The sequence below is a fragment of the Lepus europaeus genome, chromosome 7 (genome assembly GCF_033115175.1).
Source record: "Lepus europaeus isolate LE1 chromosome 7, mLepTim1.pri, whole genome shotgun sequence".
Lineage (NCBI taxonomy): Eukaryota > Metazoa > Chordata > Mammalia > Lagomorpha > Leporidae > Lepus > Lepus europaeus.
Genome location: NC_084833.1, coordinates 20,495,385 through 20,561,573, shown reverse-complemented (window position 1 = coordinate 20,561,573; position 66,189 = coordinate 20,495,385). Strand labels below are relative to the sequence as shown.

The following is a 66,189-nucleotide window of genomic DNA, read 5'->3' as shown; positions in this document are numbered from 1 at the left end:
TAAATACAACTTTTTTATAAAGCGTACAGGGGGATGAGCGCAGGTGGTAGGACTCATGTACAAAAACTCTGCGATGTGTTTCTAAAGGACTTGAGCATCGCTGGTTCGGTGTCTCTGAGACCTGGAGCGAATCATCCCAAGGTACCAAGGCGACCCCATGAGGCCAGCCTCCCTTATCCCGAGTAGCCACACCCAGCGGCACTCTGCAGGGTTTGGGGGAACACAGCACAGTGAGGGGAGACAGCCTCCCCCTGCTGTGGCTCGTCCGTGGCTTCTCCCTCCCTCTGCTTCACTTCCTGTCCCGTGACCCGGAAGTGATTGGTGTAGAGCATCCACGCACCGCCATCACCCCCCCTCCCCCCCGCAAGCCTCTATATGTGTCTGATGTCATTTTTCCAGGCCAGCTTGAAACCTGTTGCTTCTACACTGCACATATTTCCCCCACAGTTAGCAAATCGGAGACACGGCCCCAGGAAATCAATGGAAAGAAGGGAGAGTGGGGAGTTTCCTGAGACCCCTCGGTGGGTCTTCCAGGTCGCTCCGCCCTTGTACGGTCCTCCCAACCTTCCCCAGAGGCAGTCAGCCAGACGGGGAAGAGTGCTTGTTCCCAGCCTGCAGGCGCGACCGTGGGCAGGCACCTGGGTGGTCAGCAGGAGGACCCTTTCTCTGGGCAGTGGCCCTCTGGGGACAGCCGGCCGCCTGCTGAGTCTCCTTCCGGCTGCAAGGCCAGGGGACACCTCTCCTCTGCAGGCCCCGGACCCTCCCTACTTCACGGTTTGTCTTCAGAGCCTTGCTTTAAAAAAAACCAGTCATCCGAGAGTAGGGGCCGCTGCTTAGGACACGGACCCTCTCAGAGTGCCTGGGTCCCAGCGCTGCTCCAGTCTCCAGTCTGCTGCTGGTGTAGCACCCTGGCAGGCAGCAGTGACAGCGCCCTGGCTGGGTCCCTGGTGCCCACATGAGGTGGGTCCCTGCCATCCCTGTGGGAGACCCGGGTGGAGTTCCAGGCTCCTGACTTCAGCCCGACCCAGCCCTGGCTGTTGCAAGTATTTGGGGACTGGACCAGTGGATGGAGGATCTCTCTTTCTCTGTGTGTGTGTGTGTGTCCTGGCTTCCAACTCCAGCCCAGCCCAGCTCTGGCCATTGTGGGCATTTGGAGAGTGAACCAGTCAGTGTGCACGTGCTGTCTTTCAAACAAAGAAGCAAAAATGTAACAGTCATCCAGGCATGCCTCCTGCAAAGAAAGTTCTAGCCCGAGGTGAGCAGTAGAGCCAGGGTGGGATCCTGCCTCTCCCAGAGGCCCGTCTTGTACTCTTGATGTCCAGCAGCCGAGGCCGCCATGTCCTGGTGCCCCCCCACCCTCTCAGATGAGCACCATTCACTGGCATTGAGGACACCATGTGGGGACCCCTGGGGGTGCACAGTCCGAGCCCAGCACACACGAGACCCAGGGGAAGCAGGGGGCTGCCACTGTGACCCATTCTGCTGGCTGGGAGGTGGGCTCTGGCACCCCCAGGCAGCTCCTCTGGGACGATCGGGGGAGCCTGGAGGGCCTGGCGCCCACCCTCCCACCCCCCTCACCCCCGGCTGCTTTGTGCAGGAGCCCCGGCCGGCCACCTGTTGTTAATCTAGCCCCGGTAATCCGTTCTGCAGTGTGTCAGCAGTTCAAAAGGGCACTGTTAGTATTTTTTGCCGACTTCAATTAACGTGAGATTTCAGGGGCCCCCTCTGATCACATTTCATCTGTCACAAGTCAGGAACAAAACAGACGGATTCCAGTGGAGAGGAGGAAGGAGAAGGAGTTTATTGCAAACAACAACAACCAAACAATGTGGGCTTTGCCCAGCAAAGGGTGTTCTGGGAGCGTCCGGCTATGTCTGCTCTTCATGCTGCTCCGGGCCTGGGCCCCTCAGTCCACTTCCCCTCGGGTTCCTCCCCTCCCCAGGGAGATGTAAGTGCAATAACTTACTGTAAAAGGCAAGAACATTTCTTTTAATAGTTTTGCTATCATGTAGTTACATGGTGGTATAGGCAGTTAACACTTTATGGAACCGACCTCAATTTTTTTTTACATTTTTTTCTGAATTTTTTCATGTATTTTTCATATATATTTTTTAATATTCCACCCCAGGCCATTAAGCTAAAGGAAAAGTTGCATTTACACAGGGTTAAAATATCTTACAATGAGAACAGTAAGTATTGGTTGAGGTTCATGATCCTTCTATCACTCAGCTCTCTCTGGCCACACTGCACACCCAGAGTATTAAACGCTGCAAACTGTTCTCCAAAATCAGTAGTATCAAGGCCTAGATCTATGTTTGGGAGTGAACGGGGGAGAGAGAGGAGAGGGCAGGGCTAGCGATCGCCTCATTCGATGCCGTGAGGGTGTCCAATGGAAACAGCTTTCTGCCTACGACATCCTGCAGGAAGTGGGGTGGACGCGTCTGACACGCAGGGTTTCTGTCGTCCCGTTCTGGCTTGGCCCGCTCATGGTTCCTATCCTGGGGGCCAGGTTGTCAGCTGTCCTCCCCAAGCTGGGCCTGAGCCTCAGGCCGCCCAACGGACCGGGAAGCCCAGAGTTATCTTCCTTGAATTTGGTCTCACCGCCACGCAGCCCCAATTCGGGGTGACCCCGTAAGCGGGGGCAGACGTGGGGACGTGCCTCTCGCCTACCTAGCCAAAGTGACAGGAGGGCGGGCACCTGAGCTGGGACCTGTGTGTGTCACAGCGGTGCACACCGGACAGCCCTGTCACTCTCGCTGCCTCTCTCCCCCCACCTCCTTGCAGTGTCTTGGAACCAACCTGGCCCCAAAGCTGGACACGCACACGATCATGAGAGCTGAGAATCAAGTACGGTTACAAGAATTCCAGGAAAGTTACAAAAGCCCGTGTCCTCCAGGCGCCATTGGAGACCAGCCCCCCTGTGGCCCCACCCCCGCAGCCCCCTGCGCCCTCATGCCAGGGAGCGGCCAGGGCTCTGGAGGGCAGTAGCAGCACCTTAGTGTTCAACCCCAACACAGACTCATCCCGGCAGGGGCCCGCGGCGCTCACCTGCCGGCTACCCACTGCTTCCTGTGGCCCAAGGAAAACCTCGCCTCTCTTAGCTTATTCGCTGCGCAGTGAGCCACGTGGCAGGTGGCGTGACCCTCCAGCGAGCCACACGGCCTTAGCTTAGCTTAGCTGGCTTTGCTAATCCAGAGCCCAGGGAGGAGCCAAGGTCCTGTGGTTCTCTTCCTGAGAGATGGGAGGAGGTTCTGGGGAGCAGTGCACCTGCTACTCTGGCCGCCAGGAAAGCCCAGGCCCTCGGAGCGTGGGCAGCAGGACTGGCTCCTCTCCTTTCTCTGTGCACCCTCAGTCACTGGGGCACCCTTCTCTGTAGTGAAAGGTCTAAGGGAGACCCTAGGAGTGGTTCCATAGGCTACAGGGGCCGAGTGGGCTGATGGGCCCTGGGGGACAGGTGGTCACCTTGGCGAGAGGAGCAGGGACGTTGTAGGCGCTTCTCAGCTGTGCCACACTGCAGCTATGGAGCCTCCTCCTAACAGAAGCCTTTTCCTCCCAAGCTTTTGGGACGAAATGTGCCTGGTTTGGGTCTAGCTCAGCCACTGGACACAGGCATGGAGGCCAGGGGCCCCTTCCAGAACCCAGCCATAGCCAGTTTGCTTCTGGGGCCACCCTGGCTCCCTTCTCTCCAGGAGAAACATGGTCCCTGCGCCTCCCCTGCCACTGAGAGCGGCTGAGGAGAAAACGGGGTACGGCTCCCGCCTCCAGTCCGTCCTTGGCCTCGCTGAGTTTGGGGGGGGGGGGTCTGAGCTCTCTCAGCGAACCTCAGAACCGGGAAGGGGCTTCCTCAACGCCACCCCCAGCTCTTCAAACATTTGACACTCCATGCCAAGCCTTCAAGAACATTTCATTCAATGCCCAAGACCCTGCTCATCACGCTAAGATGGGTTCGACAGCTCAGACCACAAAGGGGTCTCTTACTAAGAGTAGATACGAGTAGGCAAGGGGAACAGGGATTCCTGGCATCTGTCCCCACCCACTGAGACCCTGGGCAGCTCCAGGGCAGGGCTCTCACTCGTCAACGTCAAGGTTTCTCTTAGCTCAAACCAGGAACCCACTCTGTGTCCCGGCCCTGAGCCTAGCGGGGCTGGCACTCCTCACGGGCAGCAAGCAAGACATAAGGTAGAAAGGGAAGCGCTGTTGGCCGGAGACTCCCTGCTGGCAGGTCCTGCTTTAGGGACGGTCACTGTGCACCATCAGTTTAGCTGAGGGCTGGGGCCAGGTGCCAAACCCCAGCAGCAGGTGTCAAGTTCAGGCAGACAGGGGACCCCCCCCACCCCAACCTCAACCCTTGGACAGGTGGGAAGTCTGGCTTCAAGGACGCATCCTGCCATGGAGACAGCAACCCATGGGAGCTCAGCCCCGAGAGCCTTTGCCGAGGCCAGAGAGATGGGCTGTATTCTGACGCCCTGGGGAGAAGACAGGTAAGGGCAGGGCAAGCTGGAAGGCAACAGGGGGAGGAACGCAGAGTCCCCACGCGTCCCCACCTGCGAGAGTGGTCAGTGGGCAGCCATGGGAGGGCCCTGAGCCTGGCCACGCAGCTTCTGGGCTGCTCCTGACCCTCTGCTGCTGTGGCCTGAAGCCGGAGCTTCAGTGTTTGGGGTCCAGGACACGGAAGTGCCCCCCGTGGGGCCAGCACAGGACTGGGAAGAGAGAAGCACCTGCAGGTCTTCCTGGAGGGGCCCTGAGGGGGCTCCAGCCCCAAGCGGACGGAGAACAAAGCAGCCCACCCTCCCCACTGTGGCGCACGCCCAGCTCCTGCTCACCAACAACAGTAGCCTGGCAGGGGGTGGAGGAGTGGAAGGGGGTCGGGTGTGTTCTTGGCTCCTCCCCTGCAATGTCCACTCAGAGTCGTCATGGAGGAGTCACCCCTGGGGCCGCAGTGCTGGGTGGCCGCGGGCTCCTCAGCCTCCCACGCCTCTCTGCCACCCACTCCTCCAGGGGACCCAGCACCCAGACAGCCAGCAGCACTGTGTGTGCTCCTGGGAAGAAAAGACCATGGGGGCTGCAGCTGACCCCACAGGGCGGCCTGTTCTGCTGACACAGCCACCAGCCTGCTGACCGGGGGTCCCACAGAATGAGAACGTGTGGACAAGACTGGGCTGGCCCGGCTGCTGGTCTGGGCGGGAACCTAACTTTGACTCAAGGTCAAATTCAGCAGGGCGGGAGCGGGGGGTGGGGTGGGCAGAAGGGCCTTACAGTGGATGTAAAGTTGCAAAAAGGGGCCTCCTGGCTTTCTCTACTGCCTTTGCCAGGGAGGGGCCGGCACCTGCTGCCCCCTCCCTCCCAGCGGTCCACGGGGCTTCAGACTTGGGGCGGCCGAAAGTGCTGTGGGTCAGGCCCCTGGGCCAGGCCAGGTTCCTAAAAGGAAAGTCGAGTGGGGGAGGGCTGGGGGCCTGGAAAGCATGGGCGTGGCCACAGCCCCGAGGCCGGGGAGGGCAGGGGATGGGGCAGCAGGGGCCCTGTCATGTGGCCCAGGAGATGGCCGCACTGTGCTCCTTGGCCTTCATGCGCAAAGCCGCGATGCTGGAGGTCTTGCGGTCTGGCTCGCCGTTCAGCTCGTAGCCGTTGAGGCCCGGGCTGAGGCCTGCCGCTCCAAACAGGCTGCCCATGTGCGTCTGGCCCACGTGACCGCCAGCCCCAGAGACACTCAGGAAGTCGGTGACGCTGCTGGCCCCAGAGCCAGGCGGGTGGGCGTGAGGGGACATGCAGGCAGGCACCGGGTCACAAGGGACCACGCAGGCTGGCACTGGGGACGCAGCCCCGTTGTTGCCGATCCAGGACGGGTTCTGAATCTGGGGAGAGTGAAGAGACAGGTGTCAGGCGGGCTGCAGGAGGGTGGGGTGGGAGGGGTCTTGCTCCCTGCCCGAGGCCATGCTCGTAATGAAAACATGCTTGTGGCATAGCGGGTAAAGCCACCACCTGCAGTGCCCGCATCCCATATGGGTGCTGGTTTGAGTCCCGGCTGCTCCACTTCCGATTCAGCTCTATGCTATGGTCTGGGAAAGCAGTAGGAGATGGCCCAAGTTCTTGGGCCCCTGCACCCGCATGGGAGACCCAGAGGAATCTCCTGGCTTTGGACCAGTGCAGCTCCGACCATTGCGGCCAATTGGAGAGTGAACCAGCGGATGGAAGACCTCTCTCTTTCTTTCTTTCTTTCTTTCTTTCTTTCTTTCTTTCTTTCTTTCTTTCTTTCTCTCTCTCTCTCTGCCTCTCCTTCTCTCTGTGTGTAACTCTGACTTTCAAATAAATACATAAAATCTTATTAAAAAAAAAAAAAGAAAAAGAAACATGCTTAAGTGTTGAACCTTGATGAACAACACCAAGACGCCCGCCCACGGGGAAGTGGGATCACGCAATGGATCCTGGGCCCAGGACCAGGCCAGCAGCAGATAGTAAGTTAGTCGTAAGCATTGAACTTGACTTCAGCAGGACTGGTTGAAGGGCTGGCTGGTGGCCCAGCCCCCTCAGCCCGGCAGGCGTCCCCATTAGGACGCCCTGTAGGCTTGGCCTCTCCACCCGTGGACAGCGGCTGTGTCTCCCTCATCTCCCAAGGGCACCTGAGCAAGGTGAGACGGTCTCAACTCCCAGAGCTCTGGCGTCCGGAGCAGAAGCCCTGGGCTCCAGGTTTGTGGATGGGAAGCAGGGGGCCTAACTCCTCCCAGAAGCCAAGGTCAATGGCTGAGCTTCTGGGACAGCACTGAGGCTGGAGAACTGAGGGTGGAAGGGGCTGCCTCAGAAGGGGACAGAAGGGTAGATGGCCACAGGCCCCGGGGAGGCCGAGGGTGGACAACCACAGGCCCTGGGGAGGCCGAGGGTGGCCAGGCACACCTTATCTTCCATCCGGACAACTGCCATACCTTCCCTCCCCACCTGTCACACTGTGGTGCCACCCAAGTGTTTCGCAGGAGGTGGACACGGGGCATGGAGGACGAGACCCTGTGTGTCTTAGCTGTGCAATGTGGGGGTCTTAGCGGCCTCAAGCAGGCTTCTGCTGGCCTGGCCTGCCCTTTGGCCACCCCAGATCCTGGGGGTCATCTAGTGGCTGGCAGACTGGCCATGCCATGTGTACCCCCTGGGCTCAGGCCACTGGGAGCTGGTGGGTGCCTTACTACTGTGGCTTGCAAGAGGCCTGGGATTGGCCATCTGTGATAGGAGGCGGAGGAGGGCTCTGGACCTCAGGCAGCAGCGACAAGGCCAAGGAGATAGGGTGAGAATTCAGTCCTCCAGGGACACAGGGAGGCTGGGTTTGTGGGTTTGGGAGGGGGAGGGGAGAGGGTGAAAGAACGGAGCTGGAGCTGCTGTAGACAGCGCTTGTAGAGAGAGCCCACCTTGCTCAGCCGCACCTCCCACGAGCCCTGGCTGTGAATCCCGAGGTGGGTGGAGGAAGGTGCAGAGCTGGTCCGGGTGGGAGCCCAGACGCCAATCGCTAGCCAGGCACCGAGAGTGGCAGGAAGGAGAGAGAGGGCTTCCCGTGCGGCTCGCGGGCTGCCTGCGGGGAGGGGCCAGGCTTGGCACCTCTGCCGTGGGGGTCCGAGGGCCGTCAGGAGTGGGCTTAGCCGAGAACGCAGCTCTGCGGGGCCCTCCTCATCCCTCAGCACCTCGCCGAGGCTGCAGGACGCTGCTGGCACCCAGAAGATGCTGTGCAGCAGGAGGGCGGGTGGTGCACACAGAGGCCGGGAGAGCCCAGCACCTGCAAACCACTTCTACGACCGTGCAGTTCTCCCGTCTCCTTACCATCAGCAGCTTACAAAAAAGCTGGGGTGGATACTTCCATGGTGCCCAGTTTCCAGGTGGAGAAACTGAGGCTCAGGCAGCTGGACACCTGGGTGAGGTGAGAAAGGCCTGGGGCTTGGAGGGACCTCAATCTAGGGACTTGGATTTCCATGTCTCTCTCTCCCTCTCAAATAAAAAGAAATAAAATAAAGGGAGCTTCTTGTTAAGGCACAGCCTGGAAGAGTGTACCGGGGCCCTTGGCACCCACATAGGAGACCCAGATGGAGTTCTTGGCTCCTGACATCAGCCTGGCCCAGCCTCAGCTGTTGTGGGCATTTGGGGAGTGAACCAGAAGATGGAAGATCTCTCTCTCTCTCTCTCTCTCTCTCTCTCTCTCTCTCTCCCCCCCGTCTGCCTCTGCCTTTCAAAGAAATAAAAAAAAAATACCATTCCATGTTCATCTTCACCTGGCCACAAGCCTTCCAGATTTCACAACTCTTTTTCCCAGGGGCCACTGCGAGTGAGAGCCGGCAGCCTGCAGCCCCGGGCCTTCCACCCACCCGGGTCCTGATGCCACAGCTTTGGCTTGGGTGTCCTCCAGAGGGCCACAATGAAAGGCGCAGTTCCCAGTGTGGCACAGTGAGGAGGGGATGGGAGGTCCTTGGGTCATTGGGGACGTGCCCTTGGATGGGACTGGGGAACCCCAGTCTCCCTCCAGCTTGCCATTGGGTGCCATAAGCTCTTCCCCATACATGTGTTCCCGCCATGGTGTGTTACTACCGGCTGCCCTCACTGCACCCCAGACTGAGGGGCCAGCCCATCTTGGATGCTGCTCCCCCAAAGCTGTGAGCTCAAGACCTCTTTTTAAGTTTGCTGCCTCGAGTCTTCTGTTACAGTGATGGAAAGCTGAGCTAGGGCAGGGGCCAAGGAGGCAGGGGGAAAGGGGCTCTCACTGTCCCCACCGCCCCTTCCCTGAGCCCAGCCAAATCTTGGACAATGATGATGTGATGGGCAGAAGGAGCTCTGAGCCACCCACATTGAGCTGGAAACAGGCACCCACCAGGAACGTGGCTCAGGGGCAGCCATCTCCATGGACTTGGCTGGCTCCCAGGGCCCATTCTCAGAGTGCTCGGGGCTGGGGAACAAAGGGGCCATGGGCAGTGCCTTACCTGCGCATAGTTCTCAGCGCGGGTGAGGAGGGGCAGTTCGTAGGCTGTGGAGAAGTGGGTTCGAACCTGTTGCATCTGCCCAAAGCGCTCCCTCTTCCTCCACTTGGCTCGGCGGTTCTGGAACCAGACCTGCAGGACAAGGTGGCCGACACAGGGGTCAGGCCGTGCACATCACCTCTTTGAGCTCCCATCAGGCCCAGTTGGTGTGTCGGGGCTGCAGAGCCACAGGTAAGGTTAGCCTCGGCCTATGTCTTCCAGAGCTTCTGTCTAGAAGCGTCAGCGCTGAGCTGGGAAAGCAGCCTGGTATTGGGCTAGAAACTGTTTTCCTAAGCTTCAGAACCTAGAGCAGGCAAGCAACACACACACAAGACCCGTCTCTAGTCATCTCGCTAACCATCTAACCAAGCTCAGCATTAGGGTGCCGAATCCTCAGAGGGACACAGGCTCCCTGAGGACAGCTGTGACGGTCACACAGGGCTTCCAGGAGGCTCGGTCCAGCACTAGAGGATCTCGACCTCCCCCATCCTCTCTGCAGCCTTCTTCTTGGAAACAGAGTCTCCCAGCTCTAAGCCTTGACATGTATAAGCAGGGGGAAGCCCTTGTGGTATAGAAGGGGCTCTTCTGGGTAAGAGGGTCAATCAGGGAAGGCCTCCTGGGGGAGAGGCCTGTGACTTGGATTCAGACACAGGTGCCAAGCGCTGCCCCTGCTGTCTGGGTGAAAATGCTTCCATGCCTACCGTGACCAGCAGTAGCAGGAGCCATGCGGCCCGACCCCTCTGCCTGGGAGCAGCCGAGCCTCTCCCAGGAACCTCTGTTTGGAGGGATAAGGCTGATCGGCCTTGGAGGGAAGCTGACCAGTAGGCTCAGGGGAGCATGGCTATTGCCAGTGGTCTCAGTTGCTGCATCAGTCAAATGGGACTGACATCTTTACAGGCACGGGGACGACGCCTCGCATGGCAGCAGCAGGGGAGATGATGGGAAATGCTGCCACCAGGTCTTTAGGGTACTCCGGATTTGTTTACCTTCTGCTCCTGACCTTTCTCGCTGTCTTTTTCTAGAGGGAAGAGGTCAAAAGGTCAAGGGATATGGGTCTCATGTCAGTGCAGGAGCAGACAAGAGATGCTCCTCCCCCACTCCCCATGCTGCTCCAGCTCGATTTCCCCTTCCTAATTCAGGTGCACGTGCGTGCGTGCCCCAGGGCACCGTGTGCGCACGTCTACACGCTTCCCGTGCACTGCGCCACTTGGTTCTGAGTTCCTCCACTTCTCTGGGAGAAAGGCTCTTCCTGCCTCCTCCATGGAGACCGGCCCCCTCTGGGCTGGGGGGGTGGGGTGGCTCTCAGCCCTGCCCCTGAACCTCCAGGCCCAGGCTTCCCACTGGGAGCTAAGGGCCCAGGGGGTCTCCCCTCTGCACTGCTGAAACGGGATCCCCCTTTATCAGTGGCCTGGGCTGGGGGGCTGGGGGCAGGAAGAGAGAATGAATCAGAGGAGCTTGTTTTCATTTCATGTTTAATTTCCTGCAGGCTTAGCTCAGTCTTTCTGCTCCTGCCTCAGCCTCCCAGGGTTTGCTGTGGGGGGAGCTGGGGAGGGGGAGGCAGAGGGGGAGGGGGCAGCCCGCTGGAGGGAGACATCCTTGGCTGCTCTCTGGCTCTGGGGATGGAGCAAGTCCAGTCTCTTGTCGCTGGGGGCTCTCCAGTGACTGTGGGTTCTAGGTGGCTGTCATAGTCAAGGAAATGTGGAGGTGGGACAGGGACCCAGGGCCGGGCCAGAGGGACCCAAAGGCAGAAGGAGTGGCCAGTGTCCATCAGGGGGCCTAGAACTGCAGGGAGGCATGTGGAGTTGAGCAGGAGGGCGGCAGGGAGCAGTGTCCGGGGGCAGGGGGCAGGCCAGAGGCTTCAATGGAGGGCTCTTGGTGGAGATGGTTAGGAGGTGGGCAGTGGCGAGGGCCATGCAGGCCTTCCCCTTCCATGGGTCCGTCTCTCTCTGGGCCTTACCCTGTGTGCAAGACCCTAGCTTCAGCTATGGCTTTTGCAACCTGGTCAAGGCTTGAGCACAGACAGCCTGGCCGGCTGCAGACTCCTCACCCCTAACCCAGGAGGCAGCAGGGCCACCCTCACAGGTGCTCACCGGGCTCGCACCCATGGCTCCCGAGGCATGGTGCACCCTTCCCTACCTGACCCCAGCGCTGCTGTGTCTCGGGACCCATCTCTGCGGTGCAACCCCTGGGAGGGGAGCTCACTGCCAGGTCCCAGTCGCACCCCAGGACCACCCCGCTCCTGGCCACCCCCGCCTGGCCTCACTCAGCACAGGCCTCTCCCGAGGACCCGGCTGTGCAAAGAACCAACTGTCTTGGCGGAGGCCCCCTAACCGCAGCCCATCTGGGGCCAGGGCGGGGTGGCCTAGGGCGGGGAGGCCTCTGTCTTATTGTCTTCAGACACCAGCTGTGGAGATTGGAATCCCAGACAGCAGAGAGAGGCCCCTACAGCCCCTGGAGCAGGGCCAAACCCCAGGCTTCTTCCCAGGAAACGTCCGTCTTGGGACTCCTGTCGTTCCCTCCCTGTCCCCACCGCCACTCCACGCCCGGCACCTAGTTTTGCCACCAGCTGAGTGTGGGCACTGAACAAAGTCTGCAGAGCCAGGCAGGGGGTTCCATCTCAGCCCCCACCCCCTAGGGCACTGCCAGGCTCAGGGCTCAACCCAGAGGTCTGACGCACACGAGGATCCCACCCACCCTGCTGCCGTTATACAAAGAAAAAGACTCAAAACAATCTGGCACGAGTCCCGGGCCAGCAAACTGAAGGCAAAGAAGCACCGGACTGGAACCCGGGAGGCCTCGATGCCAGGGTCTCCACTGGTGCTGAGTCCTGGCCGACTCTGGGCGACCAGGTCCCACCTCGGAGCCTCTTCCACCTCGGCTGTCAGAGGAGATGGAGTGATCTGTTCCCACAGTACCATCCTGTGAGTCTATGGCCTTCCCATTAGACAATAAAACACGCGACCCATCAGGGTTTCCCTTTCTGCCTTGGCTGCCAGGAAACTCAGGGTTGATGTTCATACTCCATGTTAACTAATGATCCTTAGCCTAGAGTTTTGACATAATGACCTCTCTATTTCAGCACATAATTTTATTGCTACATTAAAATAAAACCTTTGGATCAGCATTGTGGCGCAGCGGGTTAAGCTGCCGCTGGCAATGCCAACACCCTACGTCAGAGCACTGGTGCAAGTCTCAGTTGCTCCGCTTCTGATCCAGCTCCCTGCTAATGCACTTGGGAAAGCAGCAGGAGGTGGTCGAGGTATTTGGGTCCCTGCCACTCACGTGGGAGATTCAGATAGAGCCTCCGACTCCTGGCTCCAGCCTGGTGCAGGCCCAGCCAGTGCAGCCGTTTGGGGAGTAAACCAGTGAGTGGAAGATCTCTCTCTCTCTCTCTCTCTCTCTCTCTCTCTCTCTCCCTTTCAAATATATAAAATAACTCTTAAAAACATGAAATAACAAATGTTTACTTGTAAGTGGTCTCAGCTGTTTGTGAAGCAGGCCTAAGCATGCGTGCCTAAGTAGGCCTAAGTGTGTGTGTGCATGTGCACGTGTGTGTGCGTGTACACGTGTGTGTGTGCGCGTGCACGTGTGTGTGCGTGTACACGTGTGTGTGTGCAGAGGCAACACTCTGCCTTTGCTGTGTGGCAGCGTCTCAGCGTCGTCTCTCTGTTTTTACTGAAGAGGTCCTTGTCCTTTCACTACACAGGGAGTCCTGACGCTGGGCACCACGCGACAGTTGCACACGGAACAGAAGAGTGGCTTTTCCCACCTCAACACAGCACCTCCAGGAGCGTCCCAGACTTCATCAGCGGCCCCCTTTCTCCGCTGTTGCAAGAGCTCCGCCTCCATTGTGCAGGTGGAGGGCAGGGTCCGAGGCGCTGGCTGTGCTACCTGGAAGGCGGCGCTTGGCGTTTGCCCTGCTAAGCTGCAGCTCCAGCTTCCGTGGGTGGCTTCTGCCACGTGTGTTTTAGCTACTGAGTGGCCTCTGCTTTCCTCCTGGCTCTCTGGCCCAAGGAGGTCAGAGGGTCCACGCATACTTATTCTTTGCTTTGATCTCCTCTAATTGGTGGGAATACGGTGACAATCAGCGCGTACGCTTAGGAAGCTCACCTTCTAGAAGGAGCAGACAAAATAATTTTGCCAGGCACAAATTCTAGCAACAAGACCGAATGGGGTCACGTGATAGCAGGTGGCCTGCTGGTGCTGTGTGGTGCTGGCTGAAGCTATTTTGCGTTGCACTGCGTCGAGTCGGGCTGGGTTCCAGTGTGTTGGGTTGGGTTGGGTTGCGTTGAGTGAGCCGTGTTGGGCTCTGCTGTGTTGTGCTGGGTTAGGTGCTGCTGGTTGAGTGGGGATGGGGGCTCCTGTTTTAGCCGCTGTGGTCAGGGAGACTCAGAGGATGCACGCTGAGTTGGGAGCTGACAGATGGGGGAAGGGGCAGCCATCCCAGGCAGAGGGACGACTGGGCCACTTCTGCTTCTACCAGGGGGTCGCCGCAGACGCCTTTGTGTTTGTCCCGTGTCCTGCCCCAGACTAGGGCTTCCAGTAGCTCATGAGAGGGCCCGGAATCTCATACCCAGTGGGGTCTGGAAGCCCAGGTGGCCGGCGTCCTGCCCCCCGACTCAAGGCCCCCCCCCCCCCAGTACAGATGCCCGATGGGGAAGTGGATACAGGTAGAGCTGCTGCGGCTGGGGGCAGGGACACGGCGGGCAGGCTGGGCACCTCCCCCCCCCCCCAGCTCCCCCCGTCCGGCCCAGGGAGGCAGGGGAGCAGGGAGGAGCCCCAGCCCCAGGCGGCCCTCACTGACCTGCACGCGGGCCTCGGTGAGGTCCGTCCTCATGGCCAGCTGCTCACGCGCGTACACGTCCGGGTAGTGCGTTTTCTGGAAGACCTTTTCCAGTTCCTCCAGCTGGTAGCTGGTGAAGGTGGTGCGGTTCCGCCGCTTCTTGCCCTTGTTGCTCTCTGAGTCGGCCTTCTCCAGCGGGCTCGGGAGGTCGGCACTGGCCCGCTCCTGGGGTGCCTTCACGCCAGCCTCCTTCCCGCTGAGGTAGCTGCTGTCCATCCCCACAGGGTCCGAGTCTGGTGGTAACTCTGGCTCGCCCAGGGAGCTCTCCTTGGCTGGTGGGGGGGGAGGGACAAGGTCAGAAACGATGCCACACCAAGCGAGAGGGGGCAGGGTACTAGGGGACTCCCGTCCCCACCCTCCTCCTCCCAGAAGCGCAATGGAGGGGAAGTTGGGAGACTTTGCTTCTAGTCCCATGTGGGCAAGTCCCACTCGGAGCTTCCCTGCCCGCATCCCTGCCGTGGGACTCCTGCTTGGCCAACTTGACCTCCATCACCTTCGACCACACCCCTGGATTCCGCAGGAGCTGTGGAACCTTTGCCCCAAGAATCAGATGTTAGGGGTCACCTCCCCTCGCCCTTCAGCCTCCCCTCCCCCCCGCTGCTGTCACCTCCTGTCCACACAAGGGTCGTCCTTTCTTGGGGCGGGACAGCTTTGAGGGTCGCCATGCCCTTGACAAACAGGCTCCTGCCCGCTCTGTCCTTGTGACCAGGCTGCTGCCACGCGGGGCCACTGCTGTGTGACATCATGGGGCGCCCCAGAAGCTCAGGGCTGGAAGGAACTCACCATCCACCCATGCAGGTGGTGGAGGAGGAGGTGGAGCCCGCGTGGAGGGGGCAGGAAGTAGCGTGTCCATGTCCAATAACTCAGCCAGCATCCTAGGCAGACTAGGCCCTCCAGGGCATGGACTCTGCAGCCCGCCCCGAGGCATCCTGTACCAAGGACTGTCTAGCTCTCTGCTTCGGGCAGAGTTCATTTAATCACCCCGGGCCTCAGTTTCTCCCTCCAGAAAATGGGAGTGAAGATGCTTGTAGGATCTTCACCGTTAGGGCAGTAATGAGCAGCAAAGAGGTTAGCAAGGAAGGCACTCAGCACAGCACTGGCTGTGTAGGTAACCCCCAGTCCCCATGTGCATTTGCAGGCCTGGGGCCCCGGGAGGACCAGCTACCTCCGACCTGGAGAAGTTCCCCAGATGTGGGCTCTCTGCATCCAGGAGCCCAGGCCGGGCACCCATGAGCACCGCGGGGAGTGCACCCCATGGGTGTCTGGAGTGCGGGCCTGAGGCCCTCTCTCGCCACACTCCCTTGTCTGTGACGTGGGGAAAAGGAAGCTTGGGGAGCGAGAGAAAGCAGCTGATGAACGAGGCGCCTGGGGAGCACGGGACAAGGCCTGTCCCACGCACAGGCTCCCATCATCACAGCAAGCACGGCGGGCAGGTCCCAGGGCAGCTGAGAGGGACAACTGGCCTGTGGCATTCTCATCTCCTCTCGGGGACACCGAGCAGAGAGAGGAGAGGTGTTTCCCGAAGAGGGTGCAGAGGCCACGGAGTTGTGTGTGTGTGTGTGTGTGTGTGTGAACAGCCGGAACATCACACATGACATGTGAGTCCAGGCACACGCATGCGCACGTACACCCACACACAGACACACGGACAGGCACACAGGCACACACGGCCACAGCTTCAGTGACAACATTATGCAAACTGCAGCTGGTAGCTGGGCCAAGAGCTTTCAGCAAAGATATTTATCTTCCTGGCAGACAAATAAGTTTTATGTTTTGGGTTTTTTTTTTTTTTTTTTAAGGAAATAAATCCCACCCAGCTTCACCAAAAATAAACAACCCTGTTATGCAACTTCCTGGAAGCCAGACCGCGGTGGGTGTGGGGTGGGCAGCCCCTGTCCCCTCCTGCCCCAGCACTGGCTCCCGGGCCCCCTCTTGTAACCGTGTGCGCGGCGCGGTACTGGGCAGGGGGAGCTCCAAGCTGCAGGAACCGTAGGTCGGTGGGGACCCGCTCCGACTCCCGCCTTCAACTAAGGAGAAACCATTTAGAGACAGGAAGGACCCTGCCTTGACTTCCCGCAGAGCACCAGCCCCTGCGGCCCTGGCCTGCGGGCTTGAGCCCTATTCCCAGGGTCACAGGCACGGGCAGAGGATCCCCAGGGAGCAGGGAAGAGCGCCGTGGCATCGCCACCGGAGCTGTGCCACAGCCTCCCACCCTCCTCCCCTCCTGAGGTTGGGCCCCATTTAGACAACCAGGGAGAGCTCAGCTGGTCTGAGTGGCAGGCCAGGGCCCTCGGGGGACTCAGCCGAGACCCCAGACGTAGTGGTCATTTCCAGCCTCCCGCCACCTTGCCGCGTCCCTGCCAGGGGACAGGGGCTCCGGCTCCTGGCACAGCGGGACTGTTGGTCTCCTGGCACAGAGAGAACGTTGGTCCTGAGACCTAGGCCTTCCCTGTCGCCCCTGGGCCTGGGCTACACCGCCAGGGCCCTTCCTCAGGCAGCCCCATGGCCCTGGGAGCCAGGGCCACACCTCTCAGCATCTGCGTGCCTCCTGAGGAGCTGCCGTGGCCCCCACTGCTGTCCTGCCTGTTTGAGACAGATGCGGGCCGGCCCCGCACAAACCTAGTACACTGTTCCCCGCCTAGACTGCTCCCCCAGGGGCCTGCGTCAGGATCCAGCTCGCCCTGCAGCGTCCGTCTCAATATTACGGCCACCAGGAAACACAGGCCCTGCCACTGAGGCTGGGTCACTCCTGAGCAAAGGAACCTGCTGACCTCTGGTTTCCCCAAGGCCCCAGCGCCAGCCACCAGCCCAAAATATCCATTCTTTCCAGCTGGCTTCCAAGACCAGGTCAAGCACCAGCCCCTCCAGGCAGCCCTCCCAGACTGCGACTGTCCTCTGCCCTGTGCTGAGCCTCCCCAGTCATCACCTGTGTTTGCCAACCAGCACCTGATCAAGCTGTGGGCGTCCAGTTCCGTCTGCAGGATGTCACCTCCCTAGAACCGGGACCTCCAGTCATTTGCCCCTTCTCAGCTCACAGCTTAGCGTAAGACAGGGCAGAGAGCAGAGCTGCAGTAAGAGGTTGCCCAGGAATAAATGAGCGAGTCCTAGCAAGCCTCACTGACTGGCTGTGTTTGTGGACCTACTGTGTGCCAGTGCTCTGCGGCGTGCAGGCTGAACCTGCTTCCTGGGGAGGCTCCAGGTGGGCAGGGCGCAGCAAAGACGGCCATGCAAAACCCAGCGCCGCCTTGCAAGGTTGACAGCTCATGTGGCGGAGGTGACACCTCCACGCAAGGAAACAGGGAGAGCCGGGAGCAAGAAGGCAGGAGAGTCGCAGGGGAGGCGCTAAAAGTAGGCCACCGTCCAGGATGCCCAGGGCAGGGCCCGCTGGGAACCCACCGAGCTGCTGGGAGACAGCAGACTTTGGGCAGACTTTCCTCAGGGTTCGGGGCGCCCAGAGCTTGCGGGGGGCGTGTGGGAGCCAGGTCACCCTGTGAGACAGCATCATCCCCCATCCTCTGGGGAACAGCTCCCGTGGGGACTCCGGACTAGCTCTGTGCTGCTGCCCCTCCCACGGGGAGTGGTGGGGAGCCTGGAGGGGCTTATCCCAGGGCCAAGGCTGAGGGGTCCCAAACTACATAATTCCCATCTGCAACTTCCCCAGTCTTTTTGTTTGTATGTTTGTTTTTAAATATTTTTTAATTTTTTTAAAGATTTATTTTATTTATTTGAAAGAGTTACAGAGAGAGGTAGAGACAGAGAGAGAGAGGTCTTCCATCTGCTGGTTCACTCCCCAGATGACCGCAATGGCCAGAGCCGCACCAATCCCAAGCCAGGAGCCAGGAGCTTCTTCCAGGTCTCCCACGTGGGTGCAAGGGCCCAAGGACTTGGGCCATCTTCTACTGCTTTCCCGGGCCATAGCAGGGAGCTGGATCGGGAGTGGAGCAACTAGGACTAGAACTGGTGCCCATATGGGATGCCGGCGCCTCGGGCCAGGGTGTTAACCCGCTGCGCCACAGCGCCAGCCCCTAATAATTTACTATTTTTTTTTAAAGGCAGAGATACAAAGAGAAGGGGCTGTTGGGTAAGCGGAGGAAAAGCCTTTCTTCCTTCCCTGAACCCTCCCACTTACCCTGGTGCCACCCAGTGGCATGGCGGGTTCGGTTCGCCTCCAGGCAGGCAAGCAGGGGAGCTGAGATGGAAGGAGAATGAACGGCTAGAGCCGTCCAGGGCGAGAGAGCACTGGCGGCCTCCCTGTGCGCCTTCCCGCTGTGTGCGTGGACGGGCGCCCCAGGGCACGTGGCCCGAGTCTGCCGCCAGAAATGGGTGCAGGGACCACGCGTGCGGTGACTTGTGAGCAGGTTTGTGGACGGGGTGTGCGTGCTGGCCTGGTCAAGTGCAGGCTCACGGGTGGCATGCGGGTGCCTGCAGGCGTACGTGCAGCTGAGTGTGTGTGTGTGCGAGTATACACACCTGCAGAGACATGTGTGGATCTGGACATGGGTGATGTGTGTGTGTGTGTGCCCATGCATAAGGAGTGGGTGGCTAAGGGGTCTGAGTAATTTTATCCCCCATGGTTTTGATTACATCTATTTTCCCTTCAAACATCTGCTTTGCGGGGGACATGCCGCTCGCTCTGTTCTCAGCGAGCCGGCCCCACACACCCTGTGGCGGCCCGCACAGCACCGATATAATCTCCTTAAACTAAACAGGCCAGCATGGGGCCCTTTCATGCTATTTAAAGGGCACTGACTAAACCCACTGCTGTCCAAACAGTCGGGTGGGGGTGGGGCGGAGGTTAAAGGTGAGCCATTGATCATGTCCCCACCCCACCTCATCTGCCTCTTCGATGTCCCTACTTTAGCTCGGGGGCCCTGTAAATAATGCTGGAACAGGGTGATGTTGCAGCAAATGTGCACGGAGCCCATCCGGGGGCCCTGGGTCGAGCGGAACGGTGTCCGCCCTCCAGGGGTGACAGTCTACAGAGGAGGGTTGGGTGCGAGTGCTGGGGCTCAGGCCAGCCACTCCGAAGCTGGCGTGGGCACGCCTGTGCACCAGCACCCACCAACCGGACAAGCAAAGCATGCGACACGGCCCAGCCCCCAGCAGGCGAAGGAGGGAGGGGGTCTAAGTGGAACCGGGGACAGCTGAGGGGCAGCAGGGAAAACCAAGGACATCCAGAGAGGCGTGGAGCTCAGTTCATAGCGATGTGATTTAAAAAAAAAAATGGGCAAAATATTTGAACAGAGAGCGCAGCAAGCAGATAAGCATGAGATGGTCTCAACCTCATTACTGTTCTGCCCACTGCGGGGTGACACCGCCACATGCCTGTTACCATGGCAACCAGGAACCCCCCCCCAATGCCCAGTGACCACGAGGAGGCGGAGCAACTGGAGCTCCCCTCCATCTCTGGTGGGGCAGTGCTCGGCGGTGAATTGCAGAATGAAACAGACAGGACCCAGAGGTCCTGCCACACAGCAGCTACTCTAAAGAAATAAAGACTTTATTTGCAAATCTGTATACAAATGCTTACAGCAGCTTTGTTCCCCATCACCCTACACTGGACACTCCCGAGGGTCCTTTCACAGCTGTGTGGAGAACCCCATGCAGTGCATAGTGTTCACCAATGAAAAGAACAGATGACACCGACATCAACAATGTCACAGGGAACCTCAAAGGCAGCCTGTGGTTTGCAAAGGAGGCTCAACCTGGGGCCGTGTCAGGGCACAGCGCCGCGAGCGCACCAGCATCCCATGTGGGAGTCCCAGCTGCTCCACTTCTGATCCAGCTCCCTGCTAGTGCGCCTGGGAAGCCCGGAAAAAGCTCTGGGCTCCTGGCTTTGGCCCCGACCAGCTCCGCCCATTGGAGCCATCTGAGGAGTGAACTAGCAAATGGAAGCGCCCTCTCTTTCTCTCTCTCTCTCTCTCTCTCTCTCTCATTTTCTGTCACTCTGCCTTTCAAATAAATAATTTTTTCCTTTTAAAGAAGAAGCACACCTCAGAACTTGCTGGGTGTGTGATTCCAGGTTGTCAAATGCAACTTTCTGGGAAAGGTGGAGCTACAGGGCAAGAGAGCAGATGCTTGGACGCCAGGTGGCTGGGGGAGGGGAGGGCTTGTCTGGAAGGGGCCGCCCTCATGTGGGGGCTGCGCGGTGCTGAGGGCGGCGGGAGCACACCACTCTGGACCCGAGTGCACTAAATCTCGTAAGATGATAATCAAAAAATTAATTTGTCGGCACATTTTTTAAAAATGTGCAACTAAAGAGAAAATGCAAAATCGTGGTCAACTATATGAAAGAAAAACTAAATAAAAAGTCGAGGGGTGGGTGTTTGGTGCAGCAGTTGAGACACTACCTGGGACACCTGCAGCCCAGATCGGAGCGTCCGAGTGTGGGTCCCTGCTCCGCTTCTGATCCAGCCACGTGTCACGTGCACCCTGGGAGGCCAAGGACCTGGGTGCCTGCCACCCTGGTGGGAGACCAGACTGAGTGCTGGGCCCCTGCCTTCTGTCTGCCCCAGCCACACTTGTTACAGGCATCTGGGGTGTGAAGCAGCACATGAAGGATCTCTCTCCATCGCTTTCTCTCTCTCTCTTTTGCTGTCTCTGCTTTTCAAGTAAAATTAAACTTTTTTTTTAAATATGAAAGTGTAGATGGCTTCCTCCAGAAATTCTACTTTTGGGATTTTATCCTAAAGGAATTATTAATGATGGGTCCAAAAATGTACCTAGAGAGGAAGTTCCTCACGGCATTGGTTAGTCTGCAGAAAAACTGACAATAACCAAAATATCCAATCATAGGGGTGGGGGGATGGGTCACAGTTCCCATAAGTGGAAGCCCCTTCCTGGCATTCACTATTGTGTATGTTTTTGTTTTCCCTTTGCTTGTTGCCTGTCCCTCCATCCCGTAAAACAAACATGGAGGGGCCATATATGTTTGCTTTGTTTACCCTTCCTGTCTGATGCCCGGTAGTGTAGCCAGCACATAGTAGGTGCCACCCAAACAGCTGGTGAACAAATGAATCAAATTGCTCTGACAGAACAGCGTTTTGGTGCATGGAACAATGTTCATTTTGCGTTATGTAAATTCCGCTTTGTCACAAAGGCAGGGAGGGTGTGGAGTATCTGTTCTTAGAAAATAGTAGAACTTCCTTCTGGTTACCTTGTTAACTTTGTTCCTTTTTTTTTTTTTTTTTTTTTTCTGCTGGTATGAGTTAATTTTCCATTTCTTTTCCCATGGACAGGTTAAGGCATTACCTGAGAGCTGGGAACTTGGCCCAGCAGTTAAGTAGCTGTTTGGGACGCCCACCTCCCATAACAGAGTTCAAGTTCAAGTCCCAGCTCCTCCACGTCTGATCTGGCTTCCTGCTAATGTACACCCTGAGAGGCAGTGGGTCGAGTATGGGGTCTCTGCTGCCCACATGGGAGACCCCAACTGAGCTCCAGGCTAAGCTTCAGCTTAGCCCAGCCCAACCCCGACAGGGGCACCTGGGGAGTGAACCAACGCATGGCTCATCTCTCTCTCTCTGTCTCTCCTCTTTCTATACCTTTTAACTAAAATAAATAAATATTTTTAAAAGCTCATAAAAATGCAATAAAACATAAGCTTGCTTTAAAGAAAAAAAAACTCATTATCTGAAGGTGGCACTTGGAAGCATGCAGGACGCAGGCTGTGGCTGGGTGCCGGGCTGGGTGCTGCGTGGGCCCTGGGGGTGGCCAGAGGGTGTTTAGGGCAGCTTCTGAGAGAGGCCCCAGAGAAAGGCCTTCCAAATGGGGCCCTGGCTGAGACAGCCTGGGGACTCCGTGACACTGGTGACCCCCGGTGTCCCGGCTCCGTCCGGCCCTCACCCTCCCCGAGGGCTCCCGTGGCCCCCAGGTCTTCACTGGACGTTCTGTTACCTGGACTTTCTGGTCAACCTAAATACCATTCAAGTAGATCCCCAACGTGGCATGGGGGTACAGCTAGGAAAGAGGATTGTCCGTTTAAAAGGCGGGGCTCATGGAGCCTCGGGTCTAGCTGTGCGAAATCTACACCTGACTCGTCAGGCTGACAGCACGCGGGGCCCTGCAGGCAGACCCGCAGCCTCTCCGCCTCACCCCCTCCCGCATGCAGGCCCTGGCCCGGCCTCCTCTCCCGCAGGGCACAGCACGGGCCACCTCCCTACCGGGATGTCCTGCCCCAAACCCGTGCCGCTGACTACCACTGTCCCTGGGCTTCCTTCTCCCTTTCTCTAACTTCTGTGGGTTTTTCCCTCATCCCAGGAGTTCTATGCTCTATATGGTAAACTTAAAAAAAAAAAGTATAACAAGTCAGGAGACTGGCAGCACACACCCGCAAAACACACACAGGCACAAAACACTTTTCTAAAAAAAATAACAGCTCATTTTTTCAATGTCACGCTATATCCTCTGCTTCTGTCTGCATGGTTTGCTCTTCCACTGTGCCCGTTTTGAAGGGCTGTGTGGTATGCCCCAGCGTAGGCAAACTCTATCGAATCAACCCTCCACCACTGGGCATCCAGGTTTCCAACAGAGATCACAACGGTTGTTGGATGAAATCTCTAACGTTAATACTCTTGCTGTATTTGTGGTGGTGACCTTAGGAGCTCTAAGAAGGAATCACACTGAGTTGGGGCCGGTGCTGTGGCGGAGCGGGGAAAGCCACCGCCTGTGACGCCGGCCTCCCATGGGGTGCCTGTTCGAGTCCCGGCTGCTCCACTTCTGATCCAGCTCCCTGCTGGTGCACCTGGGGAAGGAGCAGAAGATGGCCCAAGTCCTTGGGCCCCTGCACCCACATGGGAGACCTGGAAGAAGCTCCTGGAGCCTGGCTTTTGGCCTGGTCCAGCCTTGGCTGTTGTGGCCATCAGGGGCAGGAACTAGAGAATGGAAGATTCTCTCTCTCTTTCGCTCTCTCTCTCTCTGCAACTCTGCTTTTCCAATAAATAAATAAATCTTAAAAAGACAGAAGTTCTCTCCCTTAAAAAATTACTGAGCTAAAGTGTGCACACGTCTTCCTGCCTGTCATATATACGGCCGTGCTGTCTTCCAGAGACGTGCCCATGGCCTTAGCTACCAGCTGGCTGTCCGCCCACGTGAGGACCAATACTGGTCACGGTCCTGTTTTTGAATCTCCGCCAGCGTGCTAGATGGCAGCGAGACCATGTGGTCATTCACGTTTTTGCTGCAAACAAAGCGGAACCGCTCCTTGTTCTGTACGTCTTCTGTTGTGAGTGGCCTCCACCAGGTTTCTGAGGGTCAGCCAGTGGTCACCCTCCTTCCCTCGGACTCCCGGGCTTGGCCCACCTCTCCAACACCGAATTCTGCTTTAAGACACAGGCCCGCTGCTCACGAAGGCGTGAGCTGCCCAAAGTCAGGGCCTGGAGCTGGGACCCGGGTCTGATGGGAGCAGGTGCTTTGGCTGCACCCTTGGACTTGATGCAAACCAGTGCGTGCGCCTGTCTGAGAGGGAGGCCAGGCGCGCCATGGGAAGGGGGTTAGGTGGCCTTGGCCCCTCAGCACACAGTGCCCATGTGGGGTGGCCGAGGCCACGGGTGGCCAAGGAAATAAGCCACAGGGCAGGACATGGACAGCCAGAGACCTTGTGGCTGCACTGGGCCTGGACAAACCTCTTGGCTTCCGTTTCCTTAGCTCAGCAATCTTGCGTGAATCCCTACCAGGGAGAAGAGGTGTTTGGAGGGACCCAGCCCTGCAGGAGGTCAGGGCAGATGAGGAATCACCCACCCTGGCTGCTCACCCAAAGGGCCCGTTCTCAGGCCCCTGCATTAGCAGTGCAGGGACCAGACACCCCACAGGTAACATAGAGCCTGCAGTTGCTCACAATGGCCACCAGGAGGCACTGCAGATCTAATAAATCATCTCTGGCCTGGAGGTGGTGCCCCAAGGCCCCAGACCCAGGTGAGGGTCCTGGAAGCTGAGTGGAAGCCTCAGGTCCTGCCTAGGAAGATTTGCCAGTCACGTGGTTATGCAGCCCTACTACGTGTGCCACAGAGATGGACAAGCCGGTCCTCGCCCTTCCTCTCCCAGTCCTGAACATTCGTACACAGTAGGCTCGTTCACAGCCCCTCAGAATTCTTTATGAGCATCTCAACCTCCCGAGGCTCTGAGCCCCAGGCCTGAAACCTGAGCTCTCCGTGGAGACCCCTGGGCATTCCTCAGCCCTGCAGCCGCTCTGACGCACAGTAGGTGTTCAGGAGCCTCTGTCAGACTCTGCAAGCCAAAGCTCCAGGTAACCCTGTCGCTGGGTGCCTGGCTTTCCTTGTGGCTGGCAGGCTTGCCCAGGGAGTCGTCAGCAAAGCAGGGCCCACGGCCCCTCCCCCACGGGCCACTCTACCCCCACATGAAGTTCTCCCTGCTCTTCCCACGAGGTGTGGGGGGGTCTCTCCTCCCCAGGAGAGGGAGTGGGCTTCGCAGAGCCAAGGGATTCACATGGAGCTCTCTCAAAGAACCCCGGAAGTGCTTTGCATGGTAGAAAGGACCAGAGCCTCTGCTCTGGTTCTTGCCTCATTCCAGCCACATGGAAAATGTCCCCATTTCACAGCCCCAGAAACGGAAGCTGGAGACAGCAGACGACTTGTCCAAACGACGGGGCAGAGGCCGCATGGGGGTTTGCACACCAGCCTGGGGAGCCTCCAGGGACCCCCCTGGATGAGACGGATGGAGGCAGAGGGGCGTGGGGGGCTGGCAAAGGGTGGAAGGCTGGGCGCCACTGGAGGAGGGCTCTTCCCACCAATGCTCACTGCCTCAGCTTCCTGGAACACGGAACTCCCACTGTGGGCACGGAAGCACTGGAGGAAGAGAGGAAGCTTAATCAGTTTGGGAGGACATTATATGCACCTGAGGACGTACGCATTTACCAATGGATGCCTATGTACGCATATGGAGAGAGGTCAAGAGAGACGGCACGGATACAGCACCGGGCAGCCTTTGCGGACTCGGTGGAATGGGACCTGGGACGTCTCGGTTTTTGTCATTTTGCTCAAACTCTGAGGTTAAATCCAAGTAAAACTTTTTTAAAAGAAGCATGGGAGGGAACCTCGGTGTCCAGGAACCCCTGTGCGCGACTGGTCCCGCCTGGAGTCCGGCCAGCAGCCTCCGCCCACGCCTTCTCTGCACTGCCATCCACTACCTGCCCAAACGGGCACGCACATCGCTGTCAGGATGCTGAGGCAAACGCCGAGCCCGGGGACAGGTCTCACCTCCCCACCCTCTGCAGGCCCTTCCTGGCCCCGGAAGCAGTCAGGGACCCCGCTGGGCCTGGCTTCCTTCAAGCAGCTCCTCTAAGGCCTGCAGCTTTGTTAGCCAAGGTCAAGTTGCCAAGGAAAAGCAGTACCTGGACTCGGTGACCATGGCCGCTTGTCTACCACTCGTGGCGCCCCCACCGACGGGTTCACATCCCGACGAGGTCCCAGGCGGCTGAAACCGCTTTCAGCCTGCCCGACCTGCCGCACGCCCTCATTCAGCCCAGCCCCCCCTTGCGTATGCGCTTGATCCTGACATGAGCCTAACGTTGGGCGGCTTCGTGTCCCATCAATCCTCTTTGCACTACAGTGCTAACTACTCCTGAGAGCCGCTGAACACGGTGCCGGAAGTGAGGAGCAGAACGGTTATAGGGGGTGGCATCGTCAAGTTGGCAAATCCCAAGCGGAACCACTTGCATTCAGGGCCCATCTGTAGCCCAAATGAGTAAGGCGGCCTTGTATCCCAACAGCGTGGCTTCAAAGGAAGCCACCGGGAATGGCCAGGGAGGGCTTGTTCTGTGCAGGCATTGCCCTGAGCTTGAGTACTGCCAACCTAGGCGGCCTTGGAGAAGCTTTGCTGCCTTTTCTGGTAAAACCACAGCCCGCGCAGACTGTAGCGGTGACAATAGAACGAAGCCTTGTGTCCGTGTGGCACTGACCCCGTCCGCTATCTCGTGTCCCCCCCCCACCCCCGTGACTAACACCCCCATTGTACAGGTGGAACTCTGAGGCCCAGGGGTGTTTTGCGACTTGCTCAAGGTCACACAGCCAGGAGGGCAGAGTCCAGCTCCAGGCCCAGGGCCCCTTGTCCCCAGGCGTGCTCCCAGCAGCTTCGTCCTGCCCTAGGGAGCCACGGCTGCGACTCCCACAAAGGAGGACAAACATCGACAAGCTTCAGGGCCCGGGAGAAGACCCCTTTCTGACCCAGTACCTGGGGACCAGCTCCTCCTGGCCGCAGGGGCTGGGTGGGGCGCAGCTTTTGGCCTCAGCCGGGGACGTCTGCACCCTGTTGGCTGTTTTCCTCCAGGAGACCGGAAGTTTCCCAGCTCCCAGGCTTCCCAGGCCCAGCCTTCAGCTCTGCCTCATGGTTTGCATGGCTGGACGAGGTCCTGGCACCTCTCAGGAAAAGAGGAGGGGGCCTGGCTGAGTCCACCGCAGGAGAAGCAAGAAGAACCTCCCACCTCTCCCCGACAAGCCCCGGAGCCTCATGGGGGCAAGGCGGGGTCTCAACCCAGGTCTTCCAGGCTTCAGCACTGTGGTCTGGACCCTCGCCCTCCAGCAACCCGTGTGACCCAGGCATGTGCCTGAGCATCCCCCCACTTCATCCCCTGCATGTCAGCCACCTCCACGGAGACTCTGCAGTGTCCCCAGGGGCGCCCGGCGGACAGGAACAAGGAGCGAAATCCAGCAGGAGGTGACGTGGAATGAGCCAGAGGTCTTCGGGGCAGGACGGGCGTGGGTTTGACCCTAGACTCTGCCATCGACTGGCTTCATTCCTTCAGTCTTCATTCATTCACTCAACGTGTCTTGAGCACCAATGGTGTGCTGGGCGAAGAGCCAGGTGGTGAGAAAAAAACCCAGTGATCCGCAGCCCCTCCTGTGGCAGCATGCCTACGTGCTAGAGTAAAGGTTGCTTGCATGCCTACGTGCTAGAGTAAAAGTTGCTTGCATGCCTACGTGCTGGAGTAAAAGTTGCTTGTGTACTCTCCCAAACAGCTTTAGATAAGTGTCTATGTGAAGGCACTAATGTTTAACAGGGCCAGTTCCTGCTCCCCCGGTAAGACATGTTTACTCTAAAGTTTCCTGTTTTTGTGGGTCTGTATTGTGCTGCTCTTTCGCCATGTTTAGACTTAAGATAATGTTTGACTATGTACTGGGACAGGGGATGGGTACATAAGCAGTGGAAGAAATGTGTTTAGCGCCTCTCCGCCTACATCTGTACTGACAACCAAGTGGCGTCTCAATAAACCGTGATTGAAGAAGGATCTTCGTGCCGTTAATTCTGTGCCTTGCTGGTCAAGGCTCGCAGCAGCTGGTGCCGAAACCCGGGAACTCGAACCAGACGCGTAACATTGCACGACTGGAGAGGTAAGATCCAGAACTTCACACGGGAGACGGGTCGACGTCGAGGAAGGGTATGTTAGAAGAATTTCTCCTGGTTATTATCATTTTTGCCTTCTCTCTTATTATTGTTTTAGTTCTAAAGTTGTGTGCGGCCCAGAGTAAAAGGAAACAGTGCCTTTTAGAATCATAGATATGGGTACTACCAATAGTCATGAAAGTGAAAATTTCGTGGATCCCATACAAGCATTATTAAAAGAAAGGGGATTAAAAATTTCCACAAAAACAATAAAGACAATTTTAGAAGATATAGACAGGAAAGCCCCTTGGTTTGTTTACACTGGAGATATTAATTTGAAATGTTGGGAAAAATTAGGAAAGGATTTGGAGCAGGCTAAAGAAAAGGGGTCGCTTAGGGCAGGAACCTTTCCGTTTTGGAAATTGGTACATTCCTGCTTACAAACTGGTAAAAATGTGGAAATTATCAAACAAGGGAGAAGAGCACTAGCTGACCAGCAGGATAGTTGGTCGGAACAAAGTATTACAGAGGAGAGGGAACATACCAAAAGAAAAGGCAAGGTAAAAGATAAGAGATCTCGCGAGGAAATGAAGAAAATTTTGAGCTCAGAAAAAGAAAAACCTTCAGCACCTTTGTACCCCGCCTTAAGTGAGTTTGAGGATCTTAGATTGGCAGAAGAGGAGCAGTATGAAGAAGATTTGGATGATGATTTCAGTGAGACTGAGGAACAGGGCGCAGATAATAAAATTCAGGCTGCTAGCGTGCGCCCTCCCCCTTATGTTAAGCACAGTAAAGGCAGTCATTTTATTAAAAGGGAAACGTGGGCCCAATTGGCGTCAGCCTTCCCGGTATTTGAGGAACAACAAACTCAACGCCGATTTCATGAGCCTATACCATATAAACAGTTAAAAGATCTAGTGGAGGCCGCTCGCCAATTTGGTTCCAATGCCGCCTATACTTTAACTTTGTTAGGACGATTAACCACTAATGCTATGACACCTTCAGATTGGTTTGAGATTGCACGAGGCAGCCTCAGCACGGGACAATATCTCGATTACAGATCCATTGTTACCGATGCTGCACATACACAGGCTAGACAAAATGTGCGGGATGGTCAGCCGCATTGGACAGCAGATATGCTTTTAGGACAAGGACAATGGGCGGCTGATCAAACTCGCTACCCCCTTGAAGTATACAGACAGATTAATGACATATATCTCAGGGCTTGGAAGACTTTACCCAAAAGAGGTGAGGTCTCGGGAAATTTAACAAAAATTATTCAAGGGTCCAATGAGCCTTTTTCAGAGTTTGTGGGTAGAATGATGGAAGCAGCGGGAAAAATTTTTGGGGACGTGGAGAGTTCAATGCCCTTAATTCAGCAGCTTATATATGAGCAAGCTACTAAAGATTGCAAACGAGCCATAACTCCATGGAAAGGAAAAGGGCTAGAAGCCTGGTTGAAGGCATGTAGGGAAATTGGGGGACCATTAACTAATGCTGGGCTTGCTGCTGCTATTTTAACTGCAACAAAACGTAATAACAATAATGGTGCATGTTTTAAGTGTGGGAAAATTGGTCATTTTAAGAAAAATTGTAAAGAACAAAAGGAGCATAACAATCCTGTGCGACAAATACCTGGCACTTGTCCCAGATGCAAAAAGGGGAAACATTGGGTTAATGAATGTAGGTCAGTAAAAGACATTAATGGACAACCCCTCGAGACAATAGAAAAGGAGTCAAAAAACGGATATCGGGGCCCCCGTCCCCAGGGCCCGAAAGCATATGGGGCACTACAGGAACCTTCCATGCAGCCACCCCCGAAGTCCGCAGAGCAACCGCGGGCTCCGCAGGGCTGGACCTCCGTGCCACCTCCGGCTTGGTATTAACACAGAGCATGGGAGTACAGATAATAGATACAGACATGCAGGGCCCATTAGAAAAGAATACCGCAGGATTAATCATTGGACGATCATCATCAACGCTACGAGGGTTAATTGTTTTACCAGGAGTAATTGATCCTGACTATGAGGGTGTTATTAAAGTAATGTGCTACTCCCCTTTTGGAGTAATTTCCATTTCCCCTGGCGATCGCGTAGCACAACTTCTGATACTGCAATCAGGTCATGAAAAATACCCCGCCCGGTCACATAACCGTGGCGCATCTGGTTTTGGATCTACAGGAATCGATCTCGCATGTCTAAGCATGGAATTAAATGACCGACCAATGTTACAGATAGAGGTGGAGGGTAAACATTTTTCAGGCTTAGTGGATACAGGAGCAGATCGTAGTGTTATGAGTAAACAATTTTGGCCAAAGGGATGGCCTTTGCAGCATGCCTCTCAAGACTTGGTAGGATTGGGATATCGACAGGCTCCAGAAATAAGTTCTAAGGAACTCCACTGGACAGTCGATAAACAACAAGGCACCTTTCGTCCCTTTGTGGTAGATTTACCTATAAATTTATGGGGTAGGGATATACAAACCCAGATGAAACTCATATTGACTAATGAGTATTCGCAGACTAGCAAAAATATCATGGCAAGACAAGGATATATGCCCAATAAAGGGTTAGGGAAAAATCTTCAGGGTATATCAGAACCGGTGGAGTTAGTTCAAAAAACAGACCGCAAAGGCGTGGGTTTTTCCTAGGGGCCACTGAGGAAAAGCTATTACGTATTCCCTGGAATACGAATAAGGCAGTGTGGGTGCCCCAGTGGCCCCTCAGTCGTGAAAAACTCGCCGCCGCTAGAGAACTTGTGCAAGAGCAGCTGATGTTAGAACATATAGAGCCCTCAGTATCGCCCTGGAATACTCCAATTTTTGTCATAAAGAAAAAATCAGGCAAATGGAGGCTTTTGCATGATCTGCGAGCAGTCAATAGACAGATGCAATTGATGGGACCAGTACAGAGAGGACTGCCTCTTCTGTCTTCCCTTCCAAAGGGCTGGCCTATGCTAGTGGTAGACATTAAGGATTGTTTCTTTTCCATACCTTTACATTCTTTAGATCGAGAGCGATTTGCTTTTACTCTCCCTTCAGAGAATCATGAAATGCCTGACGCAAGGTATCAATGGAAAGTGTTGCCTCAAGGCATGGCTAATAGCCCTACTCTTTGCCAATTATATGTTAATCAGGCTATCGCACCAGTACGAAAACAGTTTTCACAAGTCCGTATCATTCATTATATGGACGACATTCTTATCACAGCTCATTCACAGCAATTAGTAGATAAGGCCTTTGCATTGCTCTCCTCCTGCCTTAACGCATATGGTCTTTCTATTGCCCCAGAAAAAATACAACAATCTGATGTGGTGCAATTTTTAGGAGCAAAAATTACTACAACTTCCATTCGGCCACAGAAGCTCTGCATTAGCACTCAAAACCTATGCACACTGAATGATTTTCAAAAACTGCTAGGGGACATAAATTGGCTACGTGGATATTTACCGCTGACCCGAAACGACCTGCAACCTTTGTTCTCTATTCTGGAGGGCAATCCAGATATTGCCTCTCCTCGTCAACTTACTCCTGAGGGCGTTAAAGCTCTGCAACTCGTAGAAAAGGCCATTAGTAAAGCCCAACTATGTAGGTTTGATCCGTCTAAAAAATTACTACTATGCATTCTTGCTACGCCCACTACACCTACTGGAGTGGTGTGGCAAAATGCTCCTTTATGGTGGATACATGGTAATTCAGCGGGTGTAAGAACATTGCGGTATTATCCTGAATTAGTAGCTCATTATGCTCTTCTGGGTCTCAAGTTTTGCACAATGCATTTTGGTAAACATCCTGATGAGCTGATTGTGCCTTATACTCAAATGCAAATTGAGACTCTTGCCGGTACCACTAACGTTTGGCCTATTGTTCTAACTGCCTTCTCAGGTGTAATTGATAATCACTTGCCAGCGGACAAATTATTAACTTTTGTGCAGCGAAATTTAGTTTACTTTCCTAAACTTACAAAGAGCAAACCCATTCCAGCTGCAACAACTATTTATACTGATGGTTCCAAGACTGGTCGTGGAGCGTATGCTACAACTGATTCAGAGCCTGTGATTCTTCATTTTCGCCCTAACGCCCCTCAAGTGGTAGAGTGCTTAGTGGTATTGACAGTATTTCGCACATTTTCAGATAAACCCATTAATATTATCTCAGATTCCCAATATGTGGTAAATGCTGTCCGTTCACTAGAGGTTGTAGCTCATATACAGTCGCATAGCACGGTAGCCCCAATATTTCGACAAATCCAGCAAGCTATCCTGGTTAGACGTATGCCCTTTTTCATTGGCCATATAAGAGCTCATTCTGGCCTCCCTGGACCTATGAGTAAAACTAATGCCAAGGTAGATATCGCAACCCGTAATAGTGTCTTTGTATCTCTGACTTCTGTTGACCTAGCAAAAAACTTTCATGCCTCTTTTCATGTTCCAGCTAATACGCTGCGCTTGCGCTTTCATATCTCCAGAGAACAAGCTCGGCAAATTGTAAAGGCCTGTCCAGATTGTGCAATATTCCTCCATCCGCCACATTCTGGTGTTAATCCTAGGGGACTAAAACCTTTATCCTTATGGCAAATGGATGTTACACACATCCCAGAATTCGGTAGGCAAAAATACGTACATGTCTCAGTGGACACATATTCTGGTGTCATTCATGCCACTTCCTTGTCTGGGGAACGTGTAGCACAGGTGAAACTTCATTGTCTTGAGGCTTGGGCAGCTTGGGGAAAGCCTGCCCTCATAAAAACTGACAATGGGCCCGCTTATACTTCAAAAGGCTTCGCTACCTTTATGTCACAAATGCAAGTAGCTCATAAAACTGGCCTACCGTATAATCCTCAAGGCCAAGGCATTGTGGAGCGCGCTAATCGCTCCCTAAAAGAAACATTGCAAAAACAGAAAGGGGGAATTGCGCTCCATGCAACCCCCAGAGAACGCCTCGCTATTGCATTATACACTCTCAATTTCTTACATTTTAATACAGAGAATGAATCAGCGGCTATGAGGCATACAAAAAATCCTGTACAAACTAGCCAAAAGGTCATGTGGAAAGATGTACTAGATAACAAATGGTATGGCCCGGATCCTGTGATACAGAGATCCAGGGGAGCAATTTGTGTTTTTCCGCAGGAACGACCAGACCCGATCTGGATTCCAGAAAGACTGACAAGGAGAGTGACAGATAAGAAAGAAGAGGAACGACAAGAAAACACGAGGCATGATAATGAAACGTCTGACATGGATACTGATGGGACTATGGTTGACATTTCCCATGACGATATCAAAGGATGTGACCCTGTGGGCCATTGCGAGAACATGGCCAATACCTAAGCCAGTGTTCTCTAGTGATAAGATGTTTCCTCAATTGTATAATAGAGACTGTCAGTTAGAAATACCGTGCAAAACACCACAAAATATGCAACAAATGCGATATAATGCCACTAATGTTACCCTCTATAATAGCTTGTGTTTTTCTATGAACTCGCAGAGTCCCTGTATACAGATTCTTTCATATAACCTTAGTTGGATATATGATCCCTTTAAATATCTAAATCCTGACCTCTCGATCCCAATGGTGCTCGAGGCCCTTACAAAGATTGCTCTAGGGAGCACAAATGGAACAGGAGGAGGAGGTAATAGCACCGTGGCTAATGTCACTACACTCCTGATCACAGCCAACATAACAGTTCCTTTTTTAATACAGACAGGAACCAATTCCAGTGCTTCATGGAACATATCTAGACCTGTACCAAAGTGCATCACTCGGGAATTCAGTTATCCCCCGCGATTTGGTGATTGCACAGAAAATGTAGAAACCCAAGAACCGTATAAATTTTCTCCTAAATTCAAATTATATCAGAAACCCAGAGCGGGCAATCCTTTAGCCTCCTGGGTATTGTGGAATAGACGTGGAGCTAGTATGGATTTGTCCCCTTTGGCAAGGCTTGATTCTATTAATATAAGCCTCTATAATGCTAGTGGCAGTTATAACATAACTAGTCACGTACTCAGTAACTTTACATCGCATTCTTTGCATAATATGAGCCTCCTGTCTAGTCATGTTTGTGTCGATCCTCCCTTTATTTTTCTTTTGACAGATAAACAAGATAATGGGACGATAATAGAATGTGCAGGAAATGATACATGCTATTTAACCCAGTGTTGGAATGGAACTCAGAAAACTATGGTAGTAATGCGTGTACCTACCTATGTTCCTATACCAGTAGTGACTGACCCAGAGGAATTTCCTCTGGCAGTTTTGTTTCGACAGCCACGGGACTTTGGGGTTATAGCCATTGTAACGGCAATTGTCGCCTCTGCCGCAGCGGCTGTTACGGCGGGAGTGGCCATGGCTTCCACTGTTCAAACTGTGCAGACTATTAATGACGTCGTAAAAAGATCATCAGACGCTCTATTTGTCCAGGAACGCATAAATGATCATCTGGCTTCAGGGGTGCTACTATTAAATAAACGCATGGACTTGCTGCAAGCAGCTATGGAAGATCTTTTTGAAGTCACCAGCCTAGGTTGCGTTCAGAGACTGCACCATATGTGTGTTACGCCATATCCAGCCTCTCTAAATGAGTCAAGAAAACTTGGGTCTTATCTATCAGGGAACTGGTCTATGGAATTTGGGGAACTTCAGCAAAATCTTACTATCATGATTTTGCAGCTGAATGAAACTAGAGCATCTGTTGTCACTCTGAAAGGGTTTTCTGATTATATATTACAGGGGTTACAATGGTTCAAAGAATGGGTGGGGGTTGGATTGTTCGGAGCAGTATTACTATCAGGGCTATTGTGTACTCTTTTTGTTCTTTTCCGATTAGTACGGAGCCGCAAGCGCGAAAAAATTGCTCTCCTGCAAGCAATGGCCGCAATTGAGGCAGGCAGTTCCCCCGCGGTTTGGCTCAGCATGTTTAAAGAAGCTTAAAGAATGTCCTTGCACTCAGGGGCCATAGTGCCATTGCACCTGATAAGGAATTCTTTCATCTGGGATATTGCCTTAGCACTCCGAGAGCTTTTGCTCATTGCACCGGAATGGGAGTATCCCTGAGCACAGGCGCCCCTTGATCGGCCAGCACATCATGAGGTGAAGGCCTGATCGGGGATAAGACCTCATTTGCTGTAAAAAACAAAAAAGGGGGAACTGTGGCAGCATGCCTACGTGCTAGAGTAAAGGTTGCTTGCATGCCTACGTGCTAGAGTAAAAGTTGCTTGCATGCCTACGTGCTGGAGTAAAAGTTGCTTGTGTACTCTCCCAAACAGCTTTAGATAAGTGTCTATGTGAAGGCACTAATGTTTAACAGGGCCAGTTCCTGCTCCCCCGGTAAGACATGTTTACTCTAAAGTTTCCTGTTTTTGTGGGTCTGTATTGTGCTGCTCTTTCGCCATGTTTAGACTTAAGATAATGTTTGACTATGTACTGGGACAGGGGATGGGTACATAAGCAGTGGAAGAAATGTGTTTAGCGCCTCTCCGCCTACATCTGTACTGACAACCAAGTGGCGTCTCAATAAACCGTGATTGAAGAAGGATCTTCGTGCCGTTAATTCTGTGCCTTGCTGGTCAAGGCTCGCCGCACCCTCCCATCAAAAGGCCCCTCCTTGGAGGGTGGAAGGGGCTGCCCAGAGCAGGGCGCGCGGCCTGGCCTCAGCAGCAGGTGCATTGCCAAGGGCAGCTCCAGATCTCTGCAGGGGCAGCCACCAGCTTGCGTCTGTGGGAGCTGTGAGAGCCAGCACTTTCCGCAAGGCTAGGAGCCGGCAGCTTTCCCCAGCAAAGAAACAGAGGAGGCCCCCAAGCCGCACTGTGGCTCCACCGTGTTAGACCCTCCTCCGGAAAGTGACTTGGCCTCGCGTGCCTCAGTTTCCCTCTCTGTAAAGGGAGACTGAGAACCCCTCCCCCATCCCAGATCGGCTGTGAGGTTTGAGTGCAGCAGAGTGCTGGCCCCCTGACTCACAGCACCCGTCTGTCCATCTGTGGGACTCCTCCTCTCCGTGCCAGGGGAATGCAGCCCTCCCAGGGGGCAGGGTAGGCGGGGCCAGCCCTGCCATCCCCCCTGCACACCTTTCCCAGGTGTCTTCTCTTAGGTTCAACCTTCCCCAGCATCCGGGGCCTAGAACACTTTTAAACCTGGAACTCTGTCCACAGCCACTCCCAGAGTCCCTTCTGATTAGAGTCCAATTCATATTTATGTGTGTATACGTGAAATATAGAACAAGGACTGTAAACTATTATAAAAATCAGACATTAAATGTCTCTACGTTCTACAAGCTTCAAAAATCTTTCCCTGGAGCCATCATTTTGGTGCGGGGGGCTAAGCCTCTGCCTGCGGCACTGGCATCCCATATGGCACCAGTTCAAATCCCGGCTGCTCCACTTCCAATCCAGCTTCCTGCTAATGTGCCTGAGAAAGCAGGAGGAGATGGCCCAAGTCCTCGGGCCCCTGCATCCATGTGGGAGACCTGGAAGAAGCTCCTGGCTCCTGGCTTCCGCCTGGCCCAGCCCCGGCCATTTTGGCGATTTGGGGAGTGAACCAGCAGAGGTAAGATCTCTCTCTCTTTCTCTCTCTCTCTCTCTCTCTCTCGGCCCCTCCTTCTCTTTCCATAACTCTGCCTTTCAAATAAATCAACCTTTACAAAATCCTTTGCCTTTAATCCTGGAGAGAGACTCTTCCGTACACAAGCGTTCAGAAGTTGGGTTGTGGGTGGAAGGCCTGTAACCAGGAAGAGAGAGCTGTGATCTTCATCACCGTGTCCAGGGTGCCACAGCTCACAGAATCAGCCGGCAAGACTCAGGCCTGCCGTGAGCCACGCGCGCACCTCTCTCACGACGCTCTTGGTGACACCCAGAAGGCTCACCAAAGGGGGACTCCCCAGAAAGCACTTGCTAGGTAGGAGCCCCTGGCTGCCCTCCACCTGTCACACCCCCTGGAAGGTGGCAAGAGGGCCTCTTCCAGAAATGCACTATAAGAACCCACCCCAGTGGTCCAGGGCCGTGTGGGGGCCCTTCCTGCCTTGGAGACCCCTGGTCCCCATGGCAGGTGTGCACCCAGCGTCATTGTCCCCCCACCCCCATGGATTCCCTGCCACGCCCTCCTGAGTTCTCCTGGTGGCCCCCAGTGACTCCATCACTGAGCACATGGTGCTTAGAAATGGCTCTTCCAGGGCTGGTGCTGTGGCATAGCAGGTAAAGCTGCCGCCTGTGGTGCCGACATCCCATATGGGCGCTGGTTCGAATCCCTGCTGTTCCACTTCTTATCCAGCTCCCTGGGAGTACAGGGGAAGATGGCCCAAGTGCTTGGGCCCCTGCTACCCAGTTAGGAGACCCAGATGGAGCTCCTGGCTCCTGAATTTGGCCTGGCCCAGTCCTAGCCTGTTGTGGGCATTTGGGGAGTGAACTGGCAGGTGTAAGCTCTCTCTCTCTCTCCCCCTCTCTCTCTCTCTCTCTCTCTCTCTCTCTCTCTGCCTTTCAAATAAATAAACAAGAAAACAAGTCTTTTCAAAAAATAGATAGAATGCACATGGATACCTTCTACCAAGCAAACTTTTATCCACAGCAGACACGAGAGCAGTTCGTGTCTTTCCGACTGTTGCTACTTCTCAGTGAAGCGAATCCCTGCACGCTGTGTAGCCCGAAATCGGGTTCCCCAGAACCTTGTCCTGGTGGGCTGAATTCTGGGAGATGCACCTGGTACAGCAAGAGCCAGGCGTGTGTGCTCCCAGCGGAAGCCAGCCCTGGCCGTCCGCGGGCCTCCGCTCAGACCAAGCTCCTAGCGTTTATTTCAAGTTTCGGGAAGGCGGTTCCTTGCCCACCCACAGGGACCGCCCCCACCCTCAGGCCCTGGTTCTGTGGATGGTTCTGCCAGGAGGAGGGGCTTGCTGGTGTGGGCAGTCAGGATTTGGGGCCATCATTTCGGGGGCTAAGAGGAGGGTGGGGCAGCCCGCACGCTACGCCACGGTTCACGGAGCTCTCTCTCTCCCTGGCTGGTGGTGTGCAATGAGCTTAGCTACGCCCCACGACACGCCCACAAGGCAGATACCGCTCTTAGCGCCCCTTTCACAGAGTAGGAAACTGAGGCAGCGAGGCCAGCCCATTTGTCCCGAGCACTCAGCCGTTCAGCAGGAAGTCCGTTTCTAGGTCCTGGGCTACTCTGACCTCCTCTCTCCCAAGGCGGCTGCCACCCTAGGCAGCGCGTGCAGCCTAATTGCGCAATTTGCCAAGAACACCGGGACTGCTGCTTCTTACTTGCCTGGGGCTCTTGGCTGGGAGACCGGCTCCAGGGGGCCTCTGTCTACTTGCCAGGGTCAGCGGGGTCCAAGGCAAGAGAGCTTGCTGTCTTCCCTGGAACCCCAGCCCGTGGCCTGGCCCTCCCTGGACAGCCGGGGCAGGACACAGGGAGCCGCAGGTGTCTCCTACGGAAATCTTGCCTCTTGAGAGTCCCCAAAGCCCATGAGGAGTCCCCAGAGGCTATGTCCTGCTCAGCTGGTCAGCGGGGGTGACACTGGAGCTCGGGAACCCTGACCCCAGCCTCTGCCTTCCACTCCTCCTCAGCTGTGCTCCCTGGAGACCAAATGTGCTCCCGAGCTGAACTTCCGGGGGACAGGGGACAGACAGGGGACCTAGGAGGTCCCCGAGTGCTCTGGGATCTGACCTTGACATCAGACGGCCATGCTGGGGACAGACCGATGGACCAACGCGACAGGAGACAGCGCCCAGAGGCATCTCCCAAATGCACAGTGACTGATTTCCAACAAGGGTGCCAAGCTAGCCAGTGAGACGGCAGCCGCTCTGCACATGGTGCTCGGAAAACTGGACAGCACACGTCGAAGAGGAAATTGTACCCTCGACTTGTGCCAGAGCTCAAAACGGAGCAGAGACCTCCACTTAGGAGCCAACACCACCAAAGCTTTTGGAAGAACGTGCAGGGGAAACCTTCATGCCACTGGCGCTCCCGAGGGCTTCTGGGAGCTGACAACGAAAGCACAGCAAGCAAAGAAAGCATTGGTCAGGACTCGGCACAATTAAAAACGTGCACACCAGAGGATGCTACCAGAGGTGCCCCTCGCGACGCTCGCGCTCACATCATGGGGGCCTGGGGTAGAGTCCCCGCTCCGCCTCCACTCCAGCTTCCTGCGAACGTGCACCATGGCTGGCAGCAGGTAATGGTTCAAGTACTTGGGGCACTGACACCCACCTCAAAGACCCAGGTAAGTTCTGCGCTCCTGGTTCAGCCTGGCCCAGTCCCGGCTGTGGCGGGCATTTGAAGAATGAATCAGTGGGTGGAAGGCCTCTCTCTCTCTCTCTCTCTCTCTCTCTCTCTCATTATCCAGAGAGGGAAAATATGACCCATAAAATGAGGGAAAATATTTGCAATATATATATGATAAGGCATTCATATTCAGAATAAAGAATCCTTATAGCTCAACAACAACGGAAAAAAAAAAAAGCCAACTGTGTATCACAAAAGATGCACAAATGGCCAATAAGATATGCAAATAGCCAGACACCCAAAGGAAGCTCCTAGCTCCTGGCTTTAGCCTGACCCAGCCATTACAGCCATTGTAGAGTAAACCATTGGATGGAAGACATTGCACATGCGCGCTCTCTCTCTCTTCTCTCTAACTCTGATTCTCAAAGAGAAATATAAATATTTAAAATATTTTAAAAGGCCATACTGAGGAGCACTTGGGGGCCTCGCCTCTCGCTGCCCTGCCCAGCCGTCCCCTGGCAACATCTGTGGTGTTCGTGGCTGAGCGCTGCTCTTCCCCAGGTCCGCTCACGCGCCTGGCCCTCCGCGCGGCTGCTCTGACCTGTCCTGACCCACAGCCTTAGTCCCGGTGGTTCCCGAGTCTCCCAGAGGCGCCTTCGGCAGTTGAGCTCCCATGCCACTTCCCAGGTCCACTTCCAAGTTCTGTCCTCCACAGCCCCAGTCCATTTGCACTTCCGGGGATTCCCACTGCCGCCGGCACTTTCCCAGGAGGCTCCCCAAGTGCAGGAAGCAGCTCCTTCCCTACCAAACCCCGGGCACCTCGGCACAAGGGTGCCATCCCCAGGACCTGCTGCACAGGACGGGCCTTTGCCAGGGCCTCTTCCATGCCACCCAGTTCCCTCTCGACAGGGGGCCCCTCCACATGCCTGTCTACACCGCACACCGCACACCGCACAGTGGGCACCACCTTGGAGTGCTGACTACACCGCAGGCTTCCAGTTGCCTGCAGCAGCCCTATAGGGCGGGGTCATCATCGCCCCCTCCTGCAGAGAGCATGAAACTAGGCCAAGTTCATACCTTTGCCCAGCGCTGCCTGGGGTGTCACACCCAGGCCGCCACATGGCAGCACCATGTTCCTCCATATGTGTGTCCCCTGGGAGCCACTCCGGCCCTCTGAGCTGTGACTGGAAGAGGGGACCTGATTCCTACTGCGCGGGCCTGCAGAGGGCCCCAGAGGGCCGCTGATGACCAAGGGCCCCAATACAAGAGCTGGGGGCAGGGGGCCAGCAGAGAGCCCAGGCCTCGGGGGCGGGGGGGGGGGGGGGGGAGGGAGGGGCAGGCCCAGCTGGGAGCCCAGGTGGGTGGGGGGCGTGAGGACAGGAAGGCATCCTGGGCAGAAGACAGGCCTCGTGGGGATCCCCAGAGTCCCAGGCCGGGAAGAGCCCATGAGATGAGGATGGGAAAAGGATCGGCAGCTCTCGGGGGCTCGGCACGGGGCTGAGGGCAGCCAGGACCTGGGGCTCACTCCAGGAAATGGGGGAGATGTGAGGGGAAGAGATGGGGTGCGGAGAGGATCCCTGGCCATGGCCAGCCGGACCCCGGGCCTGCAGCCTCTCAGAGCAGGGGGCCAAGGCCTGCATAGAACAGGGCTTTGTGAGATGGCCCTGCGCCCACAGCCCCCCAGACATCCCTGGGCACATCAAACGTTTTTCTAGCAGGGAGCAGAACAGTTCTCAGCCCAGGCCCCAGTTCAAAGGCAGGAGGAAGAAAGGCTGGAAGGATGAACAGAGTTCCTGGCACGTTCACGTGACATATCATCCATTCATACGCCCATTCAGTCATCAACAACCATTTATTGATCACCTACTATGTATGGAACAATAACAACAAAAAGTGTGGAGCAAAATAAGCCAAACCCCAAGATTGCCTCATCTTCCCAAAGAGAAAGCTGCTGTTTGCCTCACAGATGTTTCTTGGCCTCACCCTATCTTGAGCAGAGGTTCTGGCATGTTCCTAGGGCTTCTAGAAACTCATGCAGAAATCCCTCATGTCAGTTATGAGGCTCCCACGCCACACCTGCTCCTGGCACCCTGATGGCACTTGACACAGATGGCGACACTGTCCCCAAGGTCAGAGCTGCAGCCTGCAGGTGCTAGAGCCTGCCCTTGACCCAGCACGGCCACGGCACCCCAGGTGCGGTGGGAAGAGCTCTCTGGGGTGAGTGTGTGTACGACTCCAGCAGACCAACCACAGAAAGAATGCCTTTGGGTTTCTTGGAGCTCTTGGCCATCAGGAACCTGCCTTCCTCTTTCCCAGCTGTCCCACTCTGGACAGCTGACTGCTCCCCTGGGAGACTCGGTTTGCACCTTTGGAATGTCGATGAGCGGTCTCCGTCTCCAAGGGCTGGGGTGGGGACGAAATGACAGGGTGCTCACCTGGCCTGGTGCACCGGCAGGAGAGCTCAGCAAATCTGGGCCATCAAGTGATTCTACGTTTCTACGGCAACAGAGGTGCGGCTGCCAACATGAGCACCCCTTGGCTTACACCCCGATATCGTCCCTGTCCTGCAGAGTGAAGCGCCGAGCCAGGGAGCCAGGCAAGGCAGCCAGACTCTCGCCACTGGGCAAGCCGAAGTCCAACCTCCTCCCTCTCTCAGTACAAGGAACCCAGCCGAGTGTGGGGGCCCCTGAGGTCTCCCGAGGAGCCCCTCTTGGCTCCTCAGTCCCAGGCCAGGACCATGCCAGACATAACTGAGTGCCAGGCAGAGATTCCTCAGCTGGGGCGATTGGAACCCAGAAAGGCCATGTACAAGTCTGTCTTCTCTGTGCTGTCCCACGGTGCTGGCAGGGGCCATGGAGTCGGCCTTCTCCCCGCTCAGTGCTGGGATGTGAACCAGATGTGGATTAACCCTCATGGCCAAATGGGATGGGGCCGCACACGGGGCTGGTGGACCCCTGGACGCTGGGGAGGCTCCTACATCATGCCCACTCTAAAGCCTGGCCGGAGCCCCTACCACCACCGCATTGGCACCAGCACCATCAAGGGACAAGGCGTGATGGGTGGGGCAGAGAACTTGGCTATGTGGGGCGTGCCTGCACCTGCAACACTGCCCTTGCCCATCCTCACAACCCCCCAGGGGCAGAGCAGGCCCGAACAGACCCTTCCCACAGCACTGGGAACGGAAGGGGACCATTGTGCCTAACACACTCGGCTATTTCCATGGAGTGGGGGGGACCCAAGACTTGAATCCATACCTCTTCTTGAACTACTGAGAAAGTGGGGAGTGGGGGGAAGGAGGAAGTCAGGAAACCCAAGGGGCTCCGGCTACCAGGGAAGAATCATCGCTCCGGGCCACTCCCAACTTCCCACTACTCCCCTCTTGCCGGGACAGCTCAGTCGCAGGCGAGGGCAAAGGGGCAGCTGGCGGCTGCCAGTGAGCTACAAAACCCTGCCCCCACCCCCCACCCCCAGGGTGAGACAGCCCCGCCTCCCCTGCCTGGCCTGGCTCAGGGCTTCTCCCACCCCGCGACGGCACCCACTGAGCTCCAACTGCACGGTCACTTTGCCTGCCCGCTTCTGGACCTGAAGGCACAGGCTACATCCAGCGCTTCTCAGAATCCCCCACGAGGCTTGGCACAAGGACAGGCAACGTTTGGTGAGCGATGAGTAAGTGGAATCAGGCGGTTCTGTCTGTGAAACAGGCCATCCCGGCCAGCGGTGACTGCCCTCTCCCCCCACCCTGCACCACGACCCACTGTGTTTGTGGTGAGGAGGCACCAGCCTTCCTGGATGCAACCAAGGCCCCCAGGGCCTGGCAGACACACATCGGAGAGAAGAGGAGATGGGCCGGCGGCCTCAGCTAACCCCCGGCAGGCCTGTGCCCTGGGAGTTCCATGCACTCTGGAAAGCAAATCTGGTCTGGCAGAGAGCAGGCGTCCCATCAGGGAGAGGTCGCCAGAGGTACGCATCCCTGCAAGCCCGCGGGGGGGCGCCAGACGTGCTCTCTCTGTGTCCCTGGAAGCCCCAAGAGCTCCTGTTGGGGTCCGCCTGTCTGCTGATGAGATTGAAAGGGGGCGCCAAACACCTGCCCTGTCTGAGACCACGTACGGCCCAGTGCAGGGTGGCAGGGTGGCAGCGAAGGAGGGCAGGGGTGAGGCTCTGCCGACCCCTTCTGCCTCCCCACGCCCACCCGTGAAAGGAGGCGCATTCAGCAGTGGTCCCTGCCCATGGCTACGCTGACCGTGGGGGCTCCGTTTCTTCCTCGGCCTCAGTTTTCTCACCTACTAAATGGGATCTGCAAGCTGCACCAGGATGATGTCCAGGGCAGCCTCTCCTCCACAGCGGGCTGCACAGGACAGAGGTGGCCTGGGGAGCAGGCTGGGGACCTCACATCAGAGGGTCCCAGGCAGACAGCGGGAGCTGGCCCTAGGGAAATTCTGCCTGCCATTCATTGGGTCAGCCTCCCCCAGGGAGCCCCAATCAGTGGTGGGGATGACCACGGGCCGCACTGCAGGGTGCTTAGTCCCTGGCTCCCTGGGCGTGCAACTCTGGAAATAGAAGCTACATCACTCATGGACTGGAGTGGGCCTCCTTGGGCTGCACGCAGGTGCTCCCCCAGGCACTTGTGCACACGGCTCCCATTCTGGGGTACACCGCCACGAGCACTGGGGGCCATGCACACCAAAGAGTACACTCTGCTCTGAAACAGCAGGGCTGGGACCCAGGGAGTATGGATGGGGGTGGCACACAGCTGCCCCTACTCATACTGGGCATGCGTGCACACAAAGGCTGTGCAACGGCACAGTCAGATACTGGGATGCACACACAGAGCACTCGGCATTATTGCAGGTCGCGCTCTCAGTGAGCACCCAGCTTTGCAGCCAGGGAACAGTGAAACCCAAATGTATATACTAGCAAGGGCGTAGCTATAGCAGCATGGGGGAGGGCGGGGGGTGCAGGGCGGGGCTCCCGCTCCCAGGAGAAGGTCCAGCCTACAGTATGGGAGAATGGAGATGATGAGTGGAGACAGGCGACATGAACCTGGACCCTGGTGGCATGTGGGCATGAAGACACAGGGTGGCTCACACATCTCCATCTTTACCATCCCCCCTCCCCGGAGTCCTGAGCCGTGAGCCTGCATTCAGTGGCCCTCCAGGATTGCTAGCCACTTCTGCCTGCCCTGCAGGGCACCATTCTCCCATTCTAGAGAGTTCATGGGAGAAGCTAGGGAAGGCAGGGAGGAGGAAGGTCGGTGCAGACGGTCAGCAGCCCCGAGGGTTTTTGGCCAGGGTCCAAAATCCCATTTCACAGCACTAATATTCTGTCTCAGAAGCAGAAAGAACTTCTCCCAGAACATGCTGGCAATAGAGAACCCACGGGTGGATCTCCCACCTATGCGGGGACTGTGCCCCTCGTGGGCATGTGCAACAAGTGGTGGCCAGGAGACTTTCTCCGACGCAGCCTTCCCAGCGGCCCCCAGAACCAGCCGTTCTGCTCGGACCTGCCTCACAGGATCCTGTGGGTCTAGAAAAGGGGGCTTGCGGCCAACGCCCACGCTCCTGGCCCCCCCAGTTCAGGACAAAGGGAACCCTAAGAGAACCTGCTTTAGGAAGCTGATGAAGCGCGCTCCAGCTCCCTCCCTGGTTCGAATGCACAGCACCCAGGGAGGTGGCCACCGTGCAGTCCTAAGGTGGCTGGGAGAAACAGGTACTTGGCAGGCAGCGGTGGCTCTCCTCTCCGCTGGTAAACCTGTGATGTCCCTCTCCACAAGGGGATTCTGGGTGCCTCAGAGCACGGCGGCGACCCTTCCAGCTGCTTCTAGAGCCAGGACCTGAACCGGCTTCCGACCCCCTTGGCCATCCCAACCCCAGCAGCCTTCCGCTCCTCTGTGCACCTCTCCTTTTGCTTTGCTGAACCTCAACTCCCTCCCCACCTCTTCCCTTCCTCCTGGGTGCTGGCTGGTGCGGGGTGAGACAGAAAACGTCTTTGCTAAGGGCAGAGAAAGGACTGGGGGGCTGGGGACCGGGCCAGGCGCCCGCAACCACCTTCCAGGGAGCACTGGAGGCTCTGCCACCCCAGTGGTGGCACCTGGGGGCTCTCTGAACCTCAGAACTGGGTGAGGAAGCGACGCCTACCACATTGGTACATTTGTAGGCACCCTTGGAAGGGCGGTTCCTGGAGGTGGCCGGGACCTCCCCTCTGCCATGGCAGCTGCAGCTGGGAGGGATTGCTGGCTGCCGCCAGGCGGGCACAGCTTCCTTCTGTCCGAGAACCCTGTTGGCAAGAAATGGCCCTTCTCGCTGCTGCTGCTGCACCAGCCAAAGGCGAGTGTCCTGTGCGCACGGGGGGCCGGCAGCGTGCACTCCGGCTTCGCAGCGCGGTCCTCGAAAATCTTGCCTTCTCAGTCTACTGCCACCCTGGTGAAGCCCGGAAAACCCGGCTGCTGCGGGCACACGTGGCCAGGTGGTTCCGGGCAGGCGCCGCTAGACGCAGGTCGCCGCTCTCAGCCAACCCAGTCCCGACGGTGCCCGGGCCTAGGTCGCTCGGCTTCCGGAATAGAAACTTCCTAGGCTGGGGACGCTGAAGGTGCGGGTGCTCGGAGCTTTCCCACCGAGCGCTCCTTGTGTTCTCGCCGCTGGCGCTCCCCTGCGCACCCAGCTCGCCCTTCCCCGAAGCTAAAGCTTCTCCATGCCACTCCCGCGGCGGAGCCCCCCGGGGTTCCCGGTAGCTCCTCTCCCTGCCTTCTTCCTCCGGCTCCCGGGGACCAGGAGTCAGCGGAGATGCCCGAATCCCGGAGGAACGCGCGGGGCAGCTGGAAAGACCGGCGCACATCCAGTTCGTATTTCAGTTTACCATCAAAACGAAGCAGGGCGCACACGTCGGAGAAGAGAGAGGGGGGCCGAGGCCGAGATCCGGGTAGCTCCTTCTGGAAAAGGGTACCCCGAAACCAGCGTCTTTGTGCGCCAGGTTTTGTTTTCCTACTGCGGGGAGCGGCAGCGCGCACGGGTCGGGGGCTTCGGCGGCGCACAGCCGCACAGCCGGCGCGGAGGTCGCTGGCACAGCGGGTTGCACCACGCCTTAGAAAATGCCCGAGTGTCCCACGTCGCCCACCCTGCCCACGAAACACCACCTGTCGGGAACAAGTCGGGGTTCCCGGCACTCCTAAGTCTCTTGTGAAATTTTCTTAAAACAACTCACATTTCCTCCGCCAAGCTTCGGTTACCCCTACACGACGCACAAACGGTCTGTCCTGGTCCAGGTGGTGGTTATACCGGCGCCCACCCGCCAATTCACTGGATGTAAATTATCGTAAGGAAACATTGCTGCAAGCAGACTGGTTGAAAATCCTAGACTTTTAATCCACGCTTTTTGTGTTCCCATTTCAGCCCGGGGTGTCTTGTTTAGGTTGGACATTGGGAACCCGCGGGCAGCTATGGAAATTAACAAAGTAAAAACAACGAACGCCTCTTCTCTCCCGGACCCCTGCTCCAAGCCCGGCCTGGGGTCGCCGCCTTCGCGACCACCCCTCGGCTGGCTCCTAGGTTCCGGTTTGCCCTGGATGGTGTCCCTCAGTTGTCTGGGGGCTGTTGCTGCTTCTGCCCGAGTCTCTCCTTCTTGGTCTCTCACATACGAAAATACACCCTTTTCTTTTGATTAAATTCTTATACGACTCGGGGAGAAGTTAGTTTCGTGATGTGTGGATCCTGTCGGTTCGGGAATAATAAATATCGCTAGCCTTCGAAGACGGCGACTAAGTCCACAATTCCGGACGGGCCCCCGCGGCGGCGCCCCTGGGGATGGATCCCGTCCGGCCCGCGTCTCCCCCGACCCGGGCGCGGCGGAGCGCGCTGCTTTGGGGGCAGGTGGGTGGGCAGGCAGCGGTCCGCTCGTGGGGAAAACCTGCGTGCACCGAATCGAAAGCGAAAGAGGAGGGCACAGGTCAGCTCCCCGCAGCCGCCCCGCGCCCGGAACGTATGAGCAAGGCCTGGTTCTGGTTCTAGCTCCCGGAGCCGGGCCCAGGGTATCGGCGCGAGGCACCGGAGCCCCGGTGCCGGCGACAAGGAGGCTCTTCGCGCCGCCGCGGAACGTCGGGTCTCCGACTGGGCGCGTCTGGTGGGCCCAGGCAGCCGGCCCTGGGCTCCGGTAGGGGCTTGGGGAAGCCCGAGTGCGGACTCGGAGCTTGGTGGGGCCAGGGTCGCAGCAGGCGAGGACTCGAGGCTCTTTCGTTAAACCGCGAATGTCTGCGCCCACAGCAGACCCCAGAGTCACCTCGGTCCCTGTGCTGACGGGGACACGGAGGACCAGGACGGGGTAGGGACGCCTGCAGCCTGGTAGGATTTCTCTCCCCTTCTTGTCTCCGCAAGACACTGAGCCAGCGCCTCGAGCCGGCTTCCCGGCCCCGCACTCCCTCGGCAGGGCCCTGGGGCAGCCCCCAGACCCGCACCGCCCTTGTCGAGGGAGCGCCGGGAAGCGCCCGAAGCCGAGGCGCGGGAGGAGGCTCGCCGTAGCGACGCAGGCCGTGGAGTTGCTTTCGGCCCCGGAGCCCCGCGCGGGCGAAGGTTAGCGAGCCCTAAGCCTCCAGCGGCAGGACCGCGATCAGCCAGGGCTAGGCCTAGCAGAGGCCGGCTGCCGCCGCCTCTCCCTGCACTTCTGGGAACCTCCAAGGATTTTTCCTGGAGCTCCATTTTCGCCCTTTGGAGTGCAGGTTCCTGCCGCCGCGGGAGGGACCCGTTGTCAGGGTGTGCCTCAGTCTCCCTGCTTTGTGGCATTTCACAGAGCTACCTCTGTAAAGGGCAGGCAGCACCTCTCCTGTGAGTGCCTCAGTTTCCCCATTCTGGACCTCATGTGCTGAAGTCCTTTCCTCCAAGGACCAGCAGTCTCCTCCAGGCCAGAGACAGGGCAAAGAATTCAAGAGTGATTTGCTGTCTGCTGCTCGTGGCTGGGCCCTGAGCACAGGACAGCAGGGGAGCGGGTACTGTCCCTGCTGGAGGCCGCCTCCCCCCCCCCCCCTTGCTGCTTCTGACTCTGGCTGGAGCCGAGGTAGGGGCCTGGCTGGGTGCTCTCAGGTTGCATGGATGGACAACGGAGAGGCACAGGAGGACGGCTCCGCCGGGGGACTTTTATAACCCAGCCAGGCCTCTCTATGACCACACCACGATCCAGACGAGGGACCGGGTTTAGAGGCGTTACTGGCCCGGGGTCACACCATGGGTCAGGGGCAGTCCCAGGTCAAGGGGTCGGGCCGTCCCTTAGCCCCTATAACTAAATGCAGTAGAGGACAGCAAAGGCTGGCCATGGGGGTCCAGCAGGCTCCATGGAGGAGCAGCCCTCCGCTCTCCTTTGGGGCAGGATGGCGTCTTCTAACCTAGAGGCTGGCAGCTGCTAGGGTTCTCTTCTTGCCCAAGGTCTAGGCCTCCTCAGAAGCCTCACTGGTGAATTTTGTAAAATAGGAAAGGCCAGCTCAGGGGGCGAGAAAACATGCCGGGTCCCCCCCCCCCCCCCCAGCATGATGAGCCTCCTGGAGTCTCCCTCCCACTCTACGGCCACTCCTGTAGAAGAGACCGGGACAGGGCTCGGGAGAGGCCAGCATGGTGTCTGTGGCCCAGGCTGAGAGCCCAGTGGAGCTGGGCGTGGAAGGAGCACCTGCGTGGAGCCCGGTGTCTGTGGGAAGGAAGCTGGGGCAGCCACTGGAGCATCCTAAATTTGCCTTCAGCGGGGCACCTCTGGCTAGGGAGTGTGTGACTTGCTCAAGGCCATAGAAAGCTGGTAGAAAAGGCATGTGTTTGTGTGTGTGTGTGTGTGTGTGTAGAATGCGAGTGTAGACAAGTGTGCCATTATATGGATGTTTTGTGCATCAATAACCACCTACAAACTAGTTCTGAGTCTCAGTAGCCGTTCCAGCCACTCTTCTGTCCCCGATGTCCCACCTCCGGCCCCAGGCCCAGCGCCTCTCCATCCTGCTGCCGGGCATCAGGGCAGCCCAATTCGGTGCCGGGTCAGGGCCAGCTCACCCCGCCGGGTCTCAGAGGGACAAGGTGTACGCAGACAAGGGGGTTTCTCTTCCTTCCCGTTTGGGGTTCCCCAACCCCGATGCTACGGAGGAAGGGGACGCCGAGGCCACTTAACGGCTCTGGTCCCCACCGCCCTTGAACAGAGCCCGGTTCCCCAAAGGTCGGGGCGCTCCGGCGGCCCAGGCCTGCGAGCTGCCTCCGCGCTCAAGGGGGCTTGGAGGTCATTCAGGCCAGCTCTCTCGGGCTCCCGGGGCGTCCAACTCGGGCCCTAGAGTTTCCCTCTTCCTACAGCCCCCAGCCTTGCGGGGCTCCGCGGCTTCCTGCCTCCCTGCCCAGTCGGTCCTACACCTTTGCTCCGAGGCCGGCCGCCTCCAGCGACGGCCGAGAGAGAAGCGCCCGGGGACTCCGGCCTGCCCGCCTCCCCATTCGCCAGCCGCGCTCGGGGCCCCGGGGTCTCGGGTCCCGCCGCGGTGGCGCTCACTGCTGTACCGCGGGTTCTCGAGCGCGCTCGACCGCCGCCTGCGCTCCAGGCTCCCCGCCCGGCTCCGCACCTGCGATGCCCTCACCTGCGGCACAACCGGAGGTGCCGCGGGGCACGCGCGGAGCGAGGCCTCGGCAGCCGCCGGAGCGCCCCGCGCCGAAGCGCTGTGCGGCGACTCCTCTCAGCTCACGCCTTGAGCTCCTACCAAGCAGCCGCTTCCAATCCCGCCGCGCGAGCGGCGCAAAGCGAAGAGATTCGGGAAAACCAAACTCCAGGTCGACTCTAACGCAAACACAATGCGGCGCACGCCTGGCTGCCGGGGACATGCAGGAGGCGAACGGACCCCTGGGTCCCCTCGCAACCCTGGATCCTCATTGTCCGAGCCGGAGTCGCCCGCCGCTCCGCCCGCGCCAGCCCAGCCCGCCGACTCGCCGAAGCCTCGGAGCCCCAGGGCCCCGGTCCCGCACGTGCACTCACCGTAGCAGGGGACCTGCAAGGCCGCGTTGTGGCCGCCGCTGCCTTCCTGCAGTTTGAGGCTGCCGTCCGGGGGCGTCTTGCAGGCGCCTCGCGGCAAGTAGAGATGCGGTTGCTGCGCGGGCGGCTGGGGCTGCGGGGTGGGCGGCTGGGGCTGGAACTTGTTGAAGGAGCCCCGCGCCCCGGTGCCGCTTTCCAGGGGTGCCGCCAGGTCCTGCTGCCCCGCGCCGTAGCGGGCCCGGCTCTTGGCGTCCCCGAATGCCTGCCCTTTGGCGGCGGCCGACAGGAAACTTGTGCCGAACTTGTCGCCGCCGGGAAATCCCCTAAAAGGCGACGAGCCCTCCCGGCTCTGCGACACCGGGCTGTAGTAGGCGTCCATGGCAGCGGCCGGCGACTCGCAGTAAGAGACGCAAGTCTCAGCGTTCATGCCTGGCTCGCGCGGGAGACGGGCGGGGGCGCGAGCGAGGGCGCGAGGACGCCACCGCGCGCCTTGGCCCGGAGTTTGGAGAGGCGAGGAGGCGGTGGCTGTGCGCTCCGCGCCCGGCCTGCTCGCTCGCTCGCTCGCTCCCTCCTCCCCCTCCGCGCCAGCCTGCTCGCTCTCTCTCTCTCTCTCTCCCTACAGCTGGCCCAGGGAAAGAACCAAGGGCTGTAAAAAAGATTCAGATGTTTCGGAAAGTTGACCAGATCTCCCAAACCCTCCTAAGGGTTTGAGGCGGAAAAAAGAAAGATTTTTTGTTGTTGTTGACTTGCTCTCCTCCTCCTCTCCCCCACCCCCTCCTCCTCCTCTTCCTCCTCCTCTTCCTCCTCCCTCTCCTCCTCTCTCCCTATTCTCCTTCCCCCCGCCCCTGCCCCTCCTTTCCCCTTCTTAGGAGACTTTTCAAACTTGCTAGCGGGGCATTCAACTCGGAGGCGCCCAAGGGCCTTTCCGAGTCCGGGCGGGGATGGGGAGGTGCCAGCCCCCCCTCCCCCAACCCGGGGCTCCCCGGGCTGGCTGCGAATTAGTGGGTTGTCGGAGCTCTGGCCTCGAGGATGAGGGGATGCGAATTTTAATGACAGGTAAAAAGGGGGAGGGGGAGACCCTAACCGGGTTTGACATTCCGAGTGCGCTGCGCTGCGGGCCCCGCGCGTGCAGGCGGCTGGTTTGGAGTCTTGCGCTCAACTTGGCACAGCCGCAGGCCTTGCCGCTGGTACCTTTCCCTCCGTTTCCAAACCCTCCTCCCCAGGCCGGTTCCGTCACCAAATTCACACCGTGGTCGCCTCTGGCACGCTCACCTTCCCGTCTCCTTAGCTATTGCCCCTCCCCCTGTAGGGGCGCTGGCTGCGCTGCGGCGGGGGTCTGCATTCCCTCCGCCCGGGAGAAACCCTCGGCTGGGCCAGACTTCTCGAGCTTTGGGGCGCGGCACCCTTCCCTCCCTGCCCGAGGCGGAGCCGCTCACGTCCCAAGGCTGTGCCCAGGCAGCCGGCGAGGTGAAGAGAGAGGAGTCCCGAGACCCTCCCCGCCCCAGCCCCGCCTGAGCCCAATTGTCGCGCTGTCATCTGCTCGCTCGTGGCTGGGTGGAGGTGTGTCTCTGACCTCCCCGCACTGGACTGTGAAAAACAGTGGCTTGGAGTCGGTGGACTCTGGTCTCCCCCCCCCCCCCCCCCCGCGACGGTCGCCCTACCGTCCAAGGCGCCTAGCCGTGAATGGTAGCAACTGGGGCCCCCCGATTTCCCGACGAGCAGTTAAAGCCCAGGAAGGTGCAGTCCCCTGGCCTAGGTCACCCAGCCGGGAAGGCGCAGCTGCAGCCTCGAACCCCTGCTGAGGTTAAGCCCTGCAGGACCTGGGCATGAGATGCCCACGGCCAAGCCCCAAAGAGCACACCGGGGAGCTCTGGCTCTCCTTCAACCACAATGGGAAGTCCTCAAATGGAGGATGTGGGGCAGTGGAGGCTGGGAGTGGGGTGAGAGGTTGAAAGGACTTCGTGAAATGAGACCTGGGCCTGAGCTCTCTAAACTGCGAGTGTGGTGCACCCAAGGCACCCCCAAGAAAAAACATCCCCTAATCTCATCCGGGCTGTTCCTGGCCCCAACCCGCCCTTGGTATCTCTGGTCCTTTCTCTACTCCGAAGTGCGCGATCCCACATCTGGTTTCCATCAGGCATTTACCTTGAAGTGCTCGTTAATAAAGATATTCCTCAACCCGAGCCAGGGGCATGCAAGCCCCAAGCCCTCCCCCTCTGCCCGGTAGGACCTGGATCTCTGACCAGTCAGTCCCACCAGCCCACGTGAGGGTCTCCTATTTGTTGAGTGGACATTGTACCGGAAGTATCCCCCATCTTGCCATGCTCCCCTTATTTTGCACATGGATATACTGAGTCTCAAAGAAGCTAAATTATTTTCTTACACACTCGTGCTGGCCCAAGCTTCCCTTCTAGTTCCTGGATCCTGCTCAGTTCTCTCGCCTGCGCACCATCACACAGGTGGTTCACTCTACCTGGGTTTCCCATGTCATCTTTTGCATTTGGTTAATGATTCCAAGTTCAAGCTAGAGCGCCTTCCTCCAGGAAGTCTTCCTATCTTTTTCTATGCAGGTTGACTCGTCCACTTGCCCATCTCTGTCAGGAACCTCCTGGTTGTCCACTTGCCAGTTTGATTGGCCTTGTGGGCATCTCAACCTCACAGATCAGCGGCTCCCTTGAGACAGCCTCCTGGGTGCTTGTTGCCCCACAAATAATTGTGGAATAAAATATTAAAGCCGAAGCTGCAAGACTCTTAGTCCCTTCCAACAGCTCAGTGAAATCCCAAGCTCCAAGATTCTTGGTCTCCCCAGCCAAGGACAACCAGTCGCCCACCCACCTCTTCTTTAGGAATCGAGCAACAGGGGTCGGCACTGTAGCATAGCAGGTAAAGCCGCTGCCTGCAGTGCCGGCATCCTATACAGGGGCGCCGGTTCGCATCCTGGTTGTTCCACTGATCCAGCTCTCTGCTATGGCCTGGGAAAGTAGCAGATGACCCAAGTCCTTGGTCCCTGCACCCGCGTGGGAGACCAGCAAGAGGCTCTAGGCTCCTGGCTCCTGGTTTTGGATCAGTGTAGCTCTGCTCATCACAGCCATCTGGGGAGTGAACCAGCGGAAGGAAGACCCCCACCCCCACCCCACCTCTCCTTCTTTGTAACTCTGACTTTCAAATAAATCTTTAAAAACCACAATGAATAGCATGCTAGCCCTTCCCGGGCCTGTGCCCCCAAGAACAGGCTGCTCTCTTGGAGCAGGACCGGGAGGCGGGCCTGTCTTATTCACCGCAGGGCATGGCATATCACGGGCACTCATGTTGAACGAAGGGAGGAAGAAGACAGTGCGGTTCCCAGGAAGACGCATTCTGGTCAAAAAGTTCCAAGCCAGCAGGCGACCCCTGTCCCCAGTGCCAAAGCTGCCTGTGGGCACCCACAAGGTGGTGGCTGCCCCTCCACTTCTCCCCCATTGCTTGCCTGGAGACAAGGGAAGACGACAGAGGTGAGCTGCCGCCTCAGGATGGACAGTGGCATTTACACGCTATTCCCAGACACCTCTGAGCCAGGTGCACCCCACACAGCCGTCCCCTTTGCAGGCACCTCTCTTCTGCTGCCTCGCCCCTACCTCCCTCCCCATCCTGGGCTTTTATTACCTGCTTAATTAACTGCCTCATTATTCAAACTTTTCCTGGCCACCTGGGGATTCGAACCTCAGGGCACTTGAGGTGGGGAGGGGAGGCATTTTGATGCCCTCAGCCAGAGTCTCTCTGGTCTTGCCAAGGTCCTGCCACCTTGGAGCCAGAGCCTCCTGCCTTCTGCATTGAGCTTTCTAGACAGACCCAGGAAGCCTGAGTGTGTGTGCCTGCATCCGCGGGACATCATTGGAGGGCGTGACCTGAGACAAATACAAAAACCTTCAACCTCTCCCAGGTGGTTGCTTGGCAATGGTGCTGCACAGCTTCTACCTGCTGGCCACACAGAGGGTACAGAGCTCAGCCCCACCGCCTGGTCTCTGTTCTCCTGGGGGGATACCTCTCCTACAGCTAAGCTCCCTCTGGCTCACCACCTGCCTTGACACATCAGGCGGTGTCCCTGCACAGGGTCTTCACTGTGTGGGAGTCAGCGGAGCCTTCTGCTACATCCCTGCATCCCCAGCTCTTGGCAGGTGCATCCCTTCCCCCCCCCCCCCGCCCCTTTCCTGGGACTGGGGACTTTGCACTTGAGAGGTGTGCATGACGAAAAGTCTCCCTCAGCCCTAGCAGGGAGTGTCACCTCCTCTGGGAGGCCTTCCTTTGCCTCCCCAACTGCTTTTACCCCTGTCACCTCTTCTCCCACAACATCTATCATGATCTGACATTATGGCCCGCATTTGTGAATTTCATTGGTTTATTCTCTGTCTTCCTGCTGGAACACAAGTTCAGAGCCGCTGTCTCTCTGATGCCGACTGCAGGACTTGGCACACATCTGTCATATGGATGACTGGAGCAGTAAATGAAGGAATGAATGGCAGGGAGCACCACCCTGGGGGATAACTCAGGGCTAGAACTCTCAGGCAGAGCCCAGGTTGGAGGGTTCCCAGTAGGAAGCACGCCTCTCTTTCCAGGGGAAGGCCAGAGTCAGTGCCATCTGCCCCACATCGGAATGCCTGGTTCCCGACTCCAGCTTCCTGCCAGTGTGGACCTGGGAGGCAGCAGGTGATGGCTCAAGTAATTGAGTTCCTGCCGCCTACGTGGGAGACCCAGATTGTGCTGTCCCCCTGGCTCCTTGGTGGATATTTGGGGATTGAATCAGCCAATCGGAGCTCTCGCTGTCAAAAGGAAAAAAAAAAAACAAAACAAAACCGAAATACTGGGAAATGAAGCATGGATTTGCTCAGGTCACAGGGCAAAGCCCAGGACTTCAGATTCCATCTCAAGTGACTGAGGCCAGACCCCAGGCTGCTGACCACTGCACATTTTGAAATGTCCCAAGCCACACCTGGCTGAGGACCAGTGGTTTGAAAATGTCCCATCCCTTCGTCAGGGCGAGTGGAAAAGCTCTCCCACTTGGCCAGCGCTACTGGGGAGGGCGCAAGAGCAGCGAGTCTGCCCGCCCGGGGACTCCACGCGCGACACCCGGCCCCCGTGAGCTCCAGCGCCTAGGCTCTGCATCCCGCCCCAGCCGCCCAGATGCTGCTCTCTCTCCCCAGAACGCGGATGCCACCGCACCCTCCAGGCAGGGGCGGGCCGCGCGCTCTTTCGGAGGGAGGAGGAGGTCCCAGGCGCCCCGAGGGAAGCGCTCGGAGCCCGCGGGCTGACTTTGCGGCGGGAGGTGCAGGAGGCACAGGACCGGATCCCCGCCTGCTTAGCAGCGCATTGGGCGCACTGCGTGGCTCGCACTCCCTCCTCGGCCGCCCCACGCAGGGAACCCGCGCCCCAAGTTTGGGCGCCTAACCTTCCCTAGAACTCGGCGCCCACAGACAGGGAGGCCTTGGGATCCGCCCTCCCTTCGCTCACGTCGTAGCTGAATTGGGCAGAGGAGCGAGGGGTCGCCTAGAAACCTGCATCCGGGGGGCGCCTCCCTCATTCTGGGAACTGTGCGAGAACTGCTCGGGTGCCGGGTAAACGAGATGTTCCAGAAAGTTCCGGGCGCTCCCGAGCTCTCAGTCTAGAGAGTCTATTCAGTGCGAAGCGGGAGCGATGGAGGTTTATAAAAAGTGACCACCCAAGGTCGCTTCCAGGATCTGCCTGTGTGTCCCCCCGGGCACGGGGTGGGGGGGGGCTGGGGCTGCTGCCTGGACAAGCGCGCGGGCCGGGGGTGCGTGGAGCCGCCGTGCGCGCCCTGCCTGGAGCAGCTAGGAGCTGGCGGCGCCGGCGTCCCAGGGGGAGCCTGTCCGGGAAGCCTGCGGGATGAACTGGTCGCCCTTGCCCGCTTGGGCCGGTGGTGCGAACCAGAAGTCCACCTCCGGGGTGGGAGCCTGTCCTGGCGTATCTGGGCACAAATAATTCCCCAGAGTCCCTAGCCAGCCTCCCAGCCAGGTGTGTGTACCGAAGCCTTCCGTCTCCTCGCCCGTCCCTTCTCTCTTGGAAGCCTTCAAGGAAGGTTTCAAAGACCGGCGGCGGCAAGCGCGGGACGCACCGGGAGGGCAGAAGTGGGGCTGGGGCTCCTAGGCGTGGACCCGCCTTTGCGCAGCCTGGGTTCCGGGCGAGCACGTGGAACCCTAGAATTGCTGCTCATTTCTCAGTGGGGGGCCACCTAGGCTGCGGTAGCTAAGGGGGTGTCCCCGGCAGGAGTTCTGGAAAGGCTCCCTCCTCCCGTGTGTCCCTTGTGCCCGTCTCTGGGGAGAGGGTGGGAACCTTGTGAATGAAGTCTCTGCGGAGCCCCTGACCCCCTAAGGTTAAAGTCGCTGGTCTGCAAGAGCTGGCCCCTTGGGACAAAGCCCTGGGCTCCCCAAAGCTCTCTGTTTTGTCAGCTCTGGACCTCCTCCAACCCTCCTTTCCCCACTCCTCCTTTTCTCTTCTGGCCACTGGTGCCCACGTTGCAACCCCGGAGTGAGTGCTGACCTCACCATCGTCCCCTCCCCCCCTCCCCCCACCATCGCCCTTGGCCGAGGTCCTCTAAGTTTCCCTTTTTGTGTTCTTGGCCCCCTCCACTGCTCCAAGGGCTGGTGGGCAGCCAGTGGCAACTGTATTGGCTGCAATTCCAAGCTGCTTCTGCTCCCAGTGTTGCCATCCTGGGAGGTGGGAAGGAGCCTGTGGAGGCTCTAGGGTGGAGCTGGGCTGGGAGGTCTGTGCCGGTGGGGGGAGGCCCCTGGGTCTGAACGAGGGAGGCAGGAAGAAGCCCACCAAATGGCCTGGGAGCAATTCCATTCCTGGCCAGTTCAGGTTAGAATCCCAGTTCTGCTGCACGAGGGCTGTGTACTGTCTGCTAAGTGATGCTCTTCGTGGGCCTCAGTTTCCTGTCCTGTGAAATGGGGACAATAATGGCACCTACTTGATCAGGCCACTGCAAGGGGTCAATGAGATGGTGCCCACGTAAGAGGTCCTACTGACAGCAACATTCACACGGTTTACCCAGTGGGGACTGCATTTGGGATGGCACAGCCCAGCCTGAAGCACCTAAAGTGATCCGTTGGGGTTTCCTGCCCTCCAGCACCTTCTTCCTCGGCTGCCAGCTCTGTCCTGGGTCAAGGACCTTTGAGAACGAAGGCATTTGTAACTCCTAGGAGCTGCCCTCCTTGTCAGGGGCGTCTCAGAGAGGAGAGGGCTGCCTCCTCCAGCTGCCCCCCCCCCCATACTTGAGCCCCTCCTGCCGCTTCTGCAGCCTGGGAAATGGAAGCCGAGGCTTGAATCTTTGTCCCAGCAGCCTCAGCTCCAAGGCTCCACTGTGGGGGCGGGCATCTGGCCCTTGCAGCCCCAGCCTGTGGCCTCTTGCGGCCCTCCCGACGCCTGCCGCTGGGAGGGAGGGGTCGGCCCGCACCTGTCACAGGAGGCAGCCAGCTCACATTCTGATCGCCTAATCCTGGGGCCTGTGATTGGCAGGCTGCGCGGAAGGGAGAGGGCTGGCAGAAGGGAAAGCCCGGGAGGGTAACCTTGGCCGAGGGGACAGGGGAGAGGCACGCAAAGGGCGCTCGGCAGGTAGGAGGGCTTAGTAAGTGACGGTGCGCTCGGCAGGTAGGAGGGCTTAGTAAGTGACGGTGTCCCAGCCTCTTCGATTCCCTCCCTCCGGCCGGGGCAGGCTGGAGACTCCAGCGGCCGGCCCGCTTCTCCTTCTCCCTCTCCGCACTGCCCCGTTCTCCCCGGAGCGCGCCCAGAGCTCGCAGCTGAGGGTGGACTGAGGACGCCTCTCCTTGCCTCGACCTCTCAGTCCAGAGCCGGGGAGCCCAAGGGCCCCGAGCGCCGATCGAAGGCAGCCGCGCCGCAGCCGCGCGCTTCCGCCGCCAGCAGCCCCTGCGGGAGCCTCCGGCGCGCGCGCCCTAGCCGTCCAGGGCCAGAGTGAAGCGACTTGCAAAATCAAAAAGGCAACCGATGAGATTTAAAACAAACAAAAAACTCCAGTCAACTCTACAGCCTCAGGTTCCGCCACAGAGGCGAGGCCTGGGAGAGGACCCTGGGCAGCTGCGCCTTCGCTATTCCCGCAGTGCCGGATGGCGGCCCCGCGTACCAGGGCGGATCCGAGCAGCGCGCTCTCGCTGGCTCCTCACCCCAGTCTCTGAGCCCGAAGGCGGCAGGGCTGGGCGAGGAGCAAGAGCCGCTCTCCCGCACCACCCAGGAAAAAGCACGCCCAGAGCAGGTGGCAGCGAATGAGCTTTGGCGGGAAAGCCGGGCGCGGTGCTCTGGGGCATCAGCGGTGGCCCGCGGGGATTCTGGGCCAAACAGCCTCCTCCCTCGCAGCCTGTTTTCCGCGCTGCCCCGCCAGCCTGGGGAGCGCTGCTGCTCTAAGCTGAATTCGTTTCCAGGGCCAGATGGGGTTTTTCAGGGGGTAGTTGCCAGAGCGCAGCTCCAGAGCCAGGCGCGGCTACTCCCTCAACCCGATCTGCGCTCAGTGCCTCAGTTTCCCCAACTGGGAAATGGAGGTGGCTTTGTACTCCTGTTTCCTAGGATTAGAGACCACAGGGTAGGTGCTTCCTTAACTCCATTCTTGTTCTTCCTTGCAACCGGTGCAGGTTTTTCCTGGCTTGGAGCAGGCGCGGCTCTAAGCCACCTGCCTTTGTGTCCAGCTGTGTTGAAATCACGTGGTCTCCACAGTTCCTCTTCCTATGGGGGTGGGGGGGGGCGGTGGTGGTGATGTGGCCCCTCAGTCCCCAAGTGTGGAAACAGAATCCTTTTAGGATTTGTCCCTTTTACAATAATTCACTGGTACTGCCCGTACCCCTGCCAAGCTAACCTATCCGGTTGCCATTTGGGGGGAGGGTTGAAGGCAGGTGTTGAGGATGAGGGTGGGGGTGCTTTACAAAATTAGCTTATTGATTATGACCCTGGGAGAAGCAGTTGCTGCCTCCCCACTCCCCTGTTTGTTTGCTTGTTCTTTTTTTTTGGGGGGGGGGTGACATTCACATGACATAGAATTAACCATGTTGAAAGGAACAACTGGGTGGCGTTTAGTATGTTCACAGGGTGGTACAACTGCCAGCTCTGATTCCCAAACATTTTCATTCTCCCCCAAAGGACCTCGTTTCCTTTATAGGGGCTGCTGTGGGGGTGCAGACTGGGGCGCCAGGCCTCTTAGCTGGCTCTTTTGTGCTCTGAGAAAGTGGAGGGGGGGGGGAGTGAGGAGGGAAGGGAGCCGAGAGAATCCAGAACACAGGGAGAGGGTCTCTGGTGACTCCTCTCCGAATCTCCGAATGGTAGCTGCCATCAATCGGTGGGTCGGTCCGTCGCGTCCTGCAGGCGTGATGATCCTACAGAGACAGAATGTCATGCACACCTCTTACACTGGTGTCTTCAACCTTCTGGGGAATCCACTTCTTGGATTATCCGCTGAGAGCCGAGGACCCTCTTCCTGGCAGGATGCACACAGAATGCTGTCTTAACAAATTCCCCCAATCTTGGTGGTTTGAGAGAGCAGCTCCAAAGGTGGGGAACCTGAAATCGAGGTCCCAGCACTCCCTCTAACAGCTTGGGAGGGGGATGCTTCCACAGTCCTGGCGCCGGCCTCCCCTGGTGGCTCCATCACCCCAGGCCCTGCCTGTGTCTCCTGTGCCTTCTGCGGGTCCTCCCTCTTAGTGGCTTACAGACGCTTGCCGTTGGGTTTAGGGCTATCCTACCTGGAGCATCCAAAGTCATCTCCAAACCTGAGATGCCTAACGGAACTAAATTGTGAAGATGCTCATTTTTCCAAATAAGGTCACATTTGCAGACACAGAGAGTTAGAATTTGGGTGTACCTTTTTTTTGGGGGGGTGGTAAACCAACCTTCAGCCCATTACAGGTGCACAGCCCCCACTGAACGGGCTGTCAACCCGCCGTCCACTCCATGATCTCTGTTTTCACGCCACTAAGGAATCCTTTGATGTCACAGAAAGGTGGAAATCCAAACCTGCACAGTTGTCTTCCTTCAAGGAAAGATGTCCTCTACCACGTAGGTATCACAGAAGGACATTCCCGAACAGACCCTGGGTGCTTTTTGTACAAAGAAACGCTTGAAAATTGCAGCATCAGCTGGAATCCAAATGTGCAAAAAATGGAGCGACAGGAAATTTCGCCCCACTTCAGACAAGCTTCATAAGGGCGCTGTGGGGGCTCCCGGGGCTCAGAGAGGCCTTTTAAGAAAATTGCAACTTTTAGCCAGCCCCTGAGGGTGTCGGGAAGTTGCACAAAGATCACCGCAACCCTTCCTGGCATCTCCTCCTGGGGTGAGGAGGGAAGAGTGAGGTTTTGCTCAGGGAAATGGGGAAGGAGGTGGTGGAGGAGGAAAGGGACTGGGCTGGGGCCAGGAGGGGTCCCTTCCAGGGTGCCGGAGCAGGACGGCTCCCAAGAGTGAAGTGACAGCTTCCTCGCGGAGTCCCCGGGTCTCCACCTGTGTCTTTCCTGCAGATCGGATTTATAGAGTGCAACATTTTAATAAAAAACACACACCCCTTCCCATTTGGGCGCGTTAGGAGATTTTTAACAAAACACGGCAATGTTGCTATAAATTTTTCTCCCAGCACCCTCGCAAGTAATAACTCAGCTCTGGCATTTTGCATTTAATGTTTATTTTGATGGCTACATTCCAGCTGGAGTAGGGGCTCAGGGTGGGGAGGGGTGGGAAGAGAGGAGGCCAAACATGTCTCCTCTTTCCTAGCCATTAGCTGTGTGTTTTTAATAAAGACCCCACAAATTGTCAAGCCAACACCGGGAAAGGAAGGAGGGAAATCATGTCACCTTATCAGGAAGATGGAGTAGCTTCAGCTCCAGGAAGTAGCTGGGGCAGGGCCCTGCCAGCGGGGGTCCCCCGAGGGCTTCTGGGATGTCCCTCATGCCCAGGCTGGGGGTCCTCTCTGAAATGCCCTCACCTCTCCGCCTCTCCTCCAAGCAGCCTCGGGGACACTGTCCCAGCCTCATCTTCTGGGAGGGCTGGCTCCTCCCCCTTCTCAGCTGGACTGGGTGCCCCTCCCCCACTCTACCTGCTCCTCACCTGCCACCTGTTTTTTTGGCTGGAGCAGGCTCTGGCAAATGTTGGATGAATGACAGAAGGAACCATGAGGCAGGGCTGGCTGGAGCGTTGCTTCCCTCTCTCTGCCTGCCTGCCCCCAAAGCGGCCACTTGGGGAAGGTTCGTTGTTTTCCTGTTTCAAAAGAGTTCAGTCAGAGCTGGTTGGCAATCGGACCCCCTCCTTCCAGGCAGGTGCCTGATTCCTGTCACCACCCTTAGCCACACTCTCCAGGATACCGGGCTGCTCTGCACCCTTGGAGCTGTGGGTTGGTGATGCCTGCAGGCTGGCATGGCTCAACCTCCCCAGGACCCTCCTAGAAACTCAGAGCCCCCTGCTTGTCCTCCCATGGGGCTCCTGGGTGCTGGAGGCCGTCCTGCTCCCGAGGCTTGCTCCAGTCCCAAGTGGAAGAGGGAGGGAGACAAAGCCTGGGACGAGAAGGGCGGCGCTAAGAGCTGTGCCGCGAGTCCCGTGGGTGGCGAGCCAGAGTGATTGGGGCTCTGCCTCTTACTGGCCCAAAGCCTCAGTTTTCTCATCTGGACGCTGGGCATGCCTTTTGTCCTTGGGTTGGGGGTGTTCGTTGCGAAAGGTCACGGGCACGTTGGGCAGGGGTGGGTTTCACTCTCACTACCAGGATGGGAGGAGTCGGGGCTGCACAGCTGACACTGCCTGGACCCCGGATGTGGTCAGTGGCAGGACAGAGGTCCCCGTGCTCCCCTTGCCTGCACCCCATGCCCCTCCCCAGAAGGGAGGGACAGCTCCCTTCCAGCTGCTTCTTTGGGTAGAAAACCACGCTTCTATCAAGATTCCAGTTCTGCCTCTGCTACGTATTAGCTGTGCGGTCTCAGGTGAGTTACTTAACCTCTCTGGGCCAGGCTTCTTATTTGACAAATGAGCCTCCTGATGCTGCCCCTAAGGTGATGGACCGCCCGACACATAGCAGACACCTCCAGATGTTTTTGCCTTCTCTTCCTGTCGCCAAATGTCTGTCTAGTAGATGCTCTAGCTGACATTCCAGTGCCTCTCCTAGGGCCTGCACACAGATGGCGTCTAATGGCTGCACGGCCCACACTGGGAGCTCTCAGGGCCACCGCCTCACTCGCCCTAGCTTTTTCCCTTTTACAAGCGCTCAGCCTCGCCCGCGGCATTTTACAGCCGGGATAAACACTTCCAGGACAAAGCCAGGGATGGCGGCCGGGCTCGGCTCTTGCTGGAGTGTTTCGGGGCCTTTCCGGCAGGATCCCAGCTGCCACCCTGCAGCCCCTGCTCGCTTTACTGGGTGCCGAGCACTTTGCACCCTGTGAAACCTGCGGCAAATGGTCCTGGGCTCTGATGTGCAGCCCAGGCCTGCAGCAGGGCACTGGCACTCAGCCTCTGGCTAGAAAATGAGAACCTGATGAGGGCGGGGGAGCAGGGGTGGGGGGGGGCGCCTCTCCCTTTGCAGACAGAGGGCTGGGAGAGCTGCGCCTGCACTCAGTGTTGAGTACCGTTTACTGAACACCTATTATGAGCCCGAAACAATTCTTGGCTTCATCCATCGGCTCCCTCCTCTGGGCCACCCAAGTCAAGTCAGCTCCCTCCCAAGGTTGTCACTGGCTGCAAGGGCCTGGTTTGCTTATTTGTTTACTACCCGTCTCCCCCATTGTAATGCAACTTTTATAGGAGGTTATTTCAACTGTTCCCATTTTACAGACAAGGCAAGTGAGGCCGAAAAGAGCAGTTGGGAAGGGCAGAGCTGGGATTGTGACAGGAGCCTCTTCAAAAAGAGAAATCGCAGCCCTCCTTGTGTTTGAAGAAGTATCTGTATGCACACTCCCACAATCTCTTTTCTGTCATGTTCACAGCAACCGCTCAGGTTGTTATCATTGTGGGCCATTTAATAATGAAGAGTGCACAGCTCAGAGAGGGTAAGCCATTGCCTAAAGACACACAGCGAGGAAGTGGCAGAGCTGGCTTTCAGGGCTGGGTCTGCCTGGAAAGGCTGCACACACATGGCCTCCCAGGCGCTGGGCCCTTCCAGGGAACCTGAGTGACCACTCTGGGCTCCCACAGATGGGGAGTGCCCAGGTCCTGGGATTCCACATCTGGCTTCCCACCCGGAAGTCAGCATCGCGGCCTGGAAGCTTGGTGGTCAGAAGGGAGGTGGGAGGGTGCTGGTGGAGCCCAGGGTGTGCTTGGTGTGAGGGAACTGCTCTTAGGGCCAGTGACAAGCCCTGTGCGCACATGCGTGTGTGTGTGTGTGTGCGCGTGCATGCATGTGTGTTTAGTATGCACCGTGGGTCGGAGTCGTGGTGGAGGAGGGCAAGGGAGGGCAGCATCTCCATGGGAAAAACTGCAGAACTCAGGCAAGCAGGGAAAGGTACCGAGAGGGCGAAGGTGCAGGCTGAGGTTGGGAGAGCAAAGCTTTGAGGCGCTGCAGTCCCGGGCCCAGGGCTCAGGTGCACTGGGGAGCCGCTAGCCCAGTGCCCAGTGCCGCATGGGATCAGCATAATCGCCCTCTTTTCTTAGAGTCTGCAGTGCGCATCCTGGGGGGATTTCTTGCCACTTCTGAAAGCAGGGGCCGCGCTTCTTCAGACTGCGGCTCTGTGTTTCCAGGGGCCATCCACTGGCTCGGCTTTCCGGGGTAATCTATGTGCGCATGCGTGTGCTCATGTGCACATAGGAGCACGCTCTAACGAAAGGGGTGTGCGTGTGTACATGGTCTTGTGTTCCATCTTGTGGTCCTAAGGCAGGTCCAGACCAGTTTCACAGCACCACTGCTTGTCACCCTTTTTGGTGTCACCTTTCCAAGGCCACCCTTGGTGTCCCCTCGGATCTCACTGTCCTGCGCCTTGCTGTCTCCAGGCCACGTGCCAGGGCAAGTGTCCTCGCTCGGGCCGTCTCACGGACCGCACACCGGTGCTCTTGGTGGTGGCCATCGCACCTGCCATTGGCACAGCATTCGGCTACTGAGTGGCACAGCCAGGAGCCTGGCCTCCAGGTGCTCTCTCTCCTGGGATGATGGAGTTACCTGCGGTTTCTCTTACCGTGCACCTGGTGACTTGTACTGGCCAGGTGATGGTGTGAGAATCACTGTGCGTGGGAACTTAGAAGGCGAACCTGCAGGGCCTCCCCGAGGTCTCTGTCCTGCCCCTCCCCTGCCTCCCCTCCTCTCCCGTTCACCCTGGCCGTCACCCCCGCCTCCGTCCCCCAGGCAGCCTGCACTGGAGCCAGAGCTTGGCCGGGATGAAAGAGCGGGCCAGCCAGGCCCATAAATCACCGGGCCTGTGCTCCTTAACCTGCCCTATTAACCTCTGGCACGGGCAGGCACTAGGTGTTACACTTGGCGGCCGTGAATTTATGAGGGCCCCGGCCCCCAGAGCACCGCTTCCGCCCCGCCCCTGCTCTCCAGCGGCCCCTGGCTTCTGGCAACGGCAGCCGCAGGGCGAGGTCCTCCTGGCCCAAGGCGCTCATTCGGTGCCCTTCGCCGATCGCCTGGTGCAGACGTGCGCTGGAAGGCAGAAGGAGCTGCCGGGAGGAGAGACGCTCGCGTGGCCCTTCCTGGCTTTGGCTGGCCAGCTCCCCTTCCCCAGAGGCCGCCGCCTGGGGCCTTACAGGTGAACTACGCCTGCCTGGCGACATGCTCCACCTCACTTACTGAGTGCCTGCTGTATGTGCGCATTCTCCCATGGGACTGACAACCCTGGGATCACCTACCAGGCACAGAGGAGGGAAGTGGAGAGACATGGCCGGGCTTCTGGTGCAGGGCGGGGCCTCTGGTGTGGGGCGGGGCCTCAAGTGCAGGGCGGGGCCTCTGGTGCGGGTGGGGCTGAGCATGAGCCGTGGCCGCAGCAGCTCCACGCTGGTTTCCTCCAAGCTGGGATCAGTAAGTGGAGGAAGCCACTCTACAGATGAGGCCATGGAGGCCCCGAGATGCCAGCAGACTCGCCCAAGCCCTGCAGCTCAGACGGGGGCCCTGGTGTTGAGAGTCAGTGGGTTACATTGTGTCCCAACTCTATAAACAAACTCTTATCTAGGGCCGGCGCTGTGGCACAATAGGCTGGCGCCAGCATCCACCATGGGCGCTGGTTCAAGTCCCGGCAGCTCCTCTTCCAATCCAGAGCTCTGCTATGGCCTGGGAAAGCAGCAGAAGGTGGCCCAAGCTGTTGGGTCCCCAGGTCCAGGTGGGAGACCCGGAAGAAGATCCTGGCTTCAGATCGGCCCAGCTCTGGCTGTTGCAGCCATCTGGAGAGTGAACCAGCGGGTGGAGGACCTTTCTCTCTGTTTCCCCTCTCTCGGTAACTCTGCTTCTCAAATGAGTAAATAAATCTTTAAAAAAATAGTAATCCTGCGAAAACAACTGTGTATACAGACCCCAGGCCAACTCTTAAGGCAGGTGCCTCGTTCCTCAGCCGGGCTGTGGTCAGTTCACAGGTATAAGCAGCACTGTGTGATAGGAGTAAGGAGGAGGAGGAGGAGGGAGAGGAGGAAGATAGTGGCTCACACCCAAGGGACGTTAGCATGCACCTGTTACTGTGACAGACGTCATAGGTGCAGGAACCTGCCTAACCTTCACCACTGCATCACTATGCCCATTTTACAGAAGAGAAAATCGAGGTTGAGAGAAGTCCAAGTTCACCCAGTGAGTCAGGGCCAGGCCCAGCGCCAGACCCCAGCAGTCAGCCTCCAGCACAGCCACTCTTCCGGGCTAGAGCAGTGACACCAAGAGCAAACGTGAGGGGGCCACGCACCATCAGGTGACAGCAGCAGAAGGGATGTCTCCCATGGCCGATGCTGTCGGTGTACTGGGGCCTGGAGCAGGACCCCCAGAAGGGTCCTCTGTGGGCTCCCTGGGGAGCAAGCCCTGCCTGGATTTTGCTCTCCTGCTTTTCCTAGGGGGCAGCAGTGGCCGGGGCTCTGGAGCTGTCCTAGGAGGAGGCCAGGTGCACGTGGGGGAGTGGGGTCTGTCGCCAGCTGTTGCCGCAGCTCTCACCCCCTGACTTCTGAAGCTGGGAGGGGGCTCCACTGAAGCCTCCCGAGTGTGGTCCTGGGGGCAGGGGAGCAAACATCCGGGATGGCAGGGAGCAGCTGGAAGGAGAAGAGGAAGGAGGTGTGAGGAAGGTGCTGGCTTCACGGGACCTGCAGAGACAGCAGCCCGAGGCTGGGCACAGCAGCGGAAGTCTCAGAGGTGGCTCTGGATCGGCTGCCACCAAGACTCCTCCTGCCCCTCCCTGTCCTGCCAGCCCACTAGCACTCTGTCCTGTCTAAATGCCCCCTGTGCAAGGTGGACACAACTCCAAGGGTGAGCAGCCTGTGGCTGGTTTCTCCATCGTGTCTAACCCAGAAGAGAGGGCAGGACAGCTAGAGGGCGCTGTTGCTCCCCCCACCCTGCACATGAGGGCTGGGCTGAGCATCCCAGGAAAGAGCAGGTGAGTCGGAGTCACTTGGACCTGGTTGAAATCCAGCAGCACCTGGTTGCAGAGGGCGTCCCTCCTCCAAGTTCATGTCCACCTGCAGCTTGTGTGACCTTAATTATACACTGTTTATGAACTCTGTTGGTCAGGATGGGCTCCTGCGGGATCATGGTCTAACCAGTCTAACCCAGGGCCTGGCAGCCTTGTAGGCAGGGGAGACACGGGGGAGAAGGCCACATGACAAGGGACCACGGTGGTGCATCTACCAGCCAAGGAAGGCTGAGGCTTTCTGGCGAGCCCCAGAAGCGAGCAGGGGTGAAGCAGGAGAGAAAAGGATGACACCTTGACTGTAGCTCCCTGGACGTC

General features: G+C 57.7%; 2 protein-coding genes across 2 annotated transcripts; one reads left to right on the top strand and one right to left on the bottom strand.

Annotated features, from left to right (window-relative positions):
* Positions 1–5,522: 5,522 nt before the first annotated feature.
* On the bottom strand, positions 5,523–49,757 carry ALX4 (ALX homeobox 4). Its single transcript, XM_062198025.1, has 4 exons — positions 49,334–49,757; positions 13,783–14,093; positions 8,943–9,071; positions 5,523–5,852 (listed from the first exon to the last, which is right to left on the bottom strand). The coding sequence occupies exons 1-4, from the start codon at positions 49,755–49,757 to the stop codon at positions 5,523–5,525; spliced, it is 1,194 nt and encodes a 397-aa protein (XP_062054009.1).
* LOC133764837 (endogenous retrovirus group K member 18 Env polyprotein-like) lies at positions 26,713–49,053 on the top strand. Its single transcript, XM_062198489.1, has 6 exons — positions 26,713–27,208; positions 32,284–33,934; positions 46,366–46,507; positions 46,618–46,675; positions 46,781–46,923; positions 48,809–49,053. Exons 2-6 carry the CDS (start codon positions 32,372–32,374, stop codon positions 49,051–49,053), a joined length of 2,151 nt encoding a protein of 716 aa, XP_062054473.1. The 5' UTR covers positions 26,713–27,208; positions 32,284–32,371.
* Positions 49,758–66,189: the final 16,432 nt, after the last annotated feature.

Excerpts from the sequence above, each read along its gene's own strand:
- ALX4 (XM_062198025.1), bottom strand. The coding sequence starts at position 49,757 with ATGAACGCTGAGACTTGCGTCTCTTACTGCGAGTCGCCGGCCGCTGCC. Across the intron at positions 9,072-13,782 it reads TCACCGAGGCCCGCGTGCAG|GTCTGGTTCCAGAACCGCCG; the intron begins GTCAGTGAGGGC and ends CTTGTCCTGCAG. Across the intron at positions 5,853-8,942 it reads GCGCTGAGAACTATGCGCAG|ATTCAGAACCCGTCCTGGAT; the intron begins GTAAGGCACTGC and ends CACTCTCCCCAG.
- LOC133764837 (XM_062198489.1), top strand. The coding sequence starts at position 32,372 with ATGATAATGAAACGTCTGACATGGATACTGATGGGACTATGGTTGACA. Across the intron at positions 46,508-46,617 it reads GCAGCCGGCCCTGGGCTCCG|CAGACCCCAGAGTCACCTCG; the intron begins GTAGGGGCTTGG and ends CTGCGCCCACAG. Across the intron at positions 46,676-46,780 it reads ACACGGAGGACCAGGACGGG|GGCCCTGGGGCAGCCCCCAG; the intron begins GTAGGGACGCCT and ends CTCCCTCGGCAG.